The sequence below is a fragment of the Eublepharis macularius genome, chromosome 11 (genome assembly GCF_028583425.1).
Source record: "Eublepharis macularius isolate TG4126 chromosome 11, MPM_Emac_v1.0, whole genome shotgun sequence".
In the NCBI taxonomy this organism is placed as follows: Eukaryota; Metazoa; Chordata; class Lepidosauria; order Squamata; family Eublepharidae; genus Eublepharis; species Eublepharis macularius.
In genome coordinates this window covers 92,264,595-92,336,683 of record NC_072800.1, presented here as the reverse complement: position 1 = coordinate 92,336,683, position 72,089 = coordinate 92,264,595, and the positions used below count along the sequence as shown (strand labels likewise).

Sequence of the window (72,089 nt, the reverse complement as noted above, 5' to 3'; positions counted from 1 at the left end):
TTAGAGACAGGTTATTTTGGAATTCCGCTGAACAGCTACAGACCCTTCATTCAGTCCCATGGAGTCAGCCACAGAAAGAGCTACAGAGCCGATAAACCTGTTTGCAACTGCAGATCCCCGTCTTAATTAGATTACAGGAAATTAAAAAAGACATCACTCACCATCGAAGTGGGAATGGGGGGTGGGTGGGAAAGAGGGATAGCCTGCCGTTTCGAAAGCGGTCAGGCTTCAAGTTTGTTTTCCCCGGGTTTCCCTAAGAGCTCTGGAAACACTGCAGAGATGGGCATGTTAAGCGGCCTTATGCTGACTCAGAACCTAGTCATACCTTCTCTGACTGGCAGCTGCACTCCAGAGTCTCGGGCTGAGGTCTTCCTCATTGCCTACTGCCAGGTTCTGACAATTAGACTCAAATAGTACTTTACATCAAACACTCCAGTGCGTGAGTTAAAGTTGCTTTATTCAAGATCTATCAGTCTAGTGCACACATGACTACAGCATTGGCAGAAGTGACGTGGGTATGAAGGGTCAGGTTAGTTATAGGGAAAGTTCCCGCCTTTTAGGATAGGGATGGTTAGAAGCCAAGGAGGGGGGAGGGGGAGGAGCCTGGGAAAGAAAGAAAGAGTGAAGTCATTTCAGTTCTCAGACTTTGCCTGGCATCAAGGTCATTCTCCAGTCTGCTCCAGAAGTGAAAGTAACCACCTGTGAAATAAGTGGAACAGCTACAATCCTAACTGCGAAAGGCATATCTCCTAACTTCAGTACACAGTACAATATACACTTATCATAGTCTCAGAGGATCAGCATCCATTACAGAACACTTTCATGCCAGATATGTTTGCATGCATACCTGACACCTACAACCTGATTTTTCTAACTTGAGATGCCGAGGATGGAACTTGGGACCTTCTACATGCCAAGAAAATGCCTGATCATTGAGCTATGCCCCTTTCCTCTTGAATGAAGGGGCAGGAAATGGATTCATCTGTAGTGATAGTTGTGGTGGAGAGTGCCCTCAAGTCATCGCTGACTTACGGTGACCCCTGCTGGAGACTAACAGAGGTGGTTTGCCGTTGCCTGCCTCTGCAACTCTGGTAGTCGTTGGAGGTCTCCCATCCAATTACTAACCAAGGCCAACCTTGCTTAGCTTTTGAGATCTGACAAGCTTAGGCTCACCTGGGCTATCCAGGTCAGGGCAGTAGCAATAGTAAAAATGGGCAAATATGGTTCTGTTGCTACTTTGCAAGCTGTGTAACAAGTGCTAGCTGGTTTCTGGGATTCAGAAGTGGTATATCCCCCTTCAGGACAAGTTTATCATCCTAGGCTAGACTAAATTTATGTTGCTCATTTCTGAAGAATGTGATTGCCCCCCACCCCCAGGTCGAAATAAAAGGCAGGCACAAAGCTTGTGTATAAAATCGGGTTACTTTATTAATTACAACATAAATTGTCAATACGGCAAGGGATCTAACTAACTAGCGGTACAGGTCAAGTCCTGGGGTCACCCATGACCTCCGCCTTGGCCTGTCTGGGCAAGCCCCCACTGTCTAGGGGGTGGTGAGCCGTACAATGCATGGCTGTACCCGGTGGCCAGGCAAATGGCCCCCACTCCCCAAGACTGCAGCACCTCACTGTAAAGCAAGAAGGCCTTACTTGTAGAGGGGGAGCCACATGACAGTCTACCCTTGCAACTAGTAGCCATACAGCCTACCAGCTGCTCCTGACAGACCCCAATTCCCCACCAATGGGGATATGCCAGTGGGGTGTGCGTGTCAGTGGCATGCTCATTTCCCCATCCTAACTTGCCACTGGCCAAAATATTTACAGCTCCACCGTACCAATTACCATGACTTCGCACTACAGTGCAAGGTGAAGTATCTCTCCTTATGCCAATCAGGAGGGGAGAAAAAAACTCCTACTTGGCCCTGATAAACAGCAACTGGCAAATCCTGCACTGCTATAGGGAGGGTGGGTAGGCCGAGTAATAGAGACAACCGCGTGCTGGGGGAGGGCAGAGCAGGCAAATATGCCTTTGGCTCCACCCACGCCGCAAAGCCCCCGGATGCCTTGGAAAAGCCCAGTTGCCTTTCCTTCTTCTGTGGCTGCAAATATGGCCCTGGTCCAAGCTGCAGTGCTGCCAGCTAGGAGGGCCAAATTAAATATTGGTTCTTGGGTTTCAAACTGGACACCACAAAGCAGCTGGGCAGAAAGGGAGTCCCATAACAGCAACAGCAACAGCGACAGCAACAGATCTGGCAATAGAACCACTCGACTATGGAGGAAGAACACGACAGTAGTCCGCATTATCATTGGGACACTGGGAACTGTTTCAAAAAATTTTGCAACTCATACGGAAAAACTGCAGCTTTCTGACATAACACCTACAGAACTGCAAAAGATGGTGCTACTTGGAACAGCGTACATATTATGCCGATATCTGGTTGATACTTAAGTCTCTGGCGGAAACCTGTATCAGCTTAGCTAGGCCAATCAATAATGACATGTGACCTCTGCTTATTGTTGATTGTGTTTTGGATACTCATAATCATAATCATAATCATAATAACAACTGTGCTTATATACTGCTCTTCTAGACAGATTAGTGCCTCACCCAGAGTGGTGAACAAGTTAGTGTTATTCTTATCCCCACAAAGCAGCTGGGGAGCTGGGCTGAGAGGAGTGGCTGACCCAAGGCCACCTATTGAGCTCATGGCAACAGTGGGATTCGAACCAGTAGAGTGCTGATTCTCAGCCAAACCACTTAACCACTGTGCTACAGCATTACCTAGTTGTACCTAGTCCCCTAGCTCTTAGTGACCTGGAAACAGGAAAACTGATCCACAGGTGGAACTGGAGACAGACGATTCCCATGAAATCTGGTCAGTATTTCTCAGAAACGTGGCCTGTTTTTTAAGACACAGATCTCAAGAAGCTGTGAACTTTGGCAAAAAAAATATGCAATTGACATTAGAACGTAGGTTGTTTCTCTGTGCCTGTTGAATGTCAAGTACGTCTCATACAATCGCCTTGACAATATGTTTGCAATACAAAGCAAGCAGCAATTGAAGTGGCAGCATTCAGCATGGCTGCTGAGCTGACTATGTAACCAAACGTGAATGCGGGTTGGGAGAGGAAAAGGCCTGTGGCTCAGCGGCTGAGCCTCTGCTCGGCACGCAGAACGTCCTGGGTTCAATCCACAGCATCTCCAATTAAACGGATCAGGAATCAGGTAGAGTAGACAATATACTGACCTTGGCAGACCTATATTCTGATTCAGCAATAACATCATGCATTTTCATGCATACGCACATCTGAAATGGCTTGCTTAGATGCAGGATGCTCGTGACACACTGCCGGGCAGGCCATACATCATTTCAGTGTAGCAATATTAGCTTGGGTGCATTTGTCACATTCATTTGCTGGCGGCACGGATCGTGCTGGCACACGAGTTGGGAAAAGAAGAGTGAGAGTGAACCTGCGTAGAATATTTTTGAACTATTTCCCATTATTCAAAAAACAACCTCTTTTTTCCCAGCGTTTGACTGTTCTGCTTGTAACTAGTGAACAGATGTTCTGCTGAGCTCCTTGGGCGAGTTGAAAAAGAAAATCAAATAAATAAGAAGAAAAATGAACCAGCGGGGGGAAATAAATGGAGGCGATACATCTCAAGTCCTGAATTGTTTGTTCTTTTAGAAATGAGAGGGTACAAAGTTCTGTGATCCCCATGATCAATGGCTTAAGATGGGCTGAACAGATTTTGATTTCACGCTCTAACCACTACGTTCTAACTGCTGACAAACTAGTTACACTATAAAAGAGGAACTGGCCCAAGAATCAGGGCTTTTTTTCAGCGGGAACGCGGTGGAACGGCGTTCCGGCACCCTTGAAAATGGTCACATGGCCGGTGGCCCCGCCCCCTGATCTCCAGACAGAGGGGAGTTTAGATTGCCCTCCACGCCACTGTTGCGGAGGGCAATCTCAACTCCCCTCTGTCTGGAGATCAGGGGGCGGGGCCACTGGGCATGTGACCATTTTCGCCGAGGGCGATTTAAACTTAAAAAAACTCCCCCCCTTGTTCCAGCGGACCCCAAGTGACGTCATTGTGCGGTCCTGAGTTCCACCACTGAGTTCCATCACCTCTTTTCCCAGAAAAAAAGCCCTGCCCAAGATTAACTCTGTGCTTTATGACTGAAGAGGTTTTGAATCTGGGCCTGCCTCATCTTAACCTGATAGGCCAAGTACTACACTGCCGGCTCTTTCTTAGGGGCCACCTATATGTGACATTGAGTCCTGAGTCTTTTCCCCTTGGCATTTGAAATATCCTGACGGAGTTCCTTGGATTAAGTTTGGGATATGAATGAGATGAAAAGAATGCTTTTTAATGAACGGCAGCCGTGGAGGTTGGCTGCTTTCTTTACTTCTTTTACACTCCACCTTTCTCTCCAATGTAACTTCCATCATTCGCCTCTCCTCTATTTTATCCTCATTATAATCCAGTGAAGTAGATTAGGCTGAGAGCGTGCGGCTGGTCCAGAGTCACCCAGCAAAATGGAAGACTGGTGATTCCAACCAGGGACTCCCAGATCTCAGTCCAACAGTCTAACCACTATATACAGTTCGAGCTGGGACTCCCAAAAGCTCATACCCTACTACAGGGCTTTTTTTCAGCGGGAACACGGTGGAATGGAGTTCCAGAACCTCTTGAAAATGGTCACATGGCTGGTGGCCCCGCCCCCTGATCTCCAGACAGAGGGGAGTTGAGATTGCCCCCAGCGCCGCTCAGCGGTGCGGAGGGCAATCTACACTCCCCTCTGTCTGGAGATCAGGGGGCGGGGCCACCAGCCATGTGACCATTTTCTCCGAGGGCAACCCACTGAGTTCCACCACCTCTTTTCCCAGAAAAAATGCCCTGTCTTACAAATTTGGTTAGCCTTACAGTTGCAAGTGGACTTTTTTCTATTGCTACAGACAGACAAACATGGCTACCTATCTTGAAGGCTCTCCTATTCCTAGTCCAGTGCTCAAACAATTGTACCATACTGGTCTCCCTTGCACTCCAGGCTGCTCTGCCCCGAGACCATCCTCGTATGGTCTCAGGGCAGAGACCATACAAGGTCTCAACACCCGAAGTCTCAACACTCATACGAGGTCTCACCACCCAAGAAGATAGAGTTAAAATTCAACAAGACTTGAATACTCTGGAGAAGTGGGTGGTTGTGAACAGGATGCAATTCAAGATAGATAAGTGCACAGTATTACATCTGGGCTACAAAAATGCGAAGCACAAATACAGGATGGGGATACACTTCTTGGTAGTAGTGTATGCGAAAGAGATCTTGGCGTAAGAGTGGACTGTAAACTAAATATGAGCAGTCAGTGTAATGTGGTGGCAAAAAAGGCAAACTCCGTCTTGGGCTGTATCAAAAGGGCCATTGCATTGAAATCACAGGAGGTCATAGTCCCTCTGCATATTGCCTTGATCAGGTCGCACCTGGACTACTGTGAGCAGTTCTGGAGGCCTCACTACAAAAAGGATGTGGACAAAATCTAGAGGCTGCAGAAGACAGCAACGAGGATGATCAGGGGTCTGGAGACTGAGCCCTATGAGGAAAGGCCTTGGGAATGTTTCGTTTGGAGAAGAGGAGATGGAGGGGGGACATGATTATTCTCTTTAAATAGTTGAAAGGCTGTCATTTGGAGGAGGGCAAGGAGCTGTTCCAGTTGGCAGCAGAGGGTAGGACCCGAAGCAATGGGCTTAAATTACATGCAGAAAGGTACCGGCTGGATATTGGGAAAAACTTTTTCATGGTCAGAGTAGTTCAAAGGTGGAATCAGCTGCCTAGGGAGATGGTGAGCTCCCCTTCACTGGCAGTTTTTCAGAAGAGGCTGGATGAATCTTTGTCAGGGATGCTTTAGGCTCATCCTACATTGGGCAGGGGGTTGGACTAGAAGGTCTGTATGGCCCCTTTCAGCTCTGGGATTCTGTGATTTGTAAGCCAAACTGCTTGGAGAGTCCCTTTCTGCTCTGGCTTCCATTCGGCTCAGCAAGACAGACGAAGGCTTTTGTCTAATTCTACTGACAATCCCTCTTGAGGCTCCAGCATCTGTTCTTATGGGGAAACACACGCCACACTCTCTCGCCCTGCAGAAAGACTTTTTCTTTAACCTATATGGCCTGCCGTGGAAATAATACACCTTGTAAAAAGCATTCAACCGTGCAAACAGACACCTATCAGATCAAAGGGGTTTCCCTTCCCTCTGAGGGCTTTCTTCCAAGAACAGCTTTTGCTGACATGGAGGAAAAATGCCCTTTCATGTTTCTGCCTCTTACTTTTCCTGAGATCCCGGCACATCAGACAGACAAAGTTGCCTTGAACTGTGGCCCTTTTCACACTGCTTACCTGCTGCAGCAACGACGCGAAATATCGCGCAAAAAATGCGGAACGTGGAAATCCTACCCTACATCTACTTGTTCACCCACGAGGGGAAAATAGCTGAGAGGGAGGGAGCACTTTAAGCCCCCCCTTTTCCCCAGAGAACTAAGGAATAGGTTAAGAATCCCTTCTCCCGATGCACAGCTCCCATCGAATGCTGCAGCCTTTGCAGAAAAACTAACTTATAAGCACGGCCTTTTTTCAGCTGGAACTGAGTTCCGGCACCACTTGAAAATATTCACATGTCTGGTGGCCCCGCCCCCTGATCTCCAGGCAGGGATCAATTCCCCCCATTTCCCTCTTGAGAGTTCCACCATCTCTTTTCCCAGAAACTATTAAGAGTTACACCACCTCTTCTCCCAGAAAAAAAGCCCTGCTTATAAGTGATGGGGTATAATATGGACTTTGTTCCAAACGAGAGGAGTTGTAGCATAACGAGCTTGGATGTCAAAATTCCACCTCGGGAAGAATCTGGCGACGGCTACCAAATGTTAAAGGTAAGGCCTGAAAAGAAGGATGCAGAATCTTTGTCCCTCTGCTATTCCTTTGAACTTGTAAACTCGAAAATTCTCAGCAATCTGAACCCTGATGCCAGCAGGTGGTATTTGCATGCGTGAAATTATGGGATATTGACACGTCTTGTTTAGGAAGCAAAGGTGCCTAATGAAGGTCTGTGTTGGAATCAAAGGTCAGGCTTGTTTCTTGGCTCCGTATATAATGTTCTGAGGGTCAAACTACAAGTGACGAATAACGCAGGTTGGACACTTGTCAGCTTCCCTCAAGTTTTGATGGGAAATGTAGGCAGCTTGGCGGAATGTTGGACAAGTGACAGTTGAAAAGGCCATTGGACAGCAGTTGGAGAGCCGAGCTGCAAGACCAGGATGCCCACATTTCCCATCAGAACTTGAGGGAAGCTGACAAGTGTCCAACCTGTGTCATTTGTCACTTGTAGCTTGGCCCTGAGTTCCTCAGAGGAAGGATTAAATAAAAATCTACCTGCTATATCCAGGCTGAGGAAGCAGAAACCTGATAGTCTAGTGAAACTAGGCAGGCGGGTAAGCCAGAGAACTAGTTGATTGGCAGTCGATTGCTCTGACTAAAGAGCTAAGCTGCAGTTTGAGGATTTATAGGTTAGCTGAAATTCAACTGGCCCCTTGTGTCACCGGGCAATTGCTATCAATGAGCTGCAGTACTTCCTTCTGGCCATCTTCACAGGTGGTGCTAATGAGCAGTAACTAATAGGAGCAGCAGCTCCCTCTTCTGGTAAACTGCCATAATGACGCAGAAAGCACAATGCTTGGGTCTGGCTGCCAGCCTACAAGGCCTTAGGGCCTTATTAAAAAGAGAAAAGAAATGAAAATCTTGACAATACGCTACCTACGAGAAGGGGTCGTAGCTTGCCATTAACATTCTCCAAATGTTGGGTTTCATTCCTGTAGGTTTCTCGATTAGTGGTAGCAACGGTTCCTGTGATGTGGCAACCACATGGTGGCTCATAGTGTTCCGTTTATTTTAAAGAGGCTACCAAGAAGGCACTGGGCAATTAGAGTTGTTTTTTTTAATTATTTCCAGAATTGTATGGATTCCATCCCTATGATGTACTGGAGACTTAAGCCTTTGGGAGAATTTACAGAAGGTTTGGATTAAGATTCCAGGGCCCAGTTCCTCCTTTGAGCCAAAACCCAGCTCTCCAGTCTGTTTTGATCACTGCATACATTAGCTGGGGCTGAGGTCACCACACAAACAAGTTAAAGAAATAAGACTCAAGAGGAGAATCCTCAAAGCTCCTGAGAACCGTCTGGGAGGCCCAGAGGAAGAAAGAGGAGCTGGGTATCTTCAACCTCCGTGGAAAAGAAACTATCAAGGTGGGAAGCACTACCACCCTTTTGGATCTGTCTTACATAAAGTTACATCCTTATTAATGGATAAACAGGTTGGTGCTATAGCTAGGAGTGCCTTCTTTCAATAACCTCTAGCTCATAAGCTAGACTGGTGATCTAGCCACTCTGATCCATACTATGGTGATTTACTTTCCATGGGCCAGCATGTGCAGACATCTCGAAAGCCTCATTTGGTGCCTGGGGTCACAGCATGTAACCCCAGAACTGTGTTTATCACAGTGATTATTACCTATTTCCTTCTAGGCCCCATTCAACTTCCTGTAAGTTTATTAACATTGACTCGGGAAACAGCAGAAAATATTGAGGATTGTGCCTGGGGAGGGTGGAGGATAGGATGGCCTGTCAGCAGGGCTTTTTTTCTGGGGAAAGAGGTGGTGGAAAGAGGAGGTGGAGGGAGCACTTTAAGCCCCCCCCTTTTCCCCAGAGAACTAAGGAATAGGTTAAGAATCCCTTCTCCCGATGCACAGCTCCCATCGAATGCTGCAGCCTTTGCAGAAAAACTAACTTATAAGCACGGCCTTTTTTCAGCTGGAACTGAGTTCCGGCACCACTTGAAAATATTCACATGGCTGGTGGCCCCGCCCCCTGATCTCCAGACAGAGGGGAGTTTAAATTGCTGCTCGGCAGCACGGAGGGCAATCTCAACTCCCCTCTGTCTGGAGATCAGGGGGGCAGGGCCACCAGCCATAAGACCATTTTCAAGCGGTTCTGGAACTCCGTTCTACCTCATTCCCTCTGAAAAAAAGCCCTGCCTGTCAGGCTATAGATAGGCTATGGTAGACAGATCCCTGGACCACTGCAGCAAGACGCAGGTTCTTGGTTAAATGGCTTTTATTCAGAAATCCAGTTCTTTCCATATATATGTCCATAGATTTGCTCAGAAGCAAGAGAGCACCCAAGCAGTACACTCGGGCTCGCCAAGATGTGGTATCATTTCGGTGGGCCTGCAAGACGGAGATGTTCTGCCGGGCATATGGTTGAGGACAGTATTAGGACTATCATTGACGCCTTCTCCTGTCCAACGACATCCCGTCCGTCCGGGCGTCTCCCTCTTTGTATCTGAGGGCAGGAATGTCCAATAGGCCATCTGAGTTATGATTTTATGATATGATTTTAATTGTATTTATATAATTATGTGTTTTATGAATGTTGTACCCTATCCCGAGCCCAGTTGCGGGGAGGGCAGGCTATATATCAAATAAAGTAAAGTGAAGTAAAGTTAAAACATTATAATAAAATTTAAAACACTACATACAATAAAAACTTCTCCTCAGATGGCAATGGAAGAGTTACTTCATTTCAGACATGGCCCATATATCCATATCTATAGATATGGATATATGGATATATATATGGATATCTATAGATATGAAAATGTTATCACATCTTTTAAAATTTCATCACATCCAGCTTGACCATTATTGTTGTTGTTGTTGTTGTTGTTGTTGCTATTATTAATGTTATTTATAATCCTCCTTTCTCACTGAGACTCAAGGCGGAAAACACAGTGTGAGATTAGTGCAGTTAATACCAAGGACATTTCCATAAACAATGTCATACTTTTGCCATAGGGTAAATACAGAGTTGAAGAAATGCTGAAACAGAATATAAGTTATTCTAGGGTAGAATAGCCAACATGAAGCACAGGCAGTTCATAGGAGAACATATTTAAAACAACAGATGGTAAGGCAACATAGTGGTCCCTAACACATTAGCAACGCATCTGAGAGCCCCTCCCTACAATACAAACGCCTTTTTGAATAATTCAGTTTTGCATTGATGCAGAAAGCTAGGAGAGTGGGGGCTTGTGTTTGGTTGGTCCTAATGAAAGGTAGTACATGAATTTCATTCTTATTAACGTCACCTTAGCCTTATCTGAATTCAATACATTCCAGCATTTTGAACTTCATCTACATTTACCCTAGATTGCAACTTGCCTGGGATTTCACTCAATCACACACGTGCGTGCGTGCGCGCGCGCACACACACACACACACAGAGTCTTCTCACCCATCGCTTTTCATAATCATATCCTGCTTTGTATTACGGCTTCGATTCCCCAAGCTGCAGTAGAATTCGACCCATGTTCTGTTTCTTTGGGAAAAAATATCCACCCAGAGTATCGTATGGCTTCATTAAATCCCACTCTCTCCCAAAATCTGGCTGTCAGCAAAACTAAATATGTCTGGAATGTGTTTAGGTCGTGCCACATCAGGGCATGAATTAATTTAGAGAAATGGGGGTGGGGAGACAGAGAAGGCAGGAGAAGGGAAAAAGAGCAAGAAAATCTCAGTGCTCGAGCACAATGGCTTGAACGCACGTGCGGGCTTACGATGTTTTAATTAAACCCAGCTGGTGCCGTTTGTACAGAGTGCTTGGTGGGCATGCTATTATTATTATTATTATTTTTAAAAAACAAATGTGACTGTAAGAAAAGACTTCTAAATAAAGAAGTCAGAGTAATTAAAAGGGAAAACAGCCACCCGCAGCTCGTGTGTTTCGTTTCAAGGAAGGAGACTGCTAAGAGCTGGAGAACACAAGGACAGCCTTTTCTGATGGTGGGCCATCAAATGCCTACCCATTCACAGGACAGGGACACAACAGTCCTAGGAAACTGAAATCCAGGGGTGTACTCAGGGCTTTTTTTCTGGGAAAAGAGGTGGTGGAACTCAGTGGGTTGCCCTCGGAGAAAATGGTCACATAGCCGGTGGCCCCGCCCCCTGATCTCCAGACAGAGGGGAGTTTAGATTGCCGGCAATCTAAACTCCCCTCTGTCTGGAGATCAGGGGGCGGGGCCACCACCCATGAGACCATTTTCAAGAGGTTCCAGAACTCCGTTCCACCACGTTCCGGCTGAAAAAAAGCCCTGGGTGTACTGCCTCTGAATACGGAGATTGCACTTCGTCAAGGTAGTTAATGGCCAGTGGTAGATCAGTCATCCATGAATTTGACTAATCTTTTTTTTAAAAAGCTATTGGAGTAAGTGGTCATTGCAAGTCCTTTTTAAACATCTGGTGGGATTTCTAGAAGATACGGTGGATTATTGTCGAAGTAATGTTCTGCTGGTGACGGGAGGTGGGTCTAGGATAACAAATAAGTGCTGCTCTTCTGCTATCACTCCTATGACACTGCCCAATTGCAGTTTGACTTCAGGGTTACACCAGCATGGCTCTGGTATGGTGCCAACATGATGTTAGCATTCTGCTTAACCCCTGTCCGGAGTACCCCATTTAGGACGAAATATTTTTCCTGGAGTTCCAATCACAGCATGTGTTTCAAGTTCTCCCATTGTGTGTTCTCTCATTCTGGATACTCATGGATTGTTAGGGAGACAGAATACACTTGAATAGAAGACCACACAGAAAGTAAGAGCCAAGCTACAAGAGACGAATTACACGAGGAGGAGCACGTGAAGGGAGTCGCTATGTTAGCCAGGAAGCTGAGTTTTAAAAGAGATCGGAAGGCTTTGTCAATTTCCCCTCTCTTCAGAGCCAGCAAAGATGGCTGCTCAGAGGGTTTGTTAATTTCCTCTTTGCCTCCTAGAAGGGGAGGTGAAACTGACAGAGCCTTTGGGAGGCAAAGAGGAAATTAACAAACCCTCTGAGCAGGGATCTCCCTGGCTCTGTAGAGAGGGGAAATTGACAAAGGTCTCTTTTCAAACTCAGGTTCCCAGCTAACGTTGCGACTCCCTTCGTGTGCACATCCTCATGTAATTTGTCTCTTGTAGCTTGGCTTTAAGTCACTTGAGCATCCCCATGTAAGACGTCTTGCGTAGAGAGACTCATAGTTTCTAGAGAGAACAGGCAAAGACCTAGTTAATTGTAATTTTGGGGTGGGTGGGGGAGATCTCAGTTGGTGCGGAGCCGCAGTATTCAAATTAAGAATCCAACCCTGAATTCAACTTCAGTCCAACACAACTTCATGTTTGCTGCCTGGTTCCCATCTGTCCTCACAAAAGCATTCACATGAATCCGTGCCAGATGTTATAAAGAAAAAGGGTATTCTTTTGCTATCAAGACCCCAAAACAGCTTCAGGGAAGCCGCTGAAATTCTTTGCGTAACCTTTCAAATCAGGAGGCCACTTTCTGGCTTGGAGCAACAGATTCAAGACCTTTCTATGCATTAACCATTCTTAGACAAATCACATGGGCTTTACTCACATGAAAGGGGGAACGTGGTTATTCTGGATTTATTCCAATAGAAAGCAAAGATGCACGAACTTTCCAACCCAATGGCTTGGCTAGATGCAATACATTAATTGAAATCACAAAATCTGTAAGGAGATGATAAGAACATTGATCTTGAACGGGTAGGTCTGGGAAGCTCATAAGCAGGGCACAGAGGGACTGGCCACCTCTGTTTTTTTCTTCAGCCGCTGGTACTCACAAGTATAAATGGAGATTGCTTTCAGGACTCTCCCTGACAATATAGACGACCTATTCCTTAGTGCCTTCTTGGTGGAGAAAGTTTGAATAGGCGAATGAATGCTTTTGGGGCACAAGGTCACCCAGCCCAATATACCCGACCCCAATAATATAAAATATAAGTGATGACCCCCCAGTTCTACGAGCCTGCAGGCTCCAGTGTCTTCTTTATGCCGAGGAGGCCCAGTTTTGAAGAGCAGTCTGGATGGAGGGATTTCACAGAGAATTTTTGGAACTGTGTAAACCTGACAGTGGAAGCTGGAGAGAGCTTAGCCTTTAAGTCAGCAATCATCAACCCAGTTGAACTAGAATCCGCGGACTTAAGAAGGGTTTGTGCTGTTCCCTGGAGCAATATGAAACTGGCGGCCGTCCACATTCTCGTGCCGAACGGGTGGACAGGACGGACCGTGTGTGGAGAAGACTTCACTCCACAAGTATTGTTCTAAGCTCTCGCTGGAGGATTATGTTACAACTCCCCAGTCAGATTGAGTTTCCCAGCCAGCCCTGGGTCTGCACACAATGCAAACGGGAAAGGAGGTATATTTTGGGCAGTGGCATTACTGTACATGCATTACATCACAGGACAGCATTCTGATTTGGCGTGCCAACTTTGGTTGGAAAGTCTCGCTTTAAAAAGGCATAGAATGTGTCCATCCTACCGTCTGACAGAAGCAGCTGCCAAATGATTTATTCGCCAGTAATAAATGCTGCGATAAGACAGGAACACTGGCTAAGTGTCGTACCTGCATGTTCAGTAACAGTCTACCTCTGGAGATAGATCAAGATGGGTGTGTTAGTCTGTCTGTAGCAGTGGAAAAGAGCAAGAGTCCAGAAGCACCTCTAAGACTAACAAAATCAGTGGTAGGGCATGAGCTTTCGAGAGCCACAGCTCACTTCTTCAGATAACAGCTAGAATGTGAGTCCATCTGTCCTTATATCTTGGAGAGTGGAGTGATTACAGAAGCTGAATGATAATAGCTGGTGAATGACAAAGGCAGGCATGATTGGATAGGGTGGGGTATGCAGAGGGGCAGTGGGTATGGAGAAATCAGCATTGGTAATGAGACAGGAAGCCTAGGTCTTGATTCAGTCCAGGTGGATGCATTGTCTTGAGCTTCGTTATCAGTTGCAATTCAGCAGTCTCTCTTTCTAATCTCCCTTTGAAATCCCTCTTTGGGAGAACTGTTACTTTTAGGTCAGCAACTGAATGTTACCAATGCTGATTTGTCCACATCCACTACCCTTCTGCGTACCCCACCCTATCCAATCACGCCTGCCTTTGTCATTCGCCAGCTATTACCATTCAGCTTTTGAAATCACTCCACTCTCCAGGATATGAGGACAGATGGACTTACATTCTAGCTGTATCTGAAGAAGTAAGCTGTAGGTCCCAAAAGCTCATACTCTACTACTAATTTTGTTCATCTTATAGGTGCTACTGGAGTCTACCTCTAGATTCCTGATGCCAGCAACAAACAAGGAGTTGCTACTTTGATTGTGTTTATCATATAGGCAAAACTGAAACGGGTTCCTGGGAATGCAGTTAAAATGGTTGGTGGTCTGAAAGACAAATCCTATGAGAAAAGGGATTGGCAGAAAGCTGATCGAGAACTCTGGAGAAGTCTGGAGAAAACTGAGATCCGAGCTAGAAGTGATGAGTTACACTTGAATGGCAAGTGAACAGACTCACATGTATTCCTCCCTGTTCACTTGCACTCCACTTGATCGATCGAGCGGAGTGCAAGTGGAGCGCAAGTGAACAGGGATGAATACACGTGAGTCTGTTCACTTGCCATTCCAGTGCAACTCATCACTTCTAGCTTGGCCCTGAGAAAGCATGCAGTTGCATTCTGCATATGCCTCATAGATGGCACCACAGATGAGGAAAAAGACTTCTCTGTTGCTTCAAGACTTAGAGCCAAAACACACGAGAAGAAATACCTAGGTTCAGCACGTGTTTTCTTACCTCAAGGTTTGCCGGGATCTGTAGGTGTCCTGGAAGCTTAAAGTTTAGCATTTACAGAGCAGTAGGAAAGGAAATACAGGCGCTTGTATTTCCCTTCCCCTTCCTGCTGCTCTGTAAATGCTAAACTTTAAGCTGCCAAGACACCTACACTTCCCAACAAACCTTGAGGTAAGAGAACAAGTTTAGCATTTACAGAGCAGCAGGAAGGGGAAGGGAAATTCATGCTCCTGTATTTCCCTCCCTGCTGCTCTGTAAATGCTAAACTTTAAGCTTCCAGGACACCTACAGATCCCGGCAAACCTTGAGGTAAGAGAACACGTGCTGAACCTAGGTATTTCTTAACGTGTGTTTTGGCTCTTAAGTTCTAGGGATGGGAGGGGCAGATCTTGGTTGAATAAAAGAATGTTTGTAGCACGAGGAGCAGTTTCACAATGCAACCAAGAAGATGGGCTCTGGTTCAAGTAGCGATGGGACAGCCATCTTTCATGGACGGTATAGCTTTGGATTCCCTGCATTGGATGAGATGGCCTCTGAAGTGCTTTCCGCCTCTAGGATTCTACTTGTTGGCTTCTGCAGGCCACCCTGCTAGCTACTTTGGGAAATAAGAAGCAGAGCTGTTAGATGTATTGTCGAAGGCTTTCACGGCCGGAGAACGATGGTTGTTGTGGGTCACGGCAATACAGCCCGGAAAACCCACAACAACCATCAAGAAGCAGAGCGTTTGTCTGATCCAGTGATTTTCCTGTCCCGTAACTTGGACTGTCTTGAATGTCGTCTGTTTTATCCAGATTTTGAAAGCATTTATCCCACCCACCCACCCCCCAAAAATTGGCTTATACTTTCTGATCTATTTTTAACCACGCTTGAGTAATTGCAATAAAAAAACCCAGTTCCCATCATGCTTTGTTTTTTAATTAAGCAAAATAAAGTTTGCTCTCTATTTATACGAAGGTTCATTCCAACGAACTAAAGGAAGATTTGCACGCAAATAAGGAAAAACCATATTTAAAAACCATATTAACCACCGATGTATTGTCGAAGGCTTTCACGGCCGGAGAACGATGGTTGTTGTGGTTTTTCCGGGCTGTATTGCCGTGGTCTTGGCGTTGTAGTTCCTGACGTTTCGCCAGCAGCTGTGGCTGGCATCTTCAGAGGTGTAGCACCAAAAGAGAGATCTCCATCTTTTGGTGCTACACCTCTGAAGATGTCAGCCACAGCTGCTGGCGAAACGTCAGGAACTACAATGCCAAGACCACGGCAATACAGCCCGGAAAACCCATAACAACCATATTAACCACCCTTCTGCAGCATATTTTCATTTGTTTCTTCAGTGACAGAGAATGGATGTGGGTACTCTAAGACGGTGTGAGCGCATTGGGTTGGATCCAGTTTGCACAGCTAAAGGCCGTTCTTCTGTTGTGCTGGAGGAAGATACTGTCGGCTGAGTGGAGTTGTACAATGCAGCCCCAAGAGTTCCTCTGTTGTATGGTGGCTGCATGATGTCAACTTGGAGGTGTCATCATTGCCGCCAAGGTCTCTGCCCAAAGGACCAAGCCAGTTGCCCGCGTAATGTTGCCAACTCCAGTTTGAAAAAATCCTCAAGATTTGAGGCTGTGCTGTGGGAGGGCAGAGTTTGAGGAGGGGAGGGAGATCAGTGGAGGGTATGATACCATAGAATCCACCGTCCAAAGCAGCCATTTTCTCCAGAGGAACTGATCTCTGGAGATCAGTCATTCTGGGATATTTCCAGGCCCACCTGGAGGCCGGCAACCCTACTCTGAAGCCATACACAGATGAATAATTTTGTCGAACAAAGCACCTACCAGCTGTCTTCTGGTGTTCCCTGGAACTGCTTCCTCCCTGCACTCACTCATTCACTTTGGTTCCTACTAGCATAACATTGACCATCAAAACGGGCAAAGGAAGATTCTGAGGAGAATCGGGCAGGGCTGGAGGGTTGCCAGGTCCCAGTTGGGAAATTCCTGGGGATTTGGGGGGGGTGGAGCCTAGAGAGGGCGGGGTTTGGGCAGGGGAGGAGCCTCAGTGGGATATAATGCCGTAGAGTTCACCCTTCAGAGCAGCCGGTTTCTCCATGGGAACTGGTCTCTGTTGCCAGGGCCGGCGCCGGTGTTTCTGGCGCCTGAGGCAGCTTCAGGGCTGTTGTTCCCCCACGTGTGCATGTGAATCGCATGTGCGCGCACCCAGACTGCATGATGACATCACTGTGTGTGACGTCACATGCATGGTATGCCGCTGTGATGGCGTGCACGCATCCTCCCAGCCTTCTGGCTCAGTTGCTCCATGCAGGCCTGTTGCGCCTGGCCTGCAGCTGTGTGCTTGCAGTGGCGGTGGCGGCAGCAGCAGCACAGAGCAACTGATCCGGAGGGCTGAGAGGCTGCCCACTCAGTTGCCCTGCACTGCCGCTGGCAGCCCCACACTGCTGCTGCCCCGCACTGCCGCTGGCACCTGCGAGCCAGGTGTGGCAGGCAGCCAGGTGGCATGCATGTGTCCTCCCAGCCTTCTGGCTCAGTTGCTCTGCGTGCCGCCCCGGCTGCCTGCTGCACCTGGACCACAGCTGTGTGTTGGCGGCGGCGGCAGCAGCAGCAGCATGGGGCAATTGAGCTCCGTGGTGCACGCCCCTGCCCCCGGTGCCCCCTCCAACACCTTAGCACTCGAGGTGGCTGCCGGCCTGGCCTCAATGGACCTGCCAGCCTTGTCTGTTGCCTGGAGATCAGCTGTCATTCTGGGAGATCTCCAGCTACCACCTGGAGGCCGGCAACCCTACAGGGCAGCTTGGTTTCATCTCTAGGTAATGAGTATTCTAGTTTTACAGATCTGGCATTCAGAAACTGAAACCACCTCACTAGCAGTTCTGGATGGCAACCTGGACATCTGGAATTACAACTGATCTCTGGACCACAGAGACGAGTTCTGCTGGAAGAAATGGCTGCTTGGACGGGTGGACTCTATGGCATTGCACCCCACTGAGGTTCCTCTCCCCATCTCCAAACTCTGCTTCCTAAGGCCCCATCCCCAAATTTTAGGGACTTTCCCAGCTCGAAGTTGGCAACTATTCTTGCACGGACCGTTTTTTTTCCTGTCTCATATCCCATATGCTCACATGGATGTGATTGTAATTAAAAACAGTGTTTCGAGTGTTTTTTTCATCTTCACAATTGGCAGCATTCCACATGGGGGCCGGCTGGTGCTGGCATACGCTTACAGTTTATAGGCTTGCTTGGAGTACATGCTTCAGGATAATGTTGGGCAGGCCACGCATCATTTTGAGTGCATGTCCTGAAGTGATGCCTGCACAGTTGAGAGCATTTACCCTGGAACACCGTTCATCACACTGGTACATGCTCAGAATTTATCGGATCAGACTACAGTTCCCAGGTGTCATAGCAAGAGGTTGGTGTAAAGTAGTTGCAATCCTGTTTAGAGCACTCAGTTACACAAGCACACTCAGACTTGGGAACCAGCCAAATGAGGGCTGAATCCACACGTACCGGCATAGCACTAAACTGCCGTAATGCCAGTGTCTTCCTGGAGCAATTTCTGACATCATCGTGCCGCGAGAGCAGCATTGTGGCGTGATGATGTCAGAAATCGTGCCAGGAAGATGCTGGCATTCCGGCAGTTTAGTGCCAGTATGTATGGATTCTGCCTAGATGGGTAGAGGAGGAAAACTAGAGGAACAAGACACAAAACTCACCCCCCTTTCTTCTGCTTCTGATAACTTGAAACAACTAATTTTTCTATGCTATTTTTTTCTGTCTCATTATAGGGTTCTCAAGGTAAGAGATTAGCAGAAGTGGTGAGGGGACTGAACAAGATCCTTAACTGATTGTTAAAGGTTCTTCACAATGAGTCTCTCTACACAAGACATCTGACTCATGAAGAACATGTGTGGGGAGATGCAACGTTAGCCGGGAAGGGTAGTTTAAAAAGACTAAGACAGTGGCAGGGCAAAGGCTTTGCTATACACTGGAGCTCTGTGAAGAGGCTGTGAAATGCCAGAAGGGAAACATCAGCCCATTAGACCCTCTCCAGGTCCAAGGCAGGCTCTGGAAGGCAGCTCCAGCCCATTTCCATTCCTTGCTGCCCTGTGGTTGTGATCCCACATAGTTTTAGACTGCAAATCTGAAATCGACAGTGCCTTCAGGGAGGCAAAGTTGAAATTAACAAACCTTCTGAGGAGTGAGCTCTGCCTGCTCTGTCTTTTTAAACTATGCTTCCTGGCTAACATTGCATCTCCCTTGATGAACATGCACTGAGGCATCTCGTGTAGAGAGACTCTATTATACTTTGCTCAGTGAATGTCCTAGCTGTCAATTGTATTGTATGGTCATTTGCACTGTTGTAAGCCGCTTTGGATCTCACTGAGAAAGGTGAGCTTTAAGATAGATAGATAGATAGATAGATAGATGATAGATAGATAGATAGATAGATAGATAGATAGATAGATAGATAGATAGATAGATAGATAGATAGATAGATAGATAGATAGATAGATAGATAGATAGATAGATAGATAGATAGATGGCTTTATTCCACTGGAACGTGGTAGAAGGGAGTTCCGGCACCTCTTGAAAATGGTCACGTGGCCGGTGGCCCCGCCCCCTGATCTCCAGACAGAGGGGAGTTGAGATTGCCCTCCATGCCGCTGGTGGCTTGGAGGGCAATCTCAACTCCCCTGTGTCTGGAGATTAGGGCGTGGGGCCACCAGCCATGTGACCATTTTCTCCAAGGGCAACCCACTGAGTTCCACCACCTCTTTTCCCAGAAAAAAAGCCCTAGATAGATAGATAGATAGATAGATAGATAGATAGATAGACAGACAGACAGACAGACAGACAGACAGACAGACAGACAGACAGACAGACAGACAGACAGACAGATAGATAGATAGATAGATAGATAGATAGATAGATAGATAGATAGATAGTGTTCACTTCCAAGGCCACAAAATCCAAATTGTGCCATCTGAAGACTGTTCATAATTCAAAATTGGGAGGGGGGCTGGGAAGGACCTAGAAGAAAAGCACCCAGCAGCTTAATTCCTTTGCTTAGCGTCCCTCACAGGCATAATGTTCTGTGTGCTGCAATGTTGGGTGCGGGGAGTTGAGTTCTGTTCATCGCCTGCCGATGGGGGAATGCAAAGTCTCCGCAGGGTATCAGCTTTCTCCTTTGCATGGGTCTGAAACAGATGCTCTGGCTCCGGCAGTTATGCCTTAGAGGATACATTCTCGATGGAGGTATCGTCGCTTGCATCTCTCCCTTAGCAAGGTTGAAAGGAGCCTCCTTCAACGCAAGGCAGTCCTTTCCTTCAGATATCACAGTCAAGGCATGACCTGTCTTCTGCCTACAGGATCACCTGTGCGTGTGTGTTTCTCCATGAATCTGGCACTCCCCTGGGAGAGAAACAAAAAACAAAAACAAAATCCAGAAAGAAAATCCAAGGGGAAGCCGCTGAATCGGAATTCATATGCAAATTTGACTTAGTTAGACTTAGATTGAATAGAGACTCTGGATGGTGATCTCATTACCAGAAGTAACTGCCTTTCAGGCATTCCATTCAGATTCTGAGCCAGTTTGGTGTAGCGGTTAAGAGTGCGGAACTCTAATCTGGAGAACCAGGTTTGATTCCCCACTGCTCCACTTGAAGACAGCTGGGTGTCTTTGGGTCAGTCACAGCTTTTAGGAGCTCTCTCCGTCCCACCCACCTCACAGAGTGTTTGCTGTTGTGGGGATAATAATTTATTTTTATTTTATTTTATTTATTTCAAATTTCTATTCCACCCTCCCCATGGGCGGGCTCAGGACGGATATCAACATATTAAAATACAATAAAAATTCATCTACATTAAAACATCATTAAAACAGCAGTGTATTTCTATTAATATACATTTCAAACAGGATGGTGGACAGCCTTCACAGGGAAGGTTAAGATTTTATACACCCCTTTGTAAATACTTTGTAAACTGCTCTGAGTGGGTGTTAAGTTGTCCTGAAGGGCAGTATATAAATCGAATGTTGTTGTTGATACTCTGCTATGGAGGGGAGGGGTCACACCCAGCCTGGATTGTGCACTCCACCACTTTCATGACTTTTTGTAACTGATTTCCATTTACATGGCCCTCACTTCCTACACCCTCTTCCCCCTCCCCTCCCCACCTATATCTCCGGCCAGTTTCTTCATACCCTCCATGCATGTGATGAAGAGAGTTGTGGTTCTCAAAAGCTTATGCTACAATAAAGATGGATAGTCTTAAAGGTGCTACTGGCCTCTTTACTATTTTGCAACTAGAGACTAACAGGGCTAACTCCTCTGGACTTGCAAAAGGACTGGGTGGGTTTCCCTGGGTGCTTACTTACCTCCAGCGCCTGCTTTTTGTTTGCTACTATTATCAGCATTGCTTGCGGAGATGTTTTTATCAGGGAAACAGCCTAAGGAGAAGAATTAAACTCTCTCTGCTGTCACTGCAGCCCCCATCCAAATCCCCTGTCCCCTCTCTGGCTGCTTTTCATGTTAACAAAAATATCCCAGAGAATCTTGGATCAGTTTTAACATTGAACTTCCTCCAAGAAGCTTGGGATGCTGTGCATGGTTCTTCTCTGCTTTATCCTTGCAGTAAGAGACTGAGCAGTCGTTTACTCTGCAAGAGAAAGAGTGCCTGGTCCAAGATCAGCCAGTGAGCTTCATGGCTGAGCAGGGATTTGAACCCAGAACTCTAGTCCCTGTCCAATATTCTTATTACACTAGCAGTCTCTCTACACATTACGAAGTGCCTAGGGACACTCAAGTGAACCTTATTTCATATGCCACCCCTCCAGCTTCCCATGCACTCCCTTGCACAGTCAGTTTGCTCCCTATAAGTGCATTCACACGTTTGATATCAGCTCCTCCTCAACTGCTAAAAGTAGCCCAGGTTCCTCCACCTCCCACCTCTATTCATTGAAATGTAGATCTTGACAGTTTCTCACACCTTAAAGAAATGTATCTCAGCAAGTCAAAGGAACCTTGCAGTGAAAACAGAGCTGGACTCACTTGAAGATACGATCACACAAAGGGAGCTCCAGTGAAAGCAGCAGGCACGTGAGCCGAGCAAGAACAGCCTACACGTGAATTGAGGACCATGCATAAAATCCCGCACCTGAGCGTCCCCAGGAAATTCGCAATGTGTATAAATACTGTAGATCTCCTACAAGCAACACACAGTTGTAGCAGCGAGCACAATCTCCAGCTAGAAAATACTTCCCAGGCAAGAACTGCTACAGTTCTGTTCAACTTGACAACGGGATAACAGGGATAAGGAAAAACAGGAGAGGAGGGACATCTTTATCCTGCATCAGTGCAAGAGTCTGTCTCACACAGAACTCTTAATCTTGAACTACTGCTGGCAGATGCTCAGTCCCAGGACTTGCCCAGTCTTGCTTCCTCAAGCTATCCCTCTATAGCTGCCAGAACCTGGGGCCTTTGGGTAGGAATAGGTTGCCAGGTCCAGGTTGGGAAATTCCTGGAGATTTTGGGAGTGGAGCCTTGGGGTGTGGTGCCTTGGGGAGGGGAGGGGCTTCAGTGGGGTATAATTCCATGGAGTTCGCCTTTCAGAGCATCCATTTTCTCCAGGGGAACTGCTCCCTGTTCCCTGAAGATCAGATGTAATTCCAGGAGATCTTCAGCTACCACCTGGAGGCTGGCAACCCTAGGTAGGAACGATGTCATGTTTTTCATTCCTGCTGTTTGCCAGTCCACAAATCTCTCCTTTGGTTTGGCTTCTCCCACAATTAGGATCACCACTTGCCAAACTCCAGGCACGACCTGGAGGTCCCCTATAATGACAACTCCTCTCCAGACTACAGAGATTGGTTTCCCCTGGGGAAAACAGCCGCTTCAAAGGACAGACTCTATGGTGTAGCATAGATTCTAAGTGAAACCCCTCCCCAGATTCCCTCCTCTGTAGTCACTTCCCCCAAATCTCTAGGCATTTTCCAGGGTGGAGTTGGCAACCCTGCCCATGATTCTTCATTTTGTACCTTTTCCTGCTTCCTTGTACAAAACTGCTTTCCCCTGCAAGATGCACGTTTTTCAAATTTCTTTCGTGCACCAAGAAGTCAGCGTGATTTGTGTGTATCACTGCCATAAACATATTGTGGATATCGATGCCATATAAATTGCAGGAGATGAATTGCACAAGTGTAGCAGTAAGCTGCACACCAGTGAACAGAAGACAAAAGAATCTGCAAAATCACCAGGAAAAAGAAAACTACAGAAGCTGGTGGGAAAAAAATTAGACATAACTATCAAAGAGAAAAGGAAAGCAGGAGCATTTGATCATCTCTGCCTTTGGTGGAAGACAGTTGGTGATGAACGGGGGCAGCTGCTTTTCTTCTGCAAAGCAAAGGCAGGGAGAATTTACAGGAGAGGAATGGCAGAGGGGACGTTGTGCTTAACCAGGGCTCATTTCGAGGGGGAACGCGCCGGAACACAGTTCCAGCAGTTCCCCAAAGAGATCACATGTCAGGTGGCCCCACCCACCTGACTCTCGGCCATTTTGGGCCCGTTTCATTCTGGATTGGGGCCAAAACGGCCCAGATCGGGCCTCTGACGGGTGGTGGATCACTCTCCCTCTCAGCAGCAGCCCAATCCTGACCATTTTGGGCCCCTTTTGGGGCATTTTCAGCACCTTTTTGCCATTTGGGGCCCAATTTTGGCCCTGAATGGCCAGGATTGGGTCCAAAACAGCCAGGATAGGTGATGCCAGGGGTGTGTGGCATACGCAAATCAGTTATGCTAATGACACACTTCCAGTGATGGCAAGGGGCATGGCATATGCTAATGTGTTATGCTAGTTCCTCCAGCTCTTTTTCTACGAAATGACCCCTGTGCTTAACCCTGCCTCACCTGTCCCCCCACACACCATGCAACTCCCCCTCAGCCACTTTTCTGCAATTGTCAAATCTGCAGTTGAAAAACTCCGAAGTTTGCCTCACTACTAGTTCTGCGGTTCCGCAAAGTTTGGCCGTGAAGTCAAGGAAAAGCATCGTCTGCCGTGAAAACAAATTAGTGTGCTTGAAGATCAATGGTGGACTGAGCTGTAGTTTGTACCCAGAAGGCAAAGTTCAATAGCCACGGGCAAGTCATTTGGCTAAATTAGAAGCTAAATACCCCCATGCTCAAGGGCTGTGTGATGATTCTCCCTTAGTGATTGTGATTCAAGAGGCATAGAAGTGGCTAAAGTGGAATTGAAGAACATGACAGGAGAATTCCTGTTTGAAGAAGTGAGCTGTGACTCACAAAAAGCTCATACCCTGCCACAAACTTTGATAGTCTTATAGGTGCTATTGGTCTCTTGCTCTTTCCTACTGCAAGAGAATTCCTGACAATTGTTCTTTCCCTTGTTCTCCCTCCTTTAGCACATAGGTTAATATTTTCAGCCCAGAGTATACCAATAATACCATATCCTTAAAACAGCCCTGCGAGGCAGGTTAAGGGTGAGGGAAGCTATCAAATTGCTGATCTCTGCTGTTTTGCCCCATTTCTTCTCCCCCTACAAACAGAACTTGTGGTTCTGTGTCTTCGTGGCATTCCGTGCACTGAATTTTTTTTCCATAAATGCATTTTGAAACATAATTTGTGCCTCAATCAGCATTGTACATCATGGGTATATTATACACATAAAGGATACACACAGATTCTGTCGATTTTATATTCAACTGATAGAAACTGTGTGCATTATATATAGGTACATACGTTTACATAGAAGGAAACACACCTACAAAATAAGGGCAAAAAAATGGAGACATACAATTTAAAACTTTATATTTTGTATCAAATATAAATGTAGATAAGGACAAAAATAGGGAATGGTCAAGCACCCCTAAAGATCATGTCAAGGCAAAGTAACCCAGAGAGATACAAGGGGAATGTTGATCCAGAAGCAAAATAGAAAAGAGTCCCGTAGCACCTTTAAGACGAACCAACTTTACTGTAGCATAAGCTTTCAAGAACCACAGCTCTCTTCATCAGATGCATGCAGGGTATGAAGAAATTGGCCACATATATATATATGACCAGTTGTATATATATCTGACTGGTCATATATATATATATATATATATATATATATATATATATATATATATATATATATATATATATATATATATATATATATATATATATCTGACCAGTTTCTTCATACCCTCCATGCATCTGACAAGAGGAATTTTGACTTTCAAGATTTTTACTTTCAAGTTCTGCTAAACAGTCCACTGCACTCCAGTGATTCTAACAGCCTGCTCAAGGTATTTATTGTGCCAAATAATGGCACAAGGTTTGGGTTTGGATTTGGCAGGCCATGGCATGGGTTTGTGGAGGGGGGGTACCAGTCACTGTCAATACTGCTGATGGCTGAGAGGGAATTGAGCTTTTATTGTGTATTGGCACCCTTCTTGTGCTCCCGCTCGAGCATCCTCCACCTCATACCGCCCTCTTCGTACCACTTGCCCACCCGATCCTCTTTTGTAACATCCACGACTCATACATTCCCCAAGTCGATTCTTTCAGACAGAATTGCAATAAATTATCTTGCTTTCCTGCTCCATTGCCTTTTACTCCAATGCATGACCCCCCAAGCACTGCAAAGGAAACTCCCCCCCCTCCATCTCTCGAGGGATGAAATTGATACCTTGGTAGCCTACAACAGCCACGTGTTCTCCAGAGACAGTCATATTTTGACCCAGCTCCAGGTTCCATACCTGATATCCCGGGCCCCTCTTTCTATTTCAACACTAATTCAGAACAATGCCATAAGTGGCCACTCCAAAATAGCAGGGCCAAATGTCTTGTCCTTTTATAGCAACGGCCCTATTGTGCGACGTGTTATGTGTGACAGGGGGCGGGGGGGAGGCCAAATGACACAACGTGTGACATTCAAGGGCTGAGAGGTGGATAAAGACCTCATCGAGAGGAGCATCTTGCGCTCTGCTTGATCTCCCTGGGTGCCCACTCTCGCCTTCGCTGCAGCAAAATGCCCCCCAAGAAGCCCGAACCCAAGAAGCCCGAACCCAAGAAAGAAGAGCCCAAGGCGGCCCCCAAGCCAGCCCCACCGCCCGAGCCAGAACCCCCCAAGGAAGTTGAATTTAACCCAGCAAATATCAAAGTAAGTGTATTTTTCTGGGCCACCCTAAAAGATTGATCACGTCAATGGAAAGCGGAAGTTCTGTGTTGGGTGTATTTTGAAGTCTGCATGCGCCAGTAGAGAGAACATGCCCACTGGGAATGGCGAAGTTGTACGGCAGTGGATCCTTTTTCTGGATTCCGTGCCCCAGCAAAATGCCCAGCCCTTTGGGGTTGGCTTTACACCCTTGAACCAGAACTAGGATAGCCACTTGATGTGTCTAAGCAAACTCGGTTGTGAATTTGGAACAATGGCCACAGATTTTCTTCGTCAGCTTTTCTTTCCATGTGTGTGAATTGCTTCTGAACAAAATTTCCCTCTCCATGCTCGCATTAAGGATATTGGAATAGATATGATGGCTGGAAAGGGTAGCCAATTGGTTAATAGAATATTTGGGAATAAACCGTAGGAGTTTTGAGTGATGCGTTCATCCATGAAATCTGCACGCAATTGCATATGAACCACGGCGATTGTTCTGCACGGGGAAATCGTTTTTGATAACGGGCACCCACCTCAGACCAGGAACCACCACAGAGAGGCATTCCTGCCCCTTTGAGGTGGGCCTGTCACTTTCCTCCTTGACCAACTTTGATGTAGGAGTATGCCGTCAACTCACAACTGAGTTTTGGTGACCCCAACAAGGAGCTTTCAATGCAAGCAAGAAGCAAAGTTGGTTTGCCATTGCCTTACTCAGCAGAACAACCCTGGTCTTACTTGATGGTCTCCCATCCAATTTCTGACCATGGCGGAACCTGCTTAGCTTCATATCTATATCTATAAATATATGTATGACTATATCTATGGTGGTGGAGACTGCCATTAAGTCATAGCTGACTGATGGCGATCCCAGCTGGGGTTTTTCATGGCAAGAGACTATCAGAGGTGGTTTGCCATTGCCTGCCTCTACAACGCTGGTCTTCTTTGGAGGTCTCCCATCCAATTACTAACCAAGGCTGACCCTGCTTTGCTTCTGAGAGCTGACGGGATCGGGCTGACCTGAGCTATCCAGATCCGGGTGTATCCACATCTGTTTCTGTAGAAAAGAGCAAGAGTCCAGTAGTACCTATAAGACTAACAAAATTTGTAGTAGGGTATTAGCGTTCATGAGCCACAGGTCACTTCTTCAGATACCTGACTCTGTTTCCGTACCTGTATCTTTCATGAACATATAGAGCTACCTTATACTGAGCCAGTCCTTTGGCCCATCAAGGCAGAGAAGGGTCTTCCTCAGTATCTGCTGCCACTTTTCCTTTAACCAGAAATGCCAAAGATTAAAACTTCATGCAAAGCATGTGGACTCTGCCACTGAGCATTAAAAAAGGTGTGAAGGAAAATACCAGCCGCATGATGAATGCATATTTGCTGCCTGGCCTTGACACAACCTTGGCTCGCCCTCTTTCTTTCCTGAATCTGATGTCATATACTTTCCTGCCATGTGACTATAATTCAGTGGATTCCAGCTCCAGAAAGGTTGGAGACCATTAGCCTTGTCTATGTTACCTTCTATGCAACATCCTGCATTATAGTCTAATCACCAACCCTATAACTTGGGTTGCCAACCCAAGTTATAGGGTTGGTGATTAGACTATAATGCAGGAGGGGAAAAAAGAGATTCAAGGAAAAGGCTGAAGTGAAAACGCTTGCCAGGAACAGCTGACTAAACAAGCGCTTTCAAAAACGTACTCTGTGTTAAGTAATACCAATAAACCTCACTTTATCAAAAATGAATGTTCTTATTCAACGTTCAGTGAATTTATTTTTGATAAAGTGAGGTTTATTGATATTACTTAACAAAGAGTAAGGTTTTGAAAGCGCTTGTTTAGTACGCTGTTCCTGGCAGACATTTTTGTTTCAACCTCCAAGTGGGACTTGGCGGTCTCTCGGAATTATTCCTAAGTTTCAGACATCAGTTCCTCTGGAGAAAGCAGCTGTTTTGAAAGATGGACTCTATGGCATTATACCCAGCCGAGACCCAGCCCCTCCCCAAACCCCACCCTCTCCAGGCTCCACCCCCCAAATCTCCAGGACTTTTCCAACCCAGAATGGGCAACCCTAACTAACCTCTTCCATCTAAGGACCACCTCCAACCTACCATACTGAGGGGTCTTGTTCTCTCATGCAGTTTCCCTGGCACAGGGCTGGTGCGTCCATGCAGGCGAGTCCGGCAGTCACCTTGAGCGCTGAGGTGCTGGATGGGGTGCCAGGGGTGGGGGTGTGTGCTGTGGAGCCGGCGGCGGCAGCGCTGGTATCTGAGCAGGAGGGTTAGGAAGCCACCCGCGTGCCACCCCAGCCGCCTGCTGTGCCTGGCCCGCAGCTGCTGCACCTGGTCAGGAGTGCGTGCTCGCAGCGGCAGCATGGGGCAGTCTGAGCGGGCAGCCTCCCAGCCCTCCCGCTCAGTTGCCCCATGCTGCCGCCGCCTGCACACAAATGCAGGCGGCTGGGGTGGTAGCTGGTGGCAGCTGGGGCGGCACGGGGTGGCACGAGGCAACTGAGTGGGAGGGCTAAGAGGCTGCCCTCGCGCCATCCCAGCTGCCTGCCTCGCCAATGGGGCCGGCTCACAGCGGCATACTACGAGATGACATCACACGCAGTGATGTCATCACGTAGTCCGGGTGCACATGTGTGTGCTTTGCATGTGCATGTAGGGGCCACAACACCCCTGAAGCTGCCCCAGAACTCAGGCACCAGAAACTCTGGCACCAGCCATGCCCTGGCAGGATTATTTATGACCCCAGCAGGAAATAAGTGAACCTTCTCCAGCTGAGAATTAGTTATTTCAGATGTTTCAAGCTTTCCTTTTCTCCATTTAAGGACACAAGGAGTTATCCCTTTAAAATAGCCTCAGCTACAGCATGTAAATTCTTTGTTGACTAGATAAAGTGCATATTCGCCTTGAGCCTCAGAGTCTCTATATACGAGACATCTTACATGAGGACACACAAGTGCAGGGAGATGCAATGTTAGCTGGGAAGCTGCTGTTGCATAGTGGTTAAGTGGTTGGGCTGTGAGTCAGCACTCTGCTGGTTCGACTCCCACCACTGCCATGAGCTTAGTAGGTAGCCTTGGGTCAGCCATTCCTCTCAGCCCTAGCTCTCCAACTGTATTGTGGGGATAATAATAACACTAACTTGTTAACCGCTCTGAGTGAGGCACTAATCTGTCTAGAAGAATGGTATATAAGTGCCGTTATTATTATTTATTATTATTATATTAGTTCAAAAGACAGCCAAAGGCTCTGTCAGTTTCACCTCTCTACACAGAACCTGCAGAGATGGCTCCTGAGAGGGTTTGTTAATTTCCTCTTCGCCTCCTTGAAGGCTTTGTCAGTTTCGCCTTCCCTTAGGGGAGCTGAAGATGAAGTCAACAAACCCTCTGAGGGGCGATCTCTGCCGGCTCTGTGTAGGCTGACATCGCGTCTCCCTACGCTTGAGTGTCCTCGTGTAACAGGTCTCGCGTACAGAGACTCTCAGTGAGAAAGGTGGACTATAAATACACAAATAAATTAAACAATAAAAATATACCTTAATCAATAACTCCACTGGGGAAACAGAATCAAATTCACACATATGAAGCTACCTTCTTCTAGTGGTCTGTCGAGATCAGTATTGTCTGCTCTGACTGGCAGCTGCCATCCAGGATCTCAAGTGGAGGCCTTTCCGTGGCCGACTAGCTGATCCTTTCATCTGGATGCATTTGGGAGGACTCAGAGTTGGGGAAGGGGCTGATACAGAACCTTTATGGGAAACTTCTCACTAGCTACTATGTACTCCTGCTTGAGTTCCAATATGAAATAAAGGTGGGGCAGGAAAGTAATAAATAATAATAAATACATAAAATAAGTGGCCAGCTATGTATATCCGGATGCATATATTTTATGTATTATTAATATGAATTAATATTTGTATGTTAATGTTTGATGGTTGTTCTCACACACACACACACACAGATACACACTCCATTATTTCCCCACTTTGCAGACACATCTATGGGTATGTGCTGTCAGCCACTAAATTTAGGCTAACATTCACAAGCATGTTTCCTGGTTTTATAAGATTCACAACTTGAGATAAACAACATTCACAGGTTTTGAACAGTCGTGGCAAAGCACACCAAACGTATGTTAAAAATCATCTTGATTCGGTCCATGGCATGACATGTTCTGTGCACCCACCTTCTAGAACAAGCAAGTGAGGGAAGGTGTGATCTTCAGTACAACACATCAGAAGAACAGTAGCAACTAGGGGTGTGCATCCCGAAAAGATTCGGGTTTCCCGCTTTGGGTTTACCTGAAGCGGGGAAAAATTCAGAAATACCATAATTCCGAAGTGGCAAGCCATGTCTGAATGATGATATTTTACTTGCTTTGGTATGCTCCGTAAATATTCGGAGCATACTGAAGCGAGGAGGAGCAACTCCCCCCTCCCCCCCCGGGGCAACCCCTCCACCCCCACCCACTTACCTGGCCGGAGGGAGAGGGGGAGAGAGATCAGCTGGGCGGCGGGTTGCTGTGGCCACGGCGGCAGCATACACGGCAGCACAAGGCTGCGACGGCCTGAAGCCAGCCGGCTCCTCTGCTGCTGCACTGCCTCCTGAGCCTGTAGGGTGGTGGGGAGGCTGGACCCTCCTCCTCCAGCCCTTCCTGCCCCTCAAATGGCCACGGCGAATGTTTCGGAAAGATTTGATTTGGGATTTCCAAATCGGGGACAGCATGCTGGCCCCGATTTGGAAATCCCTAATCTTTACGGATTGGGTCTGATTCAGGCATTTTTTTCCAAATCGGATACCCAAACTGCACATGCCTAGTAGCAACAGCAAGGGTCTTTCTCGGGCACTTGGTGTGATCTCTATTTCCTCTCCCAAGCCACCTTACCATAAAATGTGAGGGTGGGAAGCTCTGCTACTTTTCATTACTGCCTTTTGGGGGGGGGCAAAGCCAATCTGCCATCTGCCTTGTGTATACTGTGTGGGTGATGTAAGGTTTGGAACACGTACCCTGTTAATAATGCTCCTCTCCCAGTCAAATATTTGCAGATACAGCGAACACAACTTTGGCACTGTGAGGGCTTCTCACTTGCTCATTTTTCTTTGAATTTATGTATTGCACCAAGTGTAACTCCAGAGAGACAGTCTGTTCTTTGCCTGGAGATACATAGGGGGTCGGCTTCTTTTAATAGCTGAACAACTGTCCGTCTCCTCTTCTGTTTACCTAGCTTTGGTTGATTTTCCTCTGCCTTTGTCACAGTCCAAAATAGAACCGCTTTATTTGTGGATGTCCCTGGAGGTCAGGGCACTGTGTGTTTTCTTCCTCCGGCTCCGCTCTTCTTCCCTTGAACAGCTGAATGGATGAAGTTTTTCCTCATTGTCTCAGCTCCATGCCAGGAAAACCTTCACTTGCTCCAGTTTTCCCTATTTGGCCCGGAAGCTGGGTCAGTAACTAAGGTTGCAGACCTACAAGAAAGAATACACCTCCATAAAACTTGGGGTTTGTTTACATGGGCATCAAATGATGTGCCCTGGACTGGTTTAAATCATTTCTCATAGAACGGACTCAAAGGGTTGCCGTCGGAGATCAGCTGTCTTCAGAATGGGAACTATCTTGGGGGATTCTGCAGGGTGTGATCTTATCTCCCATGTTATTCAACTTCTACATAAAGCCTTTAGCTGAATTGCTAGTATTTTGCATCCGTTGCTTTTATGTCATCTTTGCCACTTTATTCCATTTTGATATCACTTATACATCATTTATATGCTAGTGATGCAAAAATATCATGAAATGTTTAGATGTTCAACAGGAAAAACTTGGTGTGAGGAAACAGAAAATGCTGCAAAAATAAAACTCCCTGGGTTCAATTTGCATAAGGGAAAACTGAAAGAAACATGAACCAAACAAACTGGTTCACGAATCAGGGCAGGTTCGTGAAAGTTCCTGATTTGTGGTTCGTGAAATGTGACGAACCACGAACCACATGGGTCGTTTTTTTTCTGGTTCGTGCCCATCTCTATTTCTGAGTCAAAACAGATGGGTTGCAAAAATTCAACCTAGGAAAGATGGACAAAGCTGGGTGTAATTATGCCACACCATTGCCGATACTGCTGCCTGGGAGCAGCTGCAAGCAGCCTGTACGTTTCACTTTTTGGAGTTCAGTGAAGCAAATTTCTAGCCTTTTGGCTGCAAATGAACACTAAAAGGGTTTGGTGGAAGTATAGGGGGCTGCTGGACACTATTTGCAAAGAGGAGGGAGGACTTTTATGGACAACCTTACATGCCTGTATCAAGAAGGAAGGCAACATTTCACATGCATTAGACAACCATTGAGAAAAAGCAGTGTTTTGTCAGCCACAGATGAGGTTTTAAAAACGTTTGCTTTCTCATTGCTAATAAAGGGATATTGCTATGCATTTCCCAGATCTATGGAGCACTAATGAGATCTAATAGGTTATAAGGATTTATAAATAAATATGATGATGATTAATACAAAGCTAAGGAGTGCTGAAAATTGGCAGGAGGTTGTATTGGCTGGGGGGTAGAATCCAGCTTCCAGAGAACCTCAGCTCCAAACCAGTTCTCTGTCACTCATGATTACAAATACGTGCTTGCAGGTGATGGCTCATCTTCAGAAATCAGAGTAGCTCAATGAAATTTCCAGCAGTTGGAGTTCCTGAACAGCTCCTTTAGCCTCCTTAGGGCTACCCAAGTTGGTGTGTTCAAAAGGCAAGGGGAAGCGTGCAAATGTGCTATCATTACATTACCCAGACAAGCTGCAGGACTGAACCTTTCACAGTGCAGAATTTAGCATTTATTTGGCAGAGAATTTCAGTTCATTTAAGGCATGGAGGATTCCCTGGGAAAAGGAAAGAAGTCCAGGTGGTGTGATTATTTATAGGCATGCTTCCATTTCAATATTTAATTCCATCCCTCGCTTCGCCTGGCTGATTTATACGGCGTTATTCCCTCTATGTAAATTTATGCTTCCGCTTTCTCTGTTTTCTCAAATTGCATATTCAATTAGAGGATCCTCCAGTGATAATTTGGGGGACCCAAGCTCCCTGAAAAAGCCCATTCCTCCCTTGGATCTGAACATCTCTTAAAACCCTTATTAAGCAGCTGGGGTTATCAACCACGGGCAGTACAATTAAAAGAGGTTTTGGAGTTCATCCATTCCCCCCTATCTCTGGTTGGTTTTTCTGCCAGGAAATCTACATCCAGATATTTGCAGCCCATCCAAGGACCCATGGTAAAGTGGCCGTTTGAAAAAATGACCATAAAGAATATTATTTATTTATTTATTTATTTATTTATTTATTTATTTATTTATTTAATGTATAGTCAGCCTTTCTCTCTCAAATGCAGGTTACACTGTTTGAGTCAATGCAATCTATAGTATGTGACATTGGAATCGGCAGCCTGTAGTATATCTATAGTATAGAGATCGTAATCTATGGTACTAGAGATTGCAATCCATAATATTTATTTATTTAATTTATTTATATATTAAAATATAGTATGTGATATTTGCAATCTGAAATAAAGCATAAAATATTAGATATGATGCCGTGACTTGGATAGCTCAAGAGAGCCAGATCTCATCAGACTTCAGAAGCTAAGCAGGGTCGGCTTTGGTTAGTAATTGGATGGGAAACCACCAATAAAGACCCGGGTTGCAAAGGCAGGCAATGGCAAACCACCCCTGTTAGTCTCTCGCCATGAAAAATGCACTAGGGGTCACCATAAGTCAACTATGACTTGAGGGCTGGATTTCATTTTCATTAGATATGATATGTTAAATAACGCAAAAAAAGATATTATGTAAGTAGAAAATGATGCAGATGGAGCAGGATAATGCAGGACAACAAACAGATAATACATGCAATACACAACAGTCTAGTCTACAGTCTCATTCTTTGTGAAAAACACCTTCTTGAACAATCCATTGTAATATAGCCCTATCACTTTTATAGAAATGCCCTCCTGAACAATTCATTTTTGTGGAGTTTGTGGAAAGCCAAGACAGTAGTTTTCCTGAGCTCCTCAGGCAGACCATTCCACCCCTCAAAAATGTGCATGTATGGGCAGTTGTTCCTCTTGTCCATGTATAGGGTAGCAACCCTTATAAAGTCCTGCTCAGACAAAAGAAGCTACCATGGTTGGGAATAGCGGGAAAGGTGGATTTGCTTTTGATTTAGTACCTTGACGTAACTGATGGCAGTGGTGTAGTGTGGGGGGTGGGGGGGCCGCCCCTGGCTCAATATTTTGAGGGGTCACCACATCCACGTCCACGTCCCCCAGGAGCACCTCACTCGCCTCCCCACCTCTTCACTGCTGCCTCCCACACCACTGCTGCCACCAGCTCGGCACCCAGCAAGCCAGGTGCCCCAGTGGCATGCCAGTGGCAGCCCGCCTCCCCAGTCGGACTCTTGACCCTCCCCGCTCCTGCGGTTTGGGCCACTTGCATCCCCCGCCCCTTACTTAATCCAGCCAGTTTGGTGTATGGGTTAAGAGCGCGGGACTCTAATCTGGAGAGCCGGGTTTGATTCCCCACTCCTCCGCTTGAAGCCAGCTGGGTGACCATGAGCTAGTCATGGCTCTCTGGAGCTCTCTCAGCCCCACCCACCTCACAGGGTGTTTTGTTGTGGGGATAATAATAACATACTTTGTAAACTGCTCTGAGTGGGCATTAAGTTGTCCTGAAGGGCGGTATATAAATCGAATGTTATTATTAATGTTATTATTACCTCTTCGCTGCAGCCATCTGCACTGCTGCCATCAGCTCAGTGCCCAGCGGCGATGTGGGCAGCTGCGGCAAAGAGGTAAGGGGCAGTGAGGCGAGCAGCTTGAACCGCAGGAGTGCTCTGGGGGGGGCACCCCTGTGGCCTGCCTCCCTGCCCCTTCTCTGCAGCCACCCGCGCTACCGCCGCCAGCTCACCGCCCAGTGGTGGCGCGGGCGGCTGTGGCGAAGAGGTAAGGGGTGGTAAAGCAAGCTACCCAAACTGTGAGAGTGCTCGGGGGGGCAGGGGTGTGCCCCTGCGCAATTACATCACGGAAGTGACATCATGATGCAGGGCCCAGAGTGCGCGTGCACAGAGGCAAGGGCACCACCTCCTGCCCTGGGCGCAGCTAACCCACGCAACACCGCTGACTGATGGGTATCCAATGGAGTGACTGCAGAATGGGTATATCTGAAGAAGTTAGCTATGACTCACAAAAGCTCACACCCTGCCACAAATTTTGTTAGTCTTATAGACACTACTGGACTTTTGCTCTTTTCCATTGCTACAGACAAACTACCATGGCTCCCATCTTGATCTATCTCTACAGAATGGGTGTGACATGCTTAATTAAATAGTTTTTAAGCTGTGATTTTATGATGTATGTTTTAATTTGTTAGCTGTCTTGGTGGTCCATATGAAGGCAGAAAGGCAGGATATGAATTTTTTTTAAAAGTTTCTGCATTGACTTCAAAGACAGCCCCTAGTAAAGTGAATCGCCATAGTCCAGCCTTGATGTTAGCTTGGCATGGATCCAGTTCGCCAAACGGGCCGAGCCAAAGTAGGGGGCCATCTTCTGGGCTGAACTAAGTTGGAAGAAAACGTTTTTTGCAGCTGCATTAACTTCTCTCCAACAGAGATAGTGGTGGTGGAGAGTGCCCTCAAGTCATAGCTGACTTACAGCGATCTCAGTGGGGTTTTCATAGCAAGAGACTAACAGAGGTGGTTTGCCATCGCCTGCCCCTGCAACCCTGGTCTTTGTTGAAGGTCTTAGCTTCTGCGATCTGATGAGATCAGGCGCAAGTGGTTTTTCACATTGTTCTCTCCTTTTCCACTTTATCCTTTGTGAGACACATTATGTTGAGAAAGTGCTGTGGACTAAAGGTCATCTGCCAAGCAGGGTCAGGATTCGAACCTGGCTCCTCCAGATCTTAGTCCAATACAATCAGGATGCTATCAGATGGCCTACCGACACACCTGTTTGGGTCAACTCAAAGGACACAGCTTAGAACACGACTGGGGATGGAGCCAGGAGATGGAGACTAGCAGGTTGAAGGAGTACTGGGTGCAGCCATGCAATTTTTGCTAGATTTGGGGCTGGAGTGCAGAGATTTTTTCATATTCCCGGGGGTGAAGCCCAGTCAGCTATTTCTGTTCCTTAAAAGCAAAACAGCTCGGAGGGAGGGAAAGGGGGAATTCAGTCTGTCCCTTGCTGTTTGGGCAATTGCCCCAAAGCAAGAAGTCTGGGCCAGCTTGGTTTTATTATTCTTTTTCTTATTGGTTGGCAACCCTGGGGAAAAGGAGATGAGACAGCCAGATTTTTGAGGCTGAAGCTCGAGGATCCGAGCTCATGTTTCCGAAGGCCATTAGCAGTGGAACAGCCAGTCGGTAAAAATGTTTTACATTTCTGGTGGCGGCGCTTGCCAGGAACCCATCTCGTTCTTCCCAAATGGCTGTCGCTCTCCTTCGCTGATGCTGCAGATTGATTCCCCCAGGCCGTGGAACAGGATGGGGGAATGTTCTCAATCAAAGGAGGGGGGCTATCGTCTTGCGGACAAAAGCCTTTCTGTCAACTCGGTTTAGAACTCAAAAGAACAAGGACACATAACCGCACGCTTAAGAAGCTGGTCCTCATTAGAGCTCCAAAAAATTATGCTCGGCAAAAAGGGGCTTCTAGGACAGCTGTTCTGTTGGCCTTGTGCCGTACATTGGTTTGAGTGAAAGGAACATGATACCATTTGTAAGGCTGTGAGATATAGCTATGTGCACCACTGTGTATGTGTTTGTGACACATGAAACTAGCGTTGTTACCGGGATTGAAATCTCTTTTTCTGAAATTCACAGTTTAAAGATACAGCCACTGAATTCTCGTACTCTCGTCTCTCTTTTCCTCTTTAAATTTCTCTTTGATTTCTCCTTGTAGTTTTCTGTTACACTCTGCAGTTACCTTGGTAACTTCAGCCTTTGCAGGGTTTTTTTGGGGTGTGTTTGTGTGTTAGCTCTAGCAGGAGGGTAGGAAAGTATGGGAAGATATCACCTGCTTTTGAGCATCCACAGAACGAAATTTTGAAACTTTGCAGACCCTCTCTTCCTGCCCCTCCAAATTCCTCTTTTGATCAAAATGTGATAGATTCAAAATGCACTCCACATTCCTAAAAAGGTTTCAGGGAGAAACTGGGCAACAGGGAATTAAAAGAGAATTTCTTTTAACAATGCTACGTGGTACCTGACACTGTTTGTTACACCAACTGGATGAAATTGCTTTCAGTCCACAATTGCTGGGACCGGCAGAAGCCCATTGGACAGCTATTGATGGCTTTGCCTTCCACCTACTGGTTACCACAAGGCAGTCCATGTTTGTATCCAGGGGTTTTTTTCTGGGAAAAGAGGTGGTGGAACTCAGTGGTGGAACTCAGGACCGCACAATGACGTCACTTTGGGCCAGCTGGAACAAGGAGGGAGTTTTTTAAAGTTTAAATCACCCTTGGCAAAAATGGTCACATGGCTGGTGGCCCCGCCCCCTGATCTCCAGACAGAGGGGAGTTGAGATTGCCCTCCGCTCAGTGATGCGGAGGGCAATCTAAACTCCCCTCTGTCTGGAGATCAGGGGGCGGGGCCACTGGTCATGTGACCATTTTCAAGAGGTGCCGGAACTCCGTTCCACTGCGTTTCAGCTGAAAAAAAGCCCTGTTTGTATCATTTTAGGCACTTTGGATGTTTCTGAGCAGTTGATCATTAACTATTCAAGACATCTCAAAGATTTGTTTCTGCTTTATAAAAAGAGAACATGTGGATGTCGTCAGACAGAATTTAGACCAGCCACCTTTTCCTTCTTCATTCTCTGTCCAAGCCCAACCCACCCCTCTCCTGTTTTTCCTTAGAACCTCATTGAGCCCAGATAGAGAGGGCAGTCCAATGGACGGGCAAGAGAGTCGTTTGTGGAGTCTCTCTCTGAGCCCCATGGCATATTGATGAAAGTGCGAACCCAAAGTAGCCACCTCCCCTGGTGCCCTTTCTGCTTCTTCCCACCAGCAATTAACCTTCCAGGGCAGAGAGAAGCAGGCGGCCCGTTGCAAGGGGAGGGGGGCATTGTGGATCTCTTGCCTCCCACTGTTTTTAGAGCTGCTTTTGGGTAGAACTTTGCCTGATTCAGACACTAGTGATTCTGCGGAAGCAGGGAATTCCAAAGGACCGCGTGTGTCTGTGCTCATCTGGAGGGCGTCAGTGGAAAAATCCGACGGTGTTAGCTGTTCTGTCCTTGCTCGATTCAATATACGTCTGTTTAAGAGAATTTCTGGGGAGGGGGGGAGGCCTCGGTCTAGTGAAAATGAGTTGTGAGCGAAGGATGTCAAAATTAATGGGGTTAAAACGGGCACTCACTCAGTGCGATCATAAACACCCTACTAAGTCAAGGGGTGGATTGTGCTGCCCATTAAGGCCAATGGAGAAACTCCAAGGGGGGAGGGTCAATGGTTTTTTTTGGGGGGGCACCCTGCCCCAGTAGGGCATCCCTGTGTCAAGTGGGTAGGAGCTTTTACTGCTGTAAGAGAGCAGCTCGTGTCTCACAGAAGCATGTGGCTCGCACCAGGCCGGCGGATACAAGCTGCCACAGCTGTGTGCCGGTAGCCCCACCCTGCACAGTGTAAGTAGACACAACCTGGGGGGAAGCCACGGTGAGTCTTATCCTTCCTGCTCCCCCCTATTTGGGGGGCAGAGTTGGGTCTCTTCTTTCCCTCCCCTCTCCTTCAAGGGGACAAGCTGAGCTGGGGTCCTTTTCAGGGCTGTTTTTACCTCCCACTCTGCCCCTGACTGAGAGCCAAGCTACAAGTGACGAATTACACTTGCCTGGCAAGTGTAATTCGTCACTTGTAGCATGGATCTGAGTCTATCACAGTCAATGGGCTTAGGAGGGTCTAACTCTTCTTAGGATTGCATGGCTGGTTGTTTAATGACCTCCTCTCCCTGTATCGACCCACATGTCAACTAAGGTCCACCGATCAATTCTTGTTTGGAGTTCAATCAGCTCATCGGGTTTGGTCTCGCATGCCACGGGTCTTGCTCTTCCCTGAGGAATCCTAAAAGACTTCATCACTGCTTCAGTTCTGGAAGTTAAGCTGTTTGTTTGCAAATTCCGTCCCCCCAGATGAAGAATACAGAGGGGTTTTGTTTTGTGCTGACTGTAATCTGATTCATTTTTAGACAGGTAGTGAGCAAATTTATTGTGATTTACCCAGGAGAGCCTGATCTTGTCAGATCTCAGACGCTAAGCAGGGTCAGCCTCGGTTAGTAACTGGATGAGAGACCTCCAACGAAGACTAGAGTTGCAGAGGCAGGCAATGACAAACCACCTCTGTTAGTCTCTTGCCTTTAAAAAACCAGCAGGGATCGCCATGAGTCTGTTATGACTTGAGGGCAGGATTTCATTCATTTCGTATCGGTGTAAAATCGAAAAGAGTCCAGTAGCACCTTTAAGACTAGCCAACTTTACTGTAGCATAAGCTTTCGAGAATCACAGTTCTCTTTGTCAGATGCAAACTGTGATTCTCGAAAAGAGAACTGTGATTCTCGAAAGCTTATGCTACAGTAAAGTTAGTTAGTCTTAAAGGTGCTACTGGACTCTTTTCGATTTTGCTACTACAGACTAACATGGCTAACTCCTCTGGATCTATGATACTGAGGTAAGAATTTTTTTCTGAGAAATGCATTTTTATATACAATGAAATAAATAAATCATTCTTGGTTTTGAGGGTCTTGTATCACAAGCATTGCTTAGTGTGATCCTGAGAAATAATACACCTTTTTAAAAAATTCTCTTTCAGCTTGAATTCAACAATGAGCAGATAGAAGGTAAGGAACGTCAGTGTCTAATTCATTCTCCTCCTTAATGCTTAACACTGGTTGCTCTCCATGTATTGAATGCTCAGAGGGATGTGAAACTTGGTGCAGTTTCAAGGTGAATTGCTGCTGAAGGGTTTACATTTGAAAGAAAGGGCAAGAGAAAGAACCAATGGAAGCCAGGAGGGAGAAGCAGATGGGGAAACTGAAGTGCACTGGGGTTACAAACTTCCTGGTGAAGAAGGAAATGGCAGCTTTGGAGGGTGGTGGACTCCATAACATTATACCCTGCTAAGTTCCCTCCCCTCTCCAAACCCACCTCTAGAGATGGGCACAAACAGCAATACGAACCAAAAAAAGCCACGAACAGCCCAATCTGCTGTTCACGAACAAGCTGTTCGTGAGGCCCCATTCTAAACGAACAGGTGGTCATTGCAAGCCTCATTCGTTGCTGTTCGTCAAGCCAGTCAGTCTGGCACCTGCAATCAATTCCCGTGGCAACTTAGGCAGGGATTGTCTGAACTCTGTCTGAACTCCTGCTGTTGCCCTGGAAAACTCAATCTAAGCCCAATTTAGCTTGATAGGCAGGTCTTCTTTACAAGTTTGGCGCTCCAAATTTGAGGGAGCAAAGATCAGGGGGGAGGGGGGCTCCTAGCTCTGACTTTGCTGACAGTGGAGAGGGAGAGAGACAGCTGCTGTTGGCATTTTGATAGAGAGAGTGCATGGGAGCTTGAATTTTCTTTGTGTGTGGTGGGATAAGGATCTACCCCTTCAGGTTCCACGGCTGCTGCCAGGCTCTGGGGCCAAACTATTATTTATTATTGGTACCTTTTCTGCTGCCTGCTCAGGTCAGGTTTCTGGGAGTGGTGCGGTAGGGATCTTGACTTGGATGATGGCTGGAGGAGAGCCTGCTGGCCCCTACGAACAGCCAACCACGAACATGTTCATGAACAGGACATGCTCGTAAGTGTTTGTGAGTCCCTGTTCATGGATGGCAACAAACAATGAACATCATGTTCATTTTATTTTCTGTTCGTGCCCATCTCTACCCACCTCCTGCTGCCTCTGCTCCCACATCTCCAGGAATTTTACAGCCCACACCTGGCAACCCTAAAGTGCACAAATGATGGTGAAAATGACAGCGGGCTGGCGCTCGGGTTGTGATCAGGGCCTGACTTGAGAGATTACATTCCAAGAGGTGCCATCAGTGGTTGCTGTGAAAGGACATTGCTTTGCTGCTAAGGATATGGCTGCGACTCCATGGTCAAGAAGCCATACGTTGCACACAGAAAAATCCTGGTTAAATCCCCAGCATTTCGTGTTACAACTGGCATCAGGGGATGGGAACAACCTTTGTTTGGGTTCTTGGAGAACTACTGCCAGCTAGATCTGAAGTGCTGAGTTTTGGACTCTCATTTAGGAACACTGAGTTAAAGTGAACACACATTAAACAGGCAAGCATCACTTAAAAGACTAGCAATGTCATTACGGCACATACTCACTTTGTCAGACAAAGCACTACACTCAATGGGCAGAAGAATTTAAGTGCCGGGTATTTGAAGAGAGTAGACAGTTATTCCAGAAAAAAATCTAGAAAGCCAACAGAGCCGTGCCATGCTACACAGAGCATGTCTGAGAACAAGATGTAGCCAAAAGAGTAAATATTCCCCTCAGGGTGAGTACGAGTCACTTCCCACTCTTTTTAAATTTAGTACTAACTCAGTATAAGACAGCTTTATATGTTAGTTGTAGATTTTCCAGGCTGTATGGCCGTGGTCTTCGCATTGTAGTTCCTGACGTTTCTCCAGCAGCTGTGACTGGCATCTTCAGAGGTGTAGCACCAAAAGACAGAGATCTCTCAGCGTCAATGTGTGGAGAAGGTGTTAGCAGGTAATTTATATCTACTCGGGAAGGTGGGTTTGGGCTGAGTCATCCTGTAAGAGTTTCCCAGGGTGTGGAATGCTAATGGGGGGAAGCTTCACTGTATCCTGAGGAGGTTCTTTTGCATATGGATTGGTGGTTGATATGCTAATCTTATCTGCAGGGCTATTGTAAGATGTAGAGTATTTTGTTAGGCTGGACTGGAAACCATGCCCTATTCATTCTTAAACTCTCTTCTTTCCTGTTGAAATTGTGCTTATGCTTATGAATTTCAATAATTCCACACCCCGGGAAACTCTGACAGGATGACTCAGCCCAAGCCCACCTTCCTGAGTAAATATAAATTACCTGCTAACATCTTCCTGAGTAGATATAAATTACCTGCTAACATCTTCTCCACACATTGACACTGAGAGATCTCTGTCTTTTGGTGCTACACCTCTGAAGATGCCAGTCACAGCTGCTGACAAAACATCAGGAACTACAATGCAAAGACCACGGCCATACAGCCCGGAAAATCTACAACAACTAACATTCTCCGGCTGTGAAAGCCTTCGACAATAGCTTCATATGTGTTTGTGTGGGTTCAAGGTAAGCATTTTTCCGATCTGATGGGCTATACTGAGAAGCAACTATGTTTTCAGAGTTACACGGGGCATATCTGGGACACATTTGCCATGCAAATGCTCACCTTTGTTCTGCACAGCTGCCCTCCCCACATTTGACAGCCAGAATAATAAGACATGGATTTTCCATATGTTCTTTCCTTCTATGGAAAACATTTGGCTCCAAAAATGTCTCTTCCTCCTGTGGTCAAATTTGGAGCTAATCTATTGCAGATATTTAATTCCTCTGGGGAAATAGTCAGAGCTTTGACTAGCTACCACATCAGAATCAATTTCCTACTCATCAGAGCAATTGACACTCAGGACTATTATGTCTTGCGCAGTGAATATCCCAAGTGGCACCTGGTCTCGTATTTGGCACCTGTTCTCTGCCTGAGTCTTGCCTGTTCAGGAAGCTGGCCTCTTGGAGTTCTCCAATGCCAACAGCAGCTCTTGTCATTTCTTCAAAACTTTGTGGAAATCCAGGACTTGCAAACGCTGCATGTTCTTCCAGAACCTGACCAAAAGACAGCCTGGAATGGCGCTCAAGAGGAAGTTACTACAGCTCTGAGCTATAGTAACTCCCAGCACAATTTCTCTTCTCACACTCCTTCGGAGTATTTGAACAGATATTGCATATCAGATAAATGGTCCGGGAGCTCCTGAATCTGTGGCATTCTTGATGCTAGATGCCTGAGAGCCAAACTACACAACATGTTTCTTAACAAAGTGTGTTTGAGTTGCCCCGACCCAATGAACTTTCACCTCAGTGACACAGCAGCTGCTGGGAACAGCACTTTTAAAGCCTGCTGGAGCTAATTGGGCTCCGGAGGTGGTGAGGGGGAGGAGGGGGTTCCTGCCTCCCCCCACCCTTTTTCTTGAGCCTAAACAGCCTCAGAGGTAAGTTTGCCAGGTCTTCCCAGCAACCAGTGGGATACTTAGCATCATAGAATCATAGGGTTGGAAGGGATCTCCAGGGTCATCTAGTCCAACCCCCTGCACAATGAAGGAAATTCACAGCTACCCCCACATACACACCCAGTGATCCCTGCTCCATGCCCGGAAGAGGGCGGAACACTGTCAGGATCCCTAGCCAAACAGGTCTGGGAGCCTTTGCTGTCGATATCACAACATCACCAGGAACAAGCTGATGTCACTCCCCATGTACCTGGAAGTGACATCAGAGCATTGCTGGGGATGTTCTGGCATTTCTCGAAAACTCTATGGGTTTTACCATAGAATCTTTTTGAAATGCCAGTGTCCCTTGTCACTTCTGGTTTAAAATAGCAGTGACACCAGTGCATCAGGCCCTCCTCCTTCTCCTCCCCCAGTTACTCTTGCCAATGCCTGAGGTACCAGCAGTCATCAAAGGGAATTGCTGGGATGTCTGTAGCTATAGTGGGAGGTGTTCTTACTCAATGGGGAGTTATTTGCATAAATTTGGAGCTGTGGTGGGAGCATCCTGAGCACCTGTAGATCCAAAGTTAAGCAAATAACTCCCTACTAGAGACTTTCAGCTCAGGAGGAAGGCTGGGGGGGGGCTGCCTACTCTCTGTCACCACTAACCTGTTCAATCAGCTCCTGCAGGCTTTACAAGTGACACTCCCTGCAGCTGCCATGTGACTGTAGAGTTTCTCTACACGAGACATTTTACATGGGGATGCTCAAGTGTAGGAGGGTGCAATTTTAGCCAGGATACGTAGTTTAAAAAGACAGAGCCGGCAGAGATCACTCTTCAGAGGGTTTGTTAATTTAATCTTCACTTTTAGAAAGGGGAAGTGAAATTGACAGAGCCTTCGGAGAGGAGAAGATGAAATTAACAAACCCTCTGAGGAGCGATCTCCGCCGGCTCTGTCTTTTTAAACTACCCTCGTGTAGAGAAGTGAAATTAAACTATGCTTCCCTGCTAACATTGCATCTCCCTACACTTGAGCATCCCTATGTAAAATTTCCTATGTATAGACACTCTGAGGTGAAGCCAGTTGGGTCAGAGGAACCCAAACCAACTAGTTAAAGAATTCATTCATACCATTTTCTTCAAGCAGGATTTGTTATCTCATGGAGTCAGCTCAACAGGTAGATAGCGAGCTAGCCATGTGGATTCAACACTACTGCTGGAGTGACCTACTGAGCGTGAATGCAGCTGGTGTTTGACCTACTAGAGATGCCCTGAATATTGTCTCAAATGAAACTTCAAGCTTGGTTTTTGTTTGAAAGAATCAAGGAATGCTATGGACTGCAGAAAAAGCCCTCCAGAGTGGCCAATATTTTCAGTGGTTTCCAAACTTTAGAGCCAGTTTGGTGTATGAGCGGCAGGACTCTAATCTGGAGAACCAGATTTGATTCCCCACGCCTCCCCTTGAAGCCAGCTGGGTGACCTTGGGTCAGTCACTTAAGAGCGGCAGGACTCTAATCTGGAGAACTGGGTTTGATTCCCCGCTCCTCCCCTTGAAGCCAGCTGGGTGACCTTGGGTCAGTCACAGCTCTCTCAGAGCTCTCTCAGCCCCACCCACCTCACAAGATGATTGTCGTTAGGATAATAATAACACATTTTGTAAACTGCTCTGAGTGGGCGTTAAATTGTCTTGAAGGGCAGTATATGATTTGAATGTTTGTGAAAAACATTAATTAATTTGCTGTTGTCCACTGCTTGGTCCCGTACATAATTGCACATCAAGTTTAAGGAACGAGGCTATTAAGACAGAGTTCCCGATCTGGGCCTCAGTGGAATTAGATGCAAGGAAATTGCCTCCAGAGTTGCACAGCGCTTTTCTCCTCCTGCTGCTTCCAAGCCACTCACCGCAACATCAGCCCACTGTCTGCGGCGGAAGAACGAAGCCAGGGCTTGCTCTGACAGCTGCCATCTAAAACCCAGCAGCAACATATATCCTGCTGACAAAGTCTTTAGATAATGATAGGCCAGAAGAAAGCCAAAGGGCCCCTGTTTGTTCAGCTGCCTCTGTCCAGGTCATCAGGTTCCCAGTTGCAAAATAACAGCCCTTGAGTACATGGGATGCTTTATAGACAATGGAGTAAAAATAACAGGGGAAACGTAGGTTAGGCGAGCGGTACTGCCCCAGATAATCGCCAGTTGTCATGTGCGGATCAAAGATTCAGTGGGGCAGAAATGTTTCCCTCATATACTTTGGTTATGCAACTAGGTATAATTTTTGAAATTGTTTGGAGTCATCTCTACTACTTCAACAAGTCCCCTCCCCAGCCACTACTCTTGAGTTGCTCACTTGGGATGCTCAAGTGTAGGAGGATGCAATTTTAGCCAGGATACGTAGTTTTAAAAGACAGAGCTGGCAGCGATCACTCTTCAGAGGGTTTGTTAATTTAATCTTTGCCTTTATTTTATTTATTTTATTTTATTTATTTCAAATTTGTATTCCACCCTCCCCGCAAGCGAGCTCAGGGCGGTTAACAACATATTAAAATACAATTAAAATACAGTTAAAATTCATATTTATTAAAAACTCCTTTAGGAAGGGGAAGTGAAATTGACAAGAGTCTTCGGGGAGGAGAAGAAGAAATTAACAAACCCTCTGAAGAGCGATCTCGGCCTGCTCTGTCACTACGCTTTTCCCCTCTGCCTTCACTGCCATATGGGTGACCCCAACCAGTTAGGGATCACATCACGAAGGGGGGTGACATCCTATCATTTTGGCTGTTGGATGATGCCACTGAGGGTAAATGAAGACTACTGAGCTTGAGGGCCATGCTGCCTGCATCAGGCACATGGGCCATCTAAGCGAAACAAGAATAATATATTGAACAAGATGAAGTTAATTCTACATAGCCAATCAGCTATTTTGACATGATGATGTCACGAATGAGAAGTGAAGTCAATTCAGACTGAGTCAAGGGCAGTGTAAACAAATGTCAAAAAGTGGTCAAACGGTGGTGCAGTTTTAGAGATATTTGCAAGAAGCTGTAAATAGTTTCATACCCAACCCACCAGTGAACATCTCTTGGAGTCTCTCTACACGAGACGCCTCGGTGCGTGTTTCTCAAGTATAGGGAGACGCAATGTTAGCCAGGAAGCATAGTTTAAAAAGACAGAGCAGGTGGGGATTGCTCCTCAGAGTGTTTAATTTCCTCTTCCCCTCCTTGAAGGATCTGTCAATTTCACACCTCCAGTCTAAAACTGTGTGGGATGGCAACCAGAGGGCAGCAAGGAATGGAAATGGGCTGGATCAGCCTTCCAGAGCCGGGCTTGGACCTGGAGAGGTTATCATGGGCTGAAGTTTCCCTTCTGGCATTTCACAGCCCCTTCACATGGCTCCAGGTATAGCAAAGACTTTGCCCTGCTACCAGCTCTTTCTTTTTAAACTACCCTTCTCAGCTACCATAGCATATCCCAACACGTGTTCTTCACGTGTCAGATGTCTCATGTAGAGAGGCTCTTGGCTTCTTAAGAAAGGCTTAAGTCTTCATTATTTGAACTGGAAGTCAACTTTGGTGGATTACTGTGACATCAAGAGCATGTTTAATTTGTTAGAAGAACGTGTGCGTGCCGTCAAGTTGCAACCGACTTATAGAGACCCCACCATGGGGTTTTCAAGGCAAGACCACGCTGTTCTACCACCATTGGAAGAATAGTCACTACTAAAAAGCAGACAAGGTGTGTCTGGGACTCAGTTACTCCATGTCTGTAATGCTCTACTGAGATGGTTGCTAGGCAAAATCCTTCAAGTCTAATTTAGTCAAGCTTCCCTTTTGGATTCACCCCACGGACACAGCATAGTGAGTCTCCGGACCGAGGAAGAGTCTGGATTTTAATTTAGTAGCTGGCAGCATTTCTTTGAGGCCGGCCTTCAGCATTTTTCTTAATGATCATTATTGTGGTATTGGGGAACTTCTTGAGACTGTATCATTATCATTACTATTATTATCATTCATTAACGTTGTTCCGGAATCTGTACTCAAGATAATTTGCCTCAGTAGAAAATGCACAACAGGACAATAGCTAAGTATTCGACTATACAAATAAACAAGTCAAGCCATGACATGAACCACAGAGTGGGAAATCATGGAGTTGCTCCATCTGACCTTCAAGATGCCAGAGCAATTTAATTAGTGGCTTAATGCATTTTCTTTTCAACCGGAGGGATGTCCCACTAGTCTGGACGACCTCCAAGGTCAGTCCGGACACGGGCTTTCTGGTAATTCCTGATTGTTGATGGGTTATGAAAACGACACGACAAACTCTTTGACCGGATCCTTGCCATTCTGCACTGCCCCATCCAGGAAGTCCAGAGGAGAAGGAATGCAAGCATGTTTGATAACTAGACCCACAGCAAAGTTCATCAAACTTTGAAAGCCAAAACAAAACAGAAGGGTTAGAAGATCGCTGAGAACAATCTGTTTTTGTTCAAAAATAAAGAAACATTTTGTGTTTAGCTTTCTTATAAACACACGTAATTGTATTAGCGGGCATTCCTCCTTCTTATGTTTCCTTTCCTCCCCAAGTTGTCCCGTTGTCAACATTTTCGGTGGTAAACGCGTTGGGACAGAGATCAGTCTTTCTCCCCATTTTGCTTATGTTACTCTCTAAACTATGATATACACCAGTGGTTCTCGAACTGTGGTTCATGACTTACCGGTACGCGAATCACAGAGACATATGCTGCAAGGACTACAGTCTCAACATCTGAGCCAAAGACACAGATTTGTTCCCTGTGCAGCGATTTGGGATGTAATCTCCTGAGGAGTAAACGCCCCTGGACAGACTGAGGTGCTGTGATTGCCATGGCAACTACAGCATCCCATCAGGCCTGGATGTCTTGTGGGAAGAAGTCCTGAGAAACATTTGGGCCTTCTCATGAAACCCGCTGGGTTGCTGTTAGGGTTCCCAAGTCCCTGTACCCTCCCAGCAGGAAGCAGGGGGAAACCTGGGACTTACCCCTCTTGATAGCCTCTCACATGCACCTTCTAAACATCTAGAATAAGCTTAGAACTGAGTTCCACTAGTGGAAATCCATCAACTTAGTTTGGTATCTGACAATGGCCATTTCCACAGGTCCTTAAAGGGACGGCCCACTCACCGAATACTAGCGGCTTTTCCCCTTGACTCCAGACGTCTCCGTTTTCAAAATGGTTGCAGGCTGTTTGGCTTCTGTTTTTTCACCGCGTTTTCTGGGAACGCACTTTCCATGGTCCCGGAAAGGGTGCTGAAAAAACGGAAGCCAAACAACCTGCAACCCTTTTGGAAATGGAGATGCTGCCAATGTCCCATGAGTAGACTGTCCCTATAAGGACTTGCAGAAGCAGCCAAAGGTAGCTTGATTATTGAACACTCGTACCCTGGAAATCTTGTTGGTCATTAAGGTGCTCCTGGATTGGGATCTTGCTGTTGCACTAGAAACAGTTTGAGAATTACGGGTGTACATTGAAGAGATCATATATATATAAGCATTTATCTGGATGGTCTTCTCTCACCCCCAGAATTTAAGGAGATCTTCCAGGTCTTCGATAGAACTCCAAAAAACGAGATGAAAATCACCTACGCACAATGCGGTGACGTTTTGAGAGCTTGCGGGCAGAATCCAACCCAGGCAGAAGTTATGAAGGTTCTTGGCCGGCCGAAACCAGAAGGTAAGATCCTTCTAGTTCTGTTTCCCTGACAACAAATTCATAAAATTGATTTGGACAGATGTCTAAACATCATATTAATGGTTTATAAAAAGCATACAGTGTGCAGACACAACACAAGCAACCAACAGCGCAAACGGTTAGCTGAAACTGTTGATAAAAAATACTAAAAATCGAAGAGGGGAACATTCACTCATCTGGTGCCTGTCCTAGGTAAAGCCTAGTTGCTATTTGTCCCCCTATTTTGCCTCTTTGAGAAGTTTTTTTTGGGGGGGGGATACATTTTTAAAAGCGTGCAGTAGAGTTGTCAGCCTTCAAGCTCCAGCCCCTTTCTCCAGGACTCTAGAATTTAATTCTCTTGGTGGAGGGTAGCTGCCTGCACTTCCTCTACTGTGCATGTGTCTCAGCAGACATGCATGAACGCTAGAGCACTGCATAACATTCCCCTTGCATAGTTCAGCTGGAAAATTTCATTTGGAAGGCGTTATAGGCCGTTGTGTTTTCCTTGTCTAAACTGAATCAAAGCTGCAACCTCGTTTCTTTTAAAGCATGTGGCAACGTCCAGCCCTGCGTGATTCCACAGATTGTTTTGGAATTGTCCCCACAGTCTGAAATGACTCTTCAAGAAACTCCTAGTATGACCAGAGTTGCTAACCTCCAGGCAGAGCCTGGAGAGTTCCTGGAATTGCAACTCATCTCCAGACTACAGAGATCAGTTGCCCTGGAGAAAATGGCAGCTTTGGAGGGTGGACTCTATGCAATCACATCCCTGCTGGGTCCCTCCTTCCCCCAAAACCTGCCCTCCGTACTGGATGGGCGGTGACCCCAGTCCAAATTGAAGTAACATCCAAATGTGCCGACGGGATTATGCGAGCATCTTATACAATTCCCATTTCACATAGGTCATACTTCTTCCTGGGCACAGTTAATTCTGGATGGTCACCATTTAAATAGATACACCGATGTGACTACTTATAATATTCTTCCCAACTTCAATACATCACGGACAAGAATAATGACGTGACTCTCTGTTTAATCCCCATTGTGGGTTTTCATGTTTTTCCCCTTTGGATATTGTTATTATTCTATGACCATTTGGACAAAAGAAACAATAGATCTTATTGTATTTAATATATTTATTGTACATCATCTTTGCACTTTGCACATTTGCACTTCTGCACCATAAAGGAAAATGAACTGTTATTAATTGCAGATTCCCGGAATTGTTGTTTGTTTGTAGTCCTTACTATCCGGGCGTTTCCCTTGTTCTGCTTATCACAAATGTGTTTGACCGGCTGATATTTTGTAAGAAGAATAACGAGATCTAGGGCTTGATGTAGATGGTTGTGGCCTCTTTATTAACACAACTTGCTTCAAAAGCAGAGCAGGTTATTGTAAGAGGAATAAATCAGTTTGGTGTAGTGGTTAAGAGTGGCAGGACTCTAATCTGGAGAGCCGGGTTTGATTCCCCACTCCTCCACTTGAAGCTAGCTGGGTCACAGCTCTTCTAGAGCTCTCTCAGCCCCACCCACTCACAGGGTGATTATTGTGGGGATAATAACAGCATACTTTGTAAACTGCTCTGAGTGGGCATTAAGTTGTCCTGAAGGGCGGTATATAAATCGAATGTTGTTATTTGTTATTGTATGCTTTGTATGTTTTTATTGTTGTTGCTGTTATTATTATTATTATTATCATTATTATTCATATGTACAGCAGTCAATGGAGAGCCTTCAGGAAATGGTAGACATGGGTGGATGTGTCTAGTCAGTGATCCTGGATATGAAGATTGTTGAGTTTCAATACACAGGAATGTCCCTGTTTTTTTAGATCCAGAGATCTGATGAAGAGAGCTGTGGTTCTCGAAAGCTTATGTGACAATAAAGTTGCATCTGACAAAGAGACCTGATTTTTAGATGCGGCTTAGGTCTTTCTCCTGCCTGCCTGTGTTAGGAGAAGGGGAGGACAGTAAAATGGGATGAGTAGATGGACAGGTGAGTGGGTGGGAAGATGGTGGGAGGGTACACATTTCTCTGGCTTAGATTGAAATCAGAAGCCCTTCAAGGAGCCCAGCCTCCATCCATCATAAGATGGCAGGCGGAGAGGATAGCTGCATTGGAGGAAATGTTTCCGACTCCCTGGAAACTTGGTAACACGTATGCCAAGCTGACGGCCAGAGTGTAGTACTGCTCAAAGAGCTGGACTAGGCTCTGGGAGGCCCAGATTCAAGTCCACCTCCTGACTTGAAGATCGTTGTGCGATCTTAGGCCAATCGCATTGCCTTATCTACCCCGCCTCTCATGGTTCTTGTTCTGAAGATAAAATGGCTCAGAGCATGCATTGCTCTGAACTCCCCAGAGTATAAAATGCACTTGATGGATCACCTGTCCTTTTTCTTCTCGTTCGCTGCTTGTACACGGATAGACATGAACAGCAAAATGCTCGACTTTGATACCTTCCTGCCGATGCTCCAGCACGTCTCCAAGACCAAAGACACGGGCACCTATGAGGATTTTGTGGAAGGCCTGCGCGTTTTCGACAAGGAAGGGAATGGCACCGTCATGGGGGCTGAACTCCGGCATGTTTTGGCTACTCTCGGTAAGCAAACTTTGCCCAGTCATGTGGTAGCTCCTGGTTAGCAAATTCTGAGCAGGTTTTGTTCTGGCACTCCCCCCCCCCCCCCCGCCCCTCGATTCCAGTGAAATCCAGGTGGAAATGGTTGTTTAGATACTCAAACAATGGCCATTTGCACACGTCCTAAAAAGAGAATCCCATTCATCGAACGATGGCGGCTTTTTCGCGGGAGTTCTGATGTCTCTGTTTGCAAAATGGATGCAGGCAGTTTTCGTAGCATTGCAAAAATGGAAGCAAAACTGCCTGCGTCCATTTTGGAAATTGAGATGTCAGAAATCCTATGAAAACACTGCCAGCGTTTGGTCACAGGGGTGCTCTTTTTAGGACGTGTGGAAACAGCCAATAGGAGCGGGTTGATACCAGCTACTTCCTTCTATTCTTTATTTGCCCGCATCAGTGCCGGAAGAGCTGTGTTTGATTAAAAGTCAGTATAGTACATTGCTTAGAGTCAGGCTTAGACTAGGTAGGCATGGGTTCAAATTCCCATTCGGTCATGAAGTTTACCTAGTGCTAGTCTGTTATCTTTGAAGCTAACAGAATCTGCCTCACGGGACAGCTGGGGGAATAAAATAAAGGGCGAAGCCTTGAGTGCCAAGCTGAGCTCTTTGAAGGAAAGTGTGATAACATCTTTGCACAGTGTGCATTTTGTCCCAAAGATAGCAAACTCTGCAAAAGAAGCACATTTATTTAAATTTGCTGGCTGATTCAATATGGTGTGTTCTAATTGGCAGGGGAAAGTCTGTTCCCAGCACCTGCCACCTGTGAGCTTTTTAACCAGAAAGGCTGAGCCTATAATCTGTGATCTTGGCAGGTGCACTTCCACTGAGCTCCAGTCTGTTCCCCAAGGAGTCAAGAATGCTCTAGTCTTGTCTAACAGGAAGTGCAGTAATGCATCATGTATCCATCGGACCTTGTTTTCCACCATGGAATTCAAGGTGGGTTACTTAGGGTCGCCAAGACAGCTGCCCATCCAGACTCTGCTCAGACTGGCTCTGCTCCTCTGCCAAGCATCTTCTAACCATCCGTGGGAATTCTTAGTCTTCAGGGTGCCAAACTCGTCATCTTGGCTGTAGTAATAGCATGTCTGAAATACGGGGATTTCTGTTGCCATATTCTCCGGTTTTATCTTCCAGGGGAGAGGCTGACTGAAGAGGAGGTTGACAAGCTCATGGCTGGTCAAGAAGATTCAAATGGCTGCATCAACTATGAAGGTCAGGATCTATGAACAGAAGGCTGGAGGGTTTGGGTGCTGATAAAGTGTGGCTGATGGCCCGTTCCAGCCAGAATGAACCCCAGGGGAGCGGTGTAGCTGCTGCCGCCAGACTGCAAAAGGAAAGTCTAGTGCTCCAACTCACAGGCTCTGCAGAGGAGGGAGCAAAAGCAGACTGCAGCTTTGCACCTGAACTATTTTAGAGTCAGTGTGGTATAGCGGTTAGAGTGTCAGACTAGGCTCTTGTAAGGTTCTGCCAGGTAGATCTCAATGACTTCACTGTATGGGTCCAGAAATGCAGGAGTTAAAGCTTTATTGATAATCTACTAGTTCAGAAATCCATTACAGTTTCATTGCCAGGAATGAAGTTCTGCACTAAGCCTTAAGTCTATATTGAATTCTAAGTACAGCCCAGTTCCCATCCCCCTTAGCTGCCAGCCTAGTCTAGGTTCCCCCTTCCCATCTCCAATAGCTACGGTGTATATGTAAGCAAAAGCAAAACAAAGCAACTAAAGATGAGAGCAAAAAAGATGTTTTAGAAAGTTCCGAGTTCAGGAGTTCAGGAGTTCCAAGGTTAAGTATCCATGACAACTGTTCTTCTTCTAAGGAGACTGGCAAATAAGCTCAGGAGGGGCCCCCTCCTCTGTACACTTTCACAGGTCAAAGACAGAGGAGACAACCACAGCTGTCTCTAACATAAGAGCACAATGTCCATTAGAGTCCAGTCCTTGGCCCAGGCTCTTATGCTTTCAGGTCAGGGAGGCGCAAGCTCCTGAAGTATGGCAGGGGATGCTAAGACTCTGACAGACCTAGGAGTCCCAGGTTCGAATCACCACTCTGCCATGGAGTCTTGCTGAGGGATCTCAGGCTAGTGTACTCTATCTAGTGTACTGAGAGCCAGTTTGGTGTTGAGAGCCAGTTTGGTGTAGTGGTTAAGAGCGCGGGACTATAATCTGGAGAACCAGGTTTGATTCCCCACTCCTCCACTTGAAGACAGCTGGGTGGCCTTGGGCTAGTCACAGCTCTCTCAGAGCTCTCTCAGCCCCACCCACCTCACAGGGTGTTTGTTGTGGGGATAATAAAAACGCACTTTGTAAACCGCTCTGAGTGGGCATTAAGTTGTCCTGAAGGGTGGTATATAAATCAAATGTTGTTATTTATTATTATTATCAGTGTTAAGTGAACTCCCTCCACCCACCTGGGACAAACAGAAGCCCCCCCTGGCCATGCCATTTCAGGTCAGGAAAAAGACATGGAGAAAAATATTTCAGTTCCAATTCAAACGGCACCCCTGCTTGCCTGGAAAAAAAGTTCCTAGTGGGGAATTCCTGGTGCACTCCTGATAGAAAGCCCTCATGGTTGATCCAAGGACTGCAAAATATGTGGTGAGGGTTCGAGTCTGGTGAATTTGGGGGCCCAGAAGTGTCCAGGATGCATAATTCTGTCTCAAGAATATCGAGAAGTTCTCATTAAAGAAATCCAGTTCTCTCCCAGGCTTTGAGCTGTTCTGAGGAGAGTTGAGATGGAAATGATCAGCCCTTGAGGCTGAAGGGAGAGGCACAGAATGGTGCAGGATTCTGATCGATTAATTCATGGGGAGGGAATGCAGCCTTCCCTAGCAGCCCCACCTCCTTTCAGGGAAGATAAGCTATGAGATACAAATGGTTCTTTTCTTGTTTCCTCCAGCTTTCGTGAAGCACATCATGGCCAGTTGAACGACAGGTAGGCTGATAAATCGTCATTCTACTATTCTTGAGTGATTCCGCACACGTTGGATAATGTACTTTCAATGCACTTTATCAATCGTTTGAGGTGGATTTTTTGTTCTGTACAGGAAAAAATCCATTCCAAATGATCTATAAAGAGGATTGGAAGTGCATTATCCAACATGTGCGGAATCACTACTTCTCTCGAGAGCCTCAAAACATGGTTAAGCCATGCTGTGTGTGGATGGCTGCACCAATGAATTGACTGGTAGCTCTTAACATGGATGTAATACCAATAAAGGTTGCTGAATTGCTACCGCGACTGGTAGCTCTAGGAAGATGACTTGGAGAGTATTCCAGATGAGGGACTCTGAAATTTAATGGACAAACATTCTTTCGAGGAAAGGACTACTGGAGTCAGCGTCAGCTTCAGCCACCTGTGGCTTTTCTTGCTAGAAAAAAGCCGCTTGGATTATAGAGATTAGTTCCCCCTGGAGAAAATAGCTGCTGGAGGGTAGACACTGTGCCGTTATACCCCGCTGAGGTCCCTCCCATCCCCTCCCCTCCCCAAACCGCACCCCCCCCCCCCACATGTTACCCCAAGCTCACTAGAGGTAGGACAGGATAAAAATAGCCAGGTCAGAGCCGAGCTGTAACAAGGAAGCATTTTGAGCCAGACTGGTTAGGGAGAACCAATCAACTAGTTAAACCTGGGGTGGCGGGTTATCCTGACCCCTTTCCCTTCATTTCTTGTCCTTAAGTGGATGGCCACTAGAGGGAGCAAGGCACAAACCTGGAGATTTCCCATTCTGGCCCCTGCTCATTTTTAGCATCCCGAAATGCAAAATCTCCATCACCTTGGAAAGAAAATATCGGGGGCAGGCTGGGAGGGAACAACGGCCCTGGAAGAAGCAGGCCCCAGCTTGCCTTGCCCGCCGCAGGAGGGAAGGGGAAAGAGGCAATCTGCCTGCCCAGGCTCAGGCCCACCGTGGCTAGGCCCACCAAAAGGAGGAAAGGGAGGCAGCTCCATGGGTGCTGTCTGGGGCTGCCAACCTCCAGGTGGTTCCTGATATCTCATGGGATTACAACTGAGCTCCATACTACAGAGGTCAGCTCCAATGGTGGAAACCGCTGTTTTGTAGGATAAACTCAGTGGCATTAGTGTAACCCTCTGAGGTCTCTCTCCTCTCCAAACTCCTCCCTCCTCAGGCTCCACCCCCCCAAATCTCCAAGAGTTGCCCAATCCAGAGCTGGCAACCCTAGCACCGCCTCCCCCCCACCTAGGATTGCCAACCTCCAGGTGATGGCTGGAGACCTCCTGGAATTATCACTGATCTCCAGGTGACAGAGATCAATCCCAATGGAGAAAACGACTGCCTTAGAAGGTGGGCTCTGTGGCATTATACCCAGATGAGGTCGTTCCCCTCCACAAACCCCGCCCTCCCGCGTCTCGTGTAGAGACTCTCAGTTGACCTAAACCCAAGCCTCACCATTTGCTACATCCACTGATAATCTTTTTATTCCTTTCATTGAGAATAAACAACAACCAAGAATGCAACCAGCTGACGTTGCTAAAGAATCTGAGCTTATGCCTTTTGAGCTCTTGGGAAAAATGTGACCTGGGGGCCAATGAACCCCTCTATCTTGCAAGCAAAGAAGAGAGACAGACACACACAGAGAAAGAGAGCTTGGTTCTTAGATAAACGAGGAAAAACAGTTCAGACCCTGTTGTATGAGTTCCTGTTTTTCTCCCCTCTGGTTTTTTAATCTCCTCTTGCATCCTGATCTTGTTTATTTAGGGAGATCTGAAATTATCAGAGTGGTGGCAACAGGCCTGCGGGACAGTAGAGTTTGTTTTTATTGTTTTAGCTGTGTGCCAGAGCCCCAGAGAACAGAGGATAACTCCTATCTGCCGAGACTTTTGCCCCACAATGTCTAATGCATCCTAGACAGGGAGGCATTCTTTCAATGATAGCTTTCCTTTTCTTGGTGCGAGTTTCCAGATTTCTTTTTGCTTCTCGTCTGTAAATGAAAGCGCCGAGTTTGTTAGGACCAGAAAATTCATCTGGAATTGCTTTTAGAGCTTCGTGATCCCAGCTGTTCCTTGAACATTAAACTATTCTGTGTCTGTCTAGATGGATCTCTGGGAGTGCCATGTTTGGAACGGGCAAAGCAGGCGGGGAACAGCAACTTTAGTACCCCCCCTCCCGTGTCTGCAAACCAGCCCATGGAGCTGCTATTGGCTTCACTGTAAAAATAATGCTACTTACATGGCTACACAGAAGTTTTACAACGAAGCCAATAGCAGCTCCATGGGGAAGTTTACAGATGTAAAAGCAGCAAGAGAAGAGGGGCTAACGCTGCTTTTCCCTTCCCTGTCTGTGGTGGTCACAATTAGGGTTGCCAACTTCCAGGTGAGGTCTGGAGATCTCCTGTAATTACACCCGATCTCCAGGTGACAGAGATCAGTCCCCCCCCCCCCCGAAAGAAATGGCAGCTGCAACAGGTGGACTCTTCTGCATCACATCCCAGCTGTGGTCCCTCCTCTCTCCAAACCACGCCCTCCCCAGGCTCCACCTCCCAAGCTCCAGGAATTTCCTGTCACAGAGGTGGCAATCCTATCACAAACAGAAAAGAGCTGGTGTGCATCACAGAGGAACAAAACTCGCATGCAGCATTTGATATGAAGTCCTCACGTTGTTCCCAATAAACACGAGGACCTAGACTCTCTCTGCATAAGACATCTTATATGAGAAGGATCAAGTGAATGATCTTCCACTTGCTCTCCAATTGTAGGTACCCCTGAACTGCTAGGGAGACAGAATACACTTGAATATAAGACCACACAGAGAGCCAAGCGACAAGTGACGAATGACACTTGAATGGCAAGCGAACGGACTCACGTGTATTCCTCCCTGTTCACTTCCCATTCACTTGCGCTCCACTTGATCACTTGCGCTCCACTTGATCACTTCGCTTGCCATTCAAGACGTCTCATCTACAGGGACTCTGAGCTAAGCGACAAGTCACTTGTCGCTTAGCTCAGAGTCTCTGTAGATGAGACGTCTTCCACGAGGATGCTCGAGTGAAGAGAGACGCAAAGTCAGCTGGGAAATGTAGGAGACAGAACAGAAGGCTTCATCACTTTACCCTTCCTACAAAGAGCAGGGAGATCACTCCTTGGAGGGTGTGTTTATTTCTTCTTTGCCCCCCCCAACCAGGAAGTGAAATTAACAAAGCCTTCAGGGAGAAGAAGGAGGAAGGGGAAATTAACAAACCCGCCTAGCTCTTTGAAAGTGACAAAGCTTCTGCTCTGTCTCCTACCTTTCCCGGCGAACATTGTGTCTCTCTTCACTCAAGCATCCTCGAGTAAGACGTCTCGTCTGTAGAGACGCACAGAAAGTAAGTCACTTGAGCGTCCCCATGTTAAGATGTCTTGTGTAGAGATCCAGAGGGGTTAGCCATGTTAGTCTGCAGTAGCAAAATAGAAAAGAGTCCAGTAGCACCTTTAAGACTAACCCACTTTACCGTAGCATAAACTTTCGAGAACCACAGCTCTCTTCGTCAGATGCATCTGACGAAGAGAACTGTGGTTCTCGAAAGCTTATGCTACAGTAAAGTGGATTAGTCTTAAAGGTGCTACTGGACTCTTTTCTATTTTGCTTGTGTAGAGAGACTCTTAGGCCGTTTCCACACTGCCTATAAGTAGCGCGAGACTCACGGAAGGCTGCCGGCTTCCTCGCACGATTTTTGACACCATCTGTTTACAAAACGCCACAAACAGTGATTTATGGCGTTTTGTAGTCGGATGGTGTTAAAAATCGCGCGAGAAAGCCGGCAGCCTTCCGTGAGACTCGCGCTATTTATAGACCATGTGGAAACGGCCTTAGCCATGTGTAAAATCAAAAAGAGTCCAGTAGCACCTTTAAGACTAACCAATTTTATTGTAGCATAAGCTTTCGAGAATCACAGTTCTCTTCGTCAGATGCCTGATATCAGGCATCTGACGAAGAGAACTTGATTCTCGAAAGCTTATGCTACAATAAAATTGGTTAGTCTTTAAGGTGCTACTGGACTCTTTTTGATTTTGCTACCACAGACTAACACGGCTAACTCCTCTGCATCTTAGCCATGTGTAGACAGAGTTTCACAATCCCTCTTGATCCTTACTGAAATGAGGGACATGTTTTTCAGGGAATGGGTTATTTGAACTGCACCAGTTTCAACTTACCAATATTAGCCACTTTGACTAGCAGTAGCTCTCAAGGTCTTCAAAGGTAGATGGTTTTTCCCAGCCCTCCTTCTTGAGATCCTTTGAATGAGAGATGAACTAAACCCATCCCTTTTTGCATGCAAGCCACGCTCTCTCATCAGCTAGGGTCCACACTCCACCCCCACCCCAAATCCTAGAAGTACCCCTCTCCATCTTTTCTGATCCCAGTTTTGGGATCATTATGCATCTATCCTCAGCCCACCCACACAGCCTCCATTCTTGGCTCTCTTACTCCCAGAGGCACACAGTCCTGATAATATGAACCAATTAGTTACATTCTCTGCATAGTGTATTCTTTGACCCCCCTCCCCAGGGTCAAAAACTCCCCTGGTTCACATGCTGTTCTTGTTATATAACTTTCTGTGTTCATATAGGCATAATTCCCAGACTTGGTGCTTTGTGACTTCTGGCCCTGAGCAATTGGTAGAAGATGCAAATGCATCTCATCTCTTGCCGCTCTTTTTCCTGCTGAGATGATTTACTTGGATCTTTTTGATAATGTGTTCCTTCTGAGCTTGTTGACCCCGGTTTGATTCCTTGCTCTGTCCTGGAAGCTCACTGAGTGACTCTGGGCCAGGGACAAACTCTCAGCCTTCCCTCCCTCAAAGGTTTTGTTGGGAGGAAAAAATAGAGGAGAGGAGAATGTTGTAAACGGCTTTGGATCCTCTTTGGGGAGAAAGGCAGAATATAAATGAAGTAAAATGAAAAAAAATATAAATAAGCTACAGCAATTCAGGAACTTGCCAACACATTTAGGGAAAAGGCAGGACTAAGTCCTTCAAGCGTTCTTCAGAAGTCCTTTAAGTGTTCATATGCCAGAAAATGCAAAAAAAAAAAAATTAAAAAAATTCCACACCGTAAACCCACAACAAAAGAAAACATTGGCACAACTGCGGTCCCAGGAAATAAACAGAAGACCAGTAAACAAACAATATGCACAGGGCTGGCAAATGATAACGTGCGCAAGCTTGGAGAAAAGTCGCCCCAGTTCCGAGGGCAAACCGCAGTTCTAAGGACGTGTTGAAACGGCCCCGAATGATACCAGGCAGGGATGGAAGTTCAATTGAAGTTGCTGTGCATCATCGAGCTTGGCATTCTTTACTCTCTGGCAATCAGCTTCAGGCCGGGAAGCTCTTTCCCAACACGGGTTTGCTGGGATGGGAGATAGAGACTAGACATGGGCACGAGCCCCCCCAAAACCAAACAATGCGGTTCGTGGTTCGTGGGGTTTCCACGAACCAGAAACCACAAACTCCCATGAACTGAGGCAAGTTCGCAAACCAGTTTGTGGTTTGTGGGGTTTAAATGCCCCTTTCCGGCCGCTTAGCAGCGGCAGGGAAAGAAGCATTTGATAGTTTAAAGGGCCCTTTCCTGCCGCTTGCAAGTGGCAGGTCCCTTTAAACTATCAGCTGGCAGGTGGGGTTTGTGGGGTTTGAGCTTGAAAGAGGGCTTTGTGGGGTTGCAAACCTCTTGCAAGCGGGGTTTGTGGGGTTCCTGCCACTTGCAAGAGGCAGGTCCCTTTAAACTATCAGCTGGCAAGCAGTGAGGGGGGATCCCCCCTTGCTGCCTGCCAGCTGATTGTTTAAAGGGACCTGCCACTTGCAACAGCAGGAAAAGTTTAAATGGCCATTTCCCGGGGGAAATGGGCATTTAAACTGCCCCTTTCCCGGCTGCTTTGCAGCGGCACGGAAAGGGGCATTGCCCTTTAATACGAACCAAACGAACCAGTGGACAAGTTCTGTGGAAGTTTGTGGAAATGAGCTTCCACGAACCACTGGTTCGCAACTCACGAACTGGGCTGGTTCATGGGGTTTTTTGGTTCGTATTCAGGTTTGTGCCCATCTCTAATGGAGACTTCTGCACGCAAATCAGGGGTATGGACCATTCTGCATACGGACTATTCTGTGTATTCCTTCGACATGTATACATCTTTTGAAGCTGTCTTAGTAAATCAGAGTGCTCTCTCCTCTGAGTGGCTATGAGCTCCAGGTTCTCTGGCACAGAAAAGTTACCTGAGACCACGAGATTCCAAAGATGGAACCTTGACCTTTCTGTATCCAAAGCAAAGGGTGGACCATTGAGCAAAATCCCCATCTGTTGTGTTAAGCTACAGGAAGAAAAAGCAACATTTCATTCCATTCCCAAATTGGCTTTCAGTAGGGATTGAATGACATCACAGTAATAATAAGCAATAATAAGCAAGACAATAATCTTGATATCTCCTTACATCTTAATCTATCTGATTTACTTTGGGGTGGGGGCATTATTGACCACTTCAGTGGGGAGGGCCTGACCTGGATAGTCCAGGTAAGCCTGGTCTCCTCAGATCTCAGAAGCTAAGCAGGATTGGCCTTGGTTAGTACTTGGATGGGAGACCTCCAGGGAAGACCAGGGTTGCAGAGGCAGGCAATGGCAAACCACCTCTGATAGTCTCTTGCCAGGAAAGACTCCTAGGGGTTGCCATAAGTCAGCTATGACTTGTGGGCACTCTCCACCACCACCAATGGGGATCAGAAATATAATTTTGACCAGGAAATGGTTACATGTCTTTGTGGTCTCTTGCAAACAGCTGTTGTAGGTTTTTGCAAAGATTGAAAATCCTGCAAAACTTGTTGGATCAAATTGGACTGTGGACAAAGCAGGGAGAAAGCGCCGCAAGGGAAATGAAGCCTCTCGCAGGACTCTTTCAGCATTCTTAAATTCTTGTATTTTTTTGTCTCCCAGAAAGTCCAGAAAAACACACTTGTTAATATATATCTGTACATATCTAAGATCAAAAATAATCTACGTCCATCCCAGGGGTCATTTCATAGAAGAGCTGGAGGGATTCATTAGCATAACTCATTAGCATATGCCACGCCCCTTGTCATCACAGGAAGTGAATCATTGGCATGACTGATTTGCATATGCCACTCCCCCTGACATCACCTATACTGGCTGTTTTGGACCCAATCCTGGCCATTCAGGGCCACAATTGGGCCCAAAATGGCAAAAAGGGGCTGAAAAGGGCTGAAAAGGGGCCCAAAATTGTCAAGATCGGGGCGCTGCTGAGTGGGAGAGTGATCCACCACCCATCAGAGGCCCGATCCGGGCTGTTTTGGCCCCAATCCAGGCTGAAACAGGCCTAAAATGGCCGAGTCAGGTGGGTGGGGCCACCTGACATGTGACCTCTTTGAGGAACTGCTGGAACTGCGTTCCTGCGTGTTCCCCCTCTAAATGAGCCCTGCCCATCACGAAGGCATCCTAAGAAAAGCCAAATCCTACAGTTATGGGGATCAAGCCACTTCACATAATCCATAATTAATTCTGGTGTTGCTAGTTGTAGAGAGTTACAATCATCTGTGTGGAATGCTGCAAGGCTACACATCACCATTTCTGGGAATCCGACTAACTTTCTGTTTCTTTTCCTGTCCAATGATCTGAGAACCCTCTATGAATAATTTCAAATTTCTTATCATGGTTGATTTGACTCAGAACTGCATTTCAATTTACAGAATTTGTTATTTCTCCCTTGTGTGAATTAATGTATTTTTTAACGTTCTTGCACAATTTTCTGTTTCCTTGTGTTGAATTTTCCCATTTAATCCACACATGTTAAGCACGTAACATGCAGAACCCATATGAACGCTGTAAATACAGTACAAAAGAAAAAAAACTGGGACCACCCGCAACACAAATGAGTGGCGTTGTTCACAGTTAAGTAAGCAGATGAAAACAAGAAGTGACAAAAAGGGGCATATTCCTGTATCCCTAGCACAAAGCTTGTGCTTATCTCTGAAAGCACATGGGTTAGAAACTTGATATTGTTTTGTTAAAAAATAGAATCTTGGTAGGAAGCAATCCCAGTGGAAACTTAGCAAAATGTTGTTGCAGGCGGGCTACTGATCAATGCCGCTCCCCGGTTGTTTGCTCACCTGTGGTTGTTTCTAACTCTTAAATTGCTTTGTTTTTAGGATATGACAGACTGCTACAAAATGGAGTTGGGTGATCATGAGCTTCCCTTTCCACAGCAGCCGAATTGATCTGGGTGTACAGATCTGCTCAAATGTCCTCAAAATGCCTTGTGGTTCTCTCTCTCATTCTGGAATTCGGATTCCTCTGTGCCTATCCCTCTTGATCCCTGTGCCATCCATCGGGCCGTTCCCACTCCTTGGGAACAACTATCCAAACCTCATTGGACATCTCAGTGTCGTGATTGCACACTTATTCATTTGAGAGCCCTCGCCCTCTGCCTTGTCCCCAGCCTTGCTCCGGTAATAGGTTGTAAATTCCTCTGACCTGGATGTTGTGTCTTCAGTGTTCTCTACAGAATATCCTAATAGTTACTATGAGTAGAAACCAAGTAGCAGATAACTACTATTAGTAGTAATACTGTAGTAGTTAACTCCTACTATTAACTATGACTTTCTTACAGCCCCAGATGTACCTAAGATACATAAGTGTGAATATTCTATTCATGAAGCTCTGCTAAAAGGGTTTCTTTCTATCTTTTCCTGTCTCTCCCTCCTCTCATTATTTCAGAATTTTGCTGTTTTGTAAGGAGATTAGGCTTGGAGCTGAATTTCACTTTGGGATTTGCCGGCTTCAGAATTTTCAGGCACTGAGGGCTAAACGCCCTCCACATCCCATCCTAACGGTCAACAGAGCCGTGCTCAGTCCAAGCATTCTCTTGGGCTGCATCCAATCTTTTAAAGGGCTCCTTTCTGAGGGCCAAGCTACACATGACGAATGACACTTGAACTGCAAGTGTATTTCTCCCTATTCACTTGCCTTCCACTCAATCCACTTGCCGTTCAAGTGTCATTCGTCATGTGTAGCTTGGCCCTCAGTGAGAATAGTATCCCATTTATGTCTGTGGAGCCTTTCACAGTCTTAGGGCCCATGAAATAGTCAACCCCAGGTCCCTCTGGAGCTGGCCATTTCCTTAAAATGAAACCAGGAAAATTAACAGCTCCCGAGAGCCAGTTTGGTGTCGTGGTTAAGAGCGATGGGACTCTAATCTGGAGAGCTGGGTTTGATTCCGCACTCTTCCACTTGAAGCCAGCTGGGTGACCTTGGGTCAGTCACAGCTCTTCCAGAGCTCTCTCAGCCCCACCCACCTCACAGGGTGATTGTTGTAGGGATAATAACAACACACTTTGTAAACTGCTCTGAGTGGGCGATAAGTTGTCCTGAAGGGTGGTATATAAATCAAATGTTATTATTATTATAATATTATTATTATTATGGGTTGGGCTTCAAGGTTCTGCACTACTCAGTAGTTTGGCCAAGGAATAAGAACTCCTAGTTTCTCTTGGTGGGAGGGAACAGAAACTACTAAGGTTGCCAGCTCTAGCCTGCGAAATTCCTGGAGATAAGGGAGGTGGAGGCTGGAGAGGGTGGAGTTGGGGGGGGGAGGAACCTCAACAGTGTATAATGCCATACAGCCCACCTTCCAGGAGATCTCCAGCCATGACCTGGAGGTTGGCAACCCTAGGAAGCACAGAGGAAAGGTACCAAAGAAAGATTTGATCAGACTCTCATACTTGCCAGGGGTTCTTGCTGGTCTGAGAACCAGTCATTGGAGAAACGGTGTGTCAAACTGCTCGATGACTAATATTTTCTGGTTCGGCTGGCTGGTACCCCCCCATATTAAAGATGTTTATCAGTATATTGGATCGGAACCTTTCTTGCTGCCATGTTACCGCCCGCCACTGGTGTCAGCAGCGGCAGCAGCCTTATATCTCTTCTATCAACTGATAACAGCCACTGAAGCGACTCACGAGACATGCCATCATTGCGTCCCCCTGCCCCATGATCCACCTTATTAGTTCCCACATATCAGGGGTATTCTTAGCGATTCTGGGACCCAGGTCAAAAGTCCAAGATGGTGACCCTGAAATTACTGCCCCTTTCTGTCCCTCACTGGGGCTCATTGCTGTCCCCACACACACAGTAGGGACCCCCCGACCCCAAGCAAGGTGTAACCTACCTGTTCACATGCACACTAAGCTGGATGGGGGATTATGCAAAGAACTGCAACCCATGTGCAATTCCCTAGCCTCACCGGTGCTACATATGTGTAGGTTGTATGCAAAGTTCTCCTTCTTCCCTGCTAACAACTGATGAACAGGACTCTGGTTTTTAAAAAGGGCCGAAGTAACATAACCCTGACCTGGATAGCCCAAGCAAGCCCGATCTCATCAGATCTCTGAAACTAAGAAGGGTTGGATCTGGTTAGTAATTGAATGGGAGACCACCAAGGAAGACCCGGGCCATTATGCAGAGACAGGCAACGGCAAACCACCTCTGTTAGTCTCTTGCCTTGAAACCCCTAGCAGGGGTCAGCATAAGTCGATTGTAACGTGACAGCGCTTTACACACACATAGTAATACTCGCTCCCCAAACACTCTGCTGGATTGGGCCAATATCCAACCCCAGGGTAGTATCCAGGTTTTCAGCATGCAACATTCCAGGCAGAAACAGTTGTTTCTGGATCCCTTCTCCCTGTTCATTTCAGCTCAGCTGAGACGTATACTTCTCCAACCCAGATTTAATCATTTGCATCCTGCATATATCCTGTTTGCATCCCTTTGTGGTTGAATAACCTAAGAGGCTCTCTACATGAGACATCTGACACATGAAGAACACGGGTCGGGAGGTGAAATGATAGCCGGGAAGGGTAGTTTAAAAACACAGAGCCAGGGGCATGGCTAAGGCTTTGCTATACACTGGAGCTGTGTGAAGGTGCTGTGAAATGCCAGAAATGAAATTTCAGCCCATTATAACCTCTCCAGGTCCAAGCCTAGCTCTGGAAGGCAGCTCCAGCCCAATTCCATTCCTCACTGCCCTCTGGTTGCCATCCCATACAGTTTTAGACTGGAGAGGTGAAATTTACAAAGCCTTCCGGGAGGTGAAATTAACAAACCCTGTGAGAAGCGATCTCTGCCAGCTCTGTCTTTTAAAACTACGCTTCCCAGCTAACATTGAGTCTCCCGAACACACGCCGAGGTGTCTTGTGTAGAGAGACTCTGAGAAAACATTACCTTACATTCCTGGGTTGCTCCCCAGAGAAGATGACAGTACCATATCAGTTTCTCAACTTGCCATTTGGAGCTATTTCTGTCTGTCAGCCTTTGTGTGTTTTACGACTCAACACCTGCTAGTCTATCCATTGCATGCCGAGAGCCTCCAGTGGGAACAAAGCCCATCACTTATGCAGCCGTCAGCTAGCCAAAGGAGGCAGGTGTTTCGAATGGTGGGGCCAGGAATCCGCGCCTCTTGGCATCCAGGCTCAAGGAACCACGGCTGCTCTCAGCAACTGCCTCACCCTTCCATCAGACCACAGGACTCTCCCTGCCCTGGAATTGTCTGAGGCGGAGACAGAGAGGCTTAAATAAGCTAAATGCCCACTGTCGATGTGAGATGGATGCCCTCCTGGGACATCTCCGCTCCATTTTTGAAAATGACTAAGGGAAGGATCTGACATTCTCAAATGACAACAAGGTGTCTGATGAAGGGACCTCTGACCCCCCAAAGGAGGAAATCTAGTTGGTCTTTAAGGTGCTACTGGACCCAAATCTTGCTCAAATGCCAACACTGCATATTATGTTGAGAACTAGGGCTTCCAGGTCCTCTTACTCTCTGGGGAGGAGGTTGAAGACTTGAAACTCACCTTACAGATGACCTCGGGAAGTGACATCATTGCCCAGTGACATTCCAGGAAGTGACATCATCACGCAGGCCACATGCCGCCCCCAGGAGTGTTCTCACGCTCCGCAGGGGGTTGATTTTGGCCCGTTGCGGGCCGATTCGGGCTGAAATCGGCACACTGTATTGCATGGGAGTTTGCTGCGCCACTCAGGAGTTTGCCCTGAGAGGCGCATTTCCTGGCCTTTCCCCCTGCTGGCCAGGTAAGCAGGAGCGGGAGTGGGGGATCCCCCCGCCCCCAGCAGAGATTCTGGTAATCCTATTAAGAACATACAGGTAGCTCTGCTGGTTTAGAACAATTCTCCATCTAGGTCAGTATCCTGTTTTCAATGGGGGGCGGGGTGGTGGTGGTGGTCAGATGCCATAGAAAAGCCTACTATCAGGGCACGCTGGGAACAGCCCCCCCCCCATTTTTTCTGACAGTCACAGACATTCTGCCTTGGAACCCAGACATCCCATTTGTTTCTTTTGGCAAATAGCCAGCAACGGGTTTCTTGAGAACAGGTTTCTTCTTCTGCACCGTGGCCACACACTTCTTATGTCAGTCTCAAAACCACAAAGCTACATGGAAGAAGGTTCCACTATCATTTCCCCTGTACATATGGAAGGAAAGGAGCTTGTGCCCCGAATCCTCTGGGCCCCAGATTGCATGGTTCCATGGGGCACACAAGGGCTTGGCCCAGATTGCCAGGTCTCTATCTTTGAGCTAGGGTTGCCGGGTCCCTATCCCTCTTGGTGGCAGAGGTGGGGGAGCTTGGCACTTACCCGGCACTTTATGGGAGTCTTCTCCCTGTGACAACCCTCCGAGTGATCACTCGCCACCGGCAAGCAACCCAGAAAAGTGCACACAGGGCATGCTCCCAGCGCTCCTGTGATGATGTCACTTCCAGGCAGTGACGTCATCATACTGGCCTCAGGCATGCTCCCATGCTTTACATGGGGCCATTTCAGCCTGTTTGGGGCCAAAGTTGGCCCCAGCAAAGCACGGGCTGGCACTACGACGTCACTTCAGGAAGTGACATTGAGGCACCCCCTTCAGAAGTGTGCCCAGTGTCCTTTCTCAGGTTACCTGCCAGTGGCAGGTGATAGAACCACAAATGGGGACGAAAACAACAATACAATACGATGATGAATGAATATTTGGTAAGTATTTTCCACAGTGCTAAAGTGACGAGTGCTCTCAATAAATACGTATAAATACCTTAAAATATACATGTACACATTTGAATTACATGAATGAAAGGTGACAAATACAAGTGGTGTAAGCTGTCCGAAGAACCAAGATATACAGTCTCAAAATATGATGTTTCTTCAGCAACTTCATTGAGAAAAGGAACAAGAAAAAGAATATGAAACATCAGGGCTTTTTTTCAGCTGGAACGTGGTGGAATGGAGTTCCGGCACCTCTTGAAAATGGTCACATGGCTGGTGGCCCCGCCCCTTGATCTCCAGACAGAGGGGAGTTGAGATTGCCGGCAATGTGACCATTTTCTCCAAGGGCAACCCACTGAGTTCCACCACCTCTTTTCCCAGAAAAAAGCCCTGTGAAACATTATATTATATTATTATATTATAACTGATCTCCAGGCTACAGTGATCAGTTCCTCTACAGAAAATGGCTGCTTTGGAAAGTGGACGCTATGGCATTACACCCCTCTAGAACTGGCAGCCCTGCAGGAACGGATTGGGTCTCAACTGACAGCGTTCTTGGTCCAGCTGCGTCTCTTTGCTAAAGGCTACAGATTCTTGGAATGGAGGAGGCAGCCGGAGTTTGGGCCCAGAGGTTATGAAAATAGTTTAGTAAAGGTTTATGGGACAAGCTTCTTGGCATTGAAGGTTCCCATCTGCTCCTTTGCGATAGCTTCCCAGCTTGCTTTCCCACTCATCCAAGAAGCCCCCGGAGGAGGAATCGCCTGCACAGGGCCATTCTTGCTCTCCGTTTGTCACTATTCAAAGAGCTGGCTGGGACAGGCAATGTGGTAAACAGAAAGCACCCAATGTTCCAGAGCGAATGAGGCTGCCACCTTCCCAGCTTCGCTATCCAACTCAACACACGGACAGCAAATGGGATAAGGTGAATTCAGTTGATCTCAGAGAGGGAGGAACATGGTCTATTAAAGGCCAAACTGCACAGGCGGGAACCATCAATGGATTCTTATGGCTCATGTAACACCTATCCTCTGTCAGCTGCACTGGTTACCAGTTGAGTACCGGGTCCGGTTCAAGGTTTTGGTGTTGACCTATAAAGCCCTATGTGGACTGGGCCCAGCATACCTTCGGGACTGCCTCTCCCCATATGTTCCCCGGAGGTCGCTTCGATCAGCCACTAAGAACTTGCTGATGGTCCCTGGCCCCAGGGAGGTCCGCCTGGCTTCTACCAGAGCCAGGGCCTTCTCAGTTCTGGCTCCGACCTGGTGGAACTCTCTGTCTGAGGAAACTAGGGCCTGGCAGGATTTGTTATCTTTCCGCCGGGCCTGCAAGATGGAGATGTTCCACCGGGCATTTGGTGGGGGCTGGGCTGTCCTCTCGCTGGCCATACCACTGAAGACCTTCCACCACCCATGCAGGACAATGCTGCATTTTAATATTTAATATTCTACACCCGCCAATTTTAATGGGTTTTTATACGATGTTTTAATGTTTTTATAATGTTTTTACTGTTTTTAATTTGTTGTCAAACCGCCCTGAGCCCGTCTGATGGGGAGGGCGGTCTAAAAATGTAATTAATTAAATAAATAAATAAATAAATAAATAGAACTGAATTGCTAAAAGCAGCAGGGCATCATGTGGATCAGGGCCTAAGGAAAGACGTTTTCACCTCTTCCTCCCTGCGCCGTTTCCCCATTCAACTGCTGCCCCCTCCTTTTGCTTTTAGAGCCAGTCCAGAAAGAAGGTGCTAGGAAAAGTGGAAGGCAGTAGGAACAGAAGGACATCTCCAAATGAGGTGGCTTGATGCAATAAAAGAAGCCATTTGCTCCAGTTTGCAAGATCTGGGCATGGAGAAAGGGTCATTGGATGTGTGTGGGGGAAGAGGAGGTAGCTGTGAATTTCCTGCATTATGCAGGAGATTGGGCTAGATGACCCTGCAGGTCACTTCCAACTCTATGATTCGATGATTCGATGATTCAGATTCGATGATTCGATGATTCGATGATTCAGATTCGATGATTCGATGATCTGAGCAAGTCTGTTAACGATAGGACATTTTGGAGGTCTTTCATTCATAGGATCGTCATAGGTCGGAGGAGACTTGACGGCACGTAACACACAAGCACACAGAGAAAGAAGGCAGGTACGCATATTCTGTCCGCCTTTTCTGTTATCAGGACTTAAACTAGCCAAAGGTGGGGCAGTTGCAATAAGGGAAATGGTGTGGAAGCAATCAGTTAAACCTCCATTACCCAACACAGCAGTCCTTATCCATATTGGGCCCTTCCACCAGCAGCTGCTGTTTGAGGATAAAGCATCCACCCTCAACCAGCAATCCTTTACAAACTTGCAGACACTTTGACATTCTGTGCATGACAATGGGGACCCTCTTCTGTTGTTTAACACCACTATACCCATAGTGAATATTCACCAACTATTGTGTATGAACTTGGATGATGTCATGGTTAGCGTGTTGGACTAAGAGCCAGGTTCAAATCCCAATTTGCTGAGAATCTCATTGGAAGACCTTGGGCCAGTCATTCTCTCTTAGCCTGACCTACCTTGCAGAGTTGTTGTGAGGGGAAAATATGGGAGGAAGAACTCTGGCCACTGCCCACAGCTTCTTGGGATAAAAATGGTCTCTGTAGATACTATACAAGGGTATCCTCTGCCCATGCTGCTTATTTAGACCGCCATCGTCTCTCTTTCCTTGACTTTAAATTAAATAGGATGCTTATTCTTCTGGTTAAAGATGCACCAGGACATAATTCTCTAGGCATAATATCAGAGGAGAAGAGGTGGTGGCAGTTTAAATAAGCAACACAGGTAGAGGAGACCCTTCTGTTGTTCCCACCCAGTCCATTTTTATTCTGCTGTTCCTTTGAAGAGCTTGAGGGAGTGTGCAATGAAATGTGCAAAATGGCATTATGCTTCTACTGGGTGGTGCCTTAGCGTTCATGCATTTACATGGACAAGCACCCACCCACCCCCAAGATGCATCCATATCTCGTACAGAGATTTAATTTGTGGAAATCTGGTCTGGGGGCGCTACAACTTGGGGGGGGGGAAATGGCTTCTCGGGCAAGAAAATGTTATGCAAAGGCACCCTTCCTACCTGCAATCTTGCCCAGGACCAAAATAGAGACAGTTATTTGCCAGGGATGCACACCAAATAAAAGGAACTGGGTTGGATCCTGTCAACTTTTCTGCTCTTGTAAGAGGGAGGAGAGACCCCTCTGGATGTGAAAAGGCTCTACTGCAGCCTGTGGAACCAGTATGGACACAAAGTCATGTGGGACAGGTAGTTGAGAATCAGTTCTCCTGGTTGAGAAATGCCTGGAGCTTTGGAATTCTTGGCTCTAAGAATTACAGAATAATAAAACTCTATGGTTTTACCATAGAGTTTCTGGCAATTCCTAGAGCTCCTATTGTCACTTCTGGATTGTACCCAGAAGTGACATGCTGGCAACTAGGATGAAGCCTTATTTTTATTTATTTTTCTCCTACTGCTGCTTGGAGCAATGGCAGGCAACAGAGAAAATTACTCAGGGATTGCTTGCCATGAGAAGGCATCTCAGCTAAAAACTCTTGCTCCGTATTTCCTGTTCCGTATGGAGTCAGATTCAATCAATCAGATTTATTTACAGTTAATAACCAGTACAGACTTGTAAAAAACATAAGTGAGTATCATATACAAAATACACCACTTTGTAAAAATAATTATATAAATATATAATTATATAAAAACTTGGCAATATAAATACAAAAGTGTGGGCTTTCAGGGTTAGAAATAAAAGCAGAAGTTACTCCTTTGCACGTTCCCTGTGGATTCTACAAGCCACGGCTAAAAATCTGGCACTAGCCAACGTGATCTGGGGATCGGCACTTGACAGGAGCTTATTAGTTAGCTCTGTGTCAGGGAGGCTCGAAAGCTTCTTCAATGCAGGTTGGATATGTTTTATACGTATTTCGTGGTAGAACTTAGAAGCAGGGCTTTTTTTCAGGGGGAACGCGGGGGAACGGAGTTCCGGAACCTCTTGAAAATGGTCACATGGCTGGTGGCCCCGCCCCCTGATCTCCAGAGAGAGGGGAGTTGAGATTGCCCTCTGCGCCACTCGGCGGCGCAGAGGGCAATCTCAACTCCCCTCTGTCTGGAGATCAGGGGGTGGGGCTACCAGCCATGTGACCATTTTCTCCAAGGGCAACCCACTAAGTTCCACCACCTCTTTTCCCAGAAAGAAAGCCCTGCTTACAAGCAAGCATAATGTGCTCAATTGTTTCTACTTTCCCTGCCTTGCATGGACAAACTCGCTCAGCCATTGGGACCTTCTTATAACGGCCTTCAAGTATTGCAGATGGAAATGTATTACATCGGGCTAATGAGAAAGCCCTACGATAGGATGGGATCTCCAGGCTTGATAGATAGGAGGCTGGAGAAACCACATATCAGTATGGAGTTCCTTAGCAAGAAAAGACTTCTATTTCCCTCCTGAAGGAACGAGCCTCAAGGGGAATTTATTTCTAAGCAGTAGGAGCATAACTCCCCCATGCAAAGGTAGTGCTTGCTTTCAATCTCTCCTGCTGAAGTATAGCCCTTCATCTGAGCAGCTGCGTGGGA

The 72,089-nt window shown here is 46.6% G+C and overlaps 1 protein-coding gene across 1 annotated transcript; it reads left to right on the top strand.

The window, feature by feature from the left end:
• The first annotated feature begins 25,655 nt into the window (after positions 1–25,655).
• MYL3 (myosin light chain 3) lies at positions 25,656–64,282 on the top strand. Its single transcript, XM_054991382.1, has 7 exons — positions 25,656–25,887; positions 39,711–39,738; positions 48,663–48,812; positions 51,234–51,407; positions 52,577–52,654; positions 54,340–54,375; positions 62,586–64,282. Exons 1-6 carry the CDS (start codon positions 25,756–25,758, stop codon positions 54,366–54,368), a joined length of 591 nt encoding a protein of 196 aa, XP_054847357.1. The 5' UTR covers positions 25,656–25,755; the 3' UTR covers positions 54,369–54,375; positions 62,586–64,282.
• Positions 64,283–72,089: the final 7,807 nt, after the last annotated feature.

Coding starts and splice junctions, on each gene's coding strand:
- MYL3 (XM_054991382.1), top strand. CDS start 25,756: ATGCCCCCCAAGAAGCCCGAACCCAAGAAGCCCGAACCCAAGAAAGAA. Junction 39,739..48,662: donor CAACAATGAGCAGATAGAAG/GTAAGGAACGTC, acceptor TCTCACCCCCAG/AATTTAAGGAGATCTTCCAG. Junction 51,408..52,576: donor GCATGTTTTGGCTACTCTCG/GTAAGCAAACTT, acceptor TTTATCTTCCAG/GGGAGAGGCTGACTGAAGAG.